Source organism: Pituophis catenifer, unplaced genomic scaffold (genome assembly GCF_029215685.1).
Source record: "Pituophis catenifer annectens isolate HBS135680 unplaced genomic scaffold, rPitCat1.0.hap2 SCAF_3, whole genome shotgun sequence".
Taxonomy (NCBI): domain Eukaryota; kingdom Metazoa; phylum Chordata; class Lepidosauria; order Squamata; family Colubridae; genus Pituophis; species Pituophis catenifer.
Window position 1 is genome coordinate 16,568,285 of NW_027256883.1, and position 72,089 is coordinate 16,640,373.

The 72,089-nt window shown below is 42.1% G+C and overlaps 1 protein-coding gene and 1 non-coding gene across 2 annotated transcripts; both read left to right on the forward strand.

Annotated features, from left to right (window-relative positions):
* Window positions 1–23,437: 23,437 nt before the first annotated feature.
* Window positions 23,438–36,703, forward strand: HAS2 (hyaluronan synthase 2). The gene is made up of 3 exons (XM_070942036.1): window positions 23,438–24,064; window positions 34,979–35,080; window positions 35,762–36,703. The coding sequence occupies exons 1-3, from the start codon at window positions 23,438–23,440 to the stop codon at window positions 36,689–36,691; spliced, it is 1,659 nt and encodes a 552-aa protein (XP_070798137.1). The 3' UTR covers window positions 36,692–36,703.
* A 24,071-nt stretch (window positions 36,704–60,774) lies between these two features.
* Window positions 60,775–60,847, forward strand: TRNAR-ACG (transfer RNA arginine (anticodon ACG)). Its single transcript has one exon. It is a non-coding gene; the product is annotated as a tRNA-Arg (tRNA).
* The last annotated feature ends 11,242 nt before the right edge of the window (window positions 60,848–72,089 follow it).

Genomic DNA, 72,089 nt, shown 5'->3' on the forward strand with positions numbered 1-72,089 from the left:
ACTGATTGTTCAGAATCTCAATAGAAAGAATGGATTTTCTAGTTGTTTATGATTCACCCAAGTATGTCGATTGATGTACTTGAACTGAGAATATTTTAGTGGGGGAAAGCAGAATTGTGGGTTCCCTTTAGTTGTGTTTTGGTGATACTGTTAAGGGAAAATAGTAACCTTTTTTTTCCAGTGAAGAAAGTGAAACAAGCAAAAGTCAATTGGGGAAGCCGGATTCACTGAACGAGCTTGATACAAAATCTGCAGTGATTCGCTAAATAACTTTGGCAAGAAAGGTTGTAAAATGGGGCAAAACTCACTTAACAAATGTCTCGCGTAGCAACAGAAATTTTGGGTTCAGTTGTAGCCGTAAGTCAAGGACCACCTGTAGTCCATATTCTCTAACCATTTAATGAAATGGTTATAGGACAGTGATGGCTAACCTTTTCTGGACCAAGTGCCCAAACTGCGTGCGTGCGTGCGTGAATGCATGCGTGCACCTGAACCCCCAAAATCTAACAGGCTGCAGCTGTTCTTCTGCCCCACTGATATCTGACTCTGAAGGCAGCTGACAACTGTCAGATGGCCCTGGCCCCACCTCTGCCTCTGACGCAGAGCCCTCATCAGAGCCTTCCCCAGACTCCAGGAGTGGCCCATGTTCCTCCCCCACCAACTCCACCATCTCTACTGGCCGCTGGTGGGCCACAACAGGTTGTTTGCCTTCCTTTAAACTTTCCCATGCTGGCTGGGGAATTCTGGAGAGTTGAAGTCCACACATCGAAAAAGTTGCCAACACTGCTCTAAACATGTATTTTCTTGAGAGAGAGGAGAACAACCGCCCGAAATAAACACAAATACTTCATTCTCTCTGGTTTGGCATAAATATCAATGGCTTTCTCCTCTCAATTGATACCATTCATATTTGGCTTTCCAAGCTCCTTTGGATAAATGGTCTACGAGGAAGATAAATAGGGAGCGAGGTGGTTCAGAGAGCAGGTCCTCTGATCCAGTTTTTCTCAAGCAAGAATCCTCAAGAGGTGTTGGGGCTTCCAGAATTGTGCAATCATGGCATAGGACCCGGGTACCTTCGAGACCGACTTCTGCCACCAACAGCCTCCCACCGGCCAGTCCGCTCCCACAGAGAGGGTCTCCTCAGGGTGCCATCAGCCAAGTTATGTCGGCTGGCGACACCCAGGGGGAGGGCCTTCTCTGTAGGAGCCCCTGCCCTGTGGAATGAACTGCCCCCGGAAATGCGTAAGATCTCCGACCTCCGTGTATTTCACTGTGCCCTCAAGACCCTGCTGTTCCGCCAAGCTGGGCTATCAGTGTAATGATTTTTAAATTGGGTGTTTTAAATTTTTGGGGTTTTAAATCTGAGCCGAAATTATGTAATAATTTTAATTAATTTAACGGATGTTTGTCTTTGTGTTTTTAATAGGCTGTACACTGCCCTGAATCGTTCGGGAGAAGGGCGGTATAGAAATAAAATTATTTATTTATTTATTTATTTATTTATTTATTTATTTATTTATTTATTTATCACTTTTGGCTAGAAATTCTGGGTACAAAAGTCCCAGTATATTTGGGAGATGCCAAGTTGGCAAGGAATGTTTAATTGATTCAGAGCTATTTAAGAGAACTCATATTGGGTGCATCCTATAATAAGAGAATGTGTTGCATCCATCAGTGAGGTCATCTAAGTTAGGCAACAACTGGTTTCACACAGTTCCACCTCCCACAGCTTAAATGGCCTGTTAGACTACCATGTTGTAAGAAAACAAGAAAAGGGGTAAGGTTTTTTTTTTTTTTTCTCATCCCATGGAGCCTGTCCATCAGTTGGGACAATAGCTGTAGAAGTGGAGATACAGGCAGATGGAACCTGTTACCGGAGACCAGTGGTGGGTTTCAAAATTTTTTACTACCAGTTCTGTGGGTGTGGCTTGGTGGGCGTGGCATGGCTTGGTGGGCATGGCAGAGGAAAGATACTGTAAAATCTCCATTCCTACCCCACTCCAAGGGAAGATTACTGCAAAATCCCCATTTCCTCCCGATCAGCTGGGACTCGGGAGGCAGAGAATAGATGGGGGTGGGGCCAGTCAGAATTTTTACTACTCAAAATTTCCGCTCTCGGTTCTCCAGAACTGGTGAGAACCTGCTGAAACCCACCTCTGCTGGAGACCATTGAACTTCCTTCTCATCAGCCTGGGCGTACTCTGTCCCTTCCTTGGAAATTAGCAATATTCCAACATATGAGGGGCTGCCACAAAGAAGAGAACTTATTTTCCAAAGCACCAGAACCCAAGACCAGAAATAGAGTAGACTAGATATAGTAACAGAGTTGGAAGGGACCTTGGAGGTCTTCTAGTCCAACCCCCTGCTTAGGCAGGAAACCTTACACCACTTCAGGCAAATGGTTATCCAACATCATCTTAAAAACTTCCAGTGTTGGAGCATTCACAACTTCTGGAGGCAAGTTGTTCCACTGATTAATTGTTCTAACTGTCAGGAAATTTCTCCTTAGTTCTAGGTTGCTTCTCTCCTTGATTAGTTTCCACCCATTGCTTCTTGTCCTGCCCTCAGATGCTTTGGAGAATAGCTTGACTCCCTCTTCTTTGTGGCAACCCCTGAGATATTGGAACACTGCTATCATGTCACCCCTGGTCCTTCTTTTCATAAGGCTAGACTAGAAACAATGGATGGAAACTAATCCAGCAGGGAAGCAACCTGGAATTAAGGCGAAACTTCCTAACAGTGAAAAGAATTGTGGGTGCTTATCATTGGAGGTTTTTTTAAAAAGAGACTGGACATCCACTTGTCTCAAATAGTATAGGGTCGTGATGGCGAACCTATGGCACGCGTGCCAGAGGTGACACGCAGCGTCTTCTCTGATGGCACATGAGCTGTCACCTCCATTCAGCTGCGTATGTACATGCGTCTCCTGCCAGCCAGCTGGTCTTTGGGTCTCTGCTGCCCATGTGTGGGGGGCAGTGTGTGTGCCAGGGGGTGGGGCATGCATGTATGCGTGGGGGGGAGGGGGGATGCATGCATGGGGCCCACATACGCTTTGCATTTTGGGGGCGCTTTGAGCACTCAGTCCGGAAAAGTTTATCCATCACTGGTATTGAGTCTCCTGCTTAAGCAGGGGGTTGGATCTGAAGACCTCCAAGGTCCCTCCCAGCTCTATTTTGATTGTGATTAACCCTTTGTTTGCTTGATATTAGTGCAAGGATGAGGATGGTTCCTAATGACCCACAATCTATCAAATGGTTGTCATAGGATTAGCACTTCTGAATAGGTCATTCTTCCCCAGGATCTAGGATAGCTGAACGATACTCTAATACACACTCTGTTCCAAGTAACACAATTTGTGTGTGTGTTACCGATGAGTTGAGATTCTGTTCATTCCTGTCCTTATTATTGTTACTGATAGTTTGCCATTCCTGAAAGCTGAGCTTAACTCTTCTTTAATTTGCACTTCAAACAGAGAACTGATGCTTTTCCTGACTGAGCCCTGCAGTGAAGATCATAGCATGTAAAATCTGGAAGTGATAAATGAGTCGGAGATGAAGTAGCAGGAAAGCCCTACAGATGTAACATAGCATTTCAGAGTCTTCTCCATTGGCTGTTAAACTGAAAGGCGAGGAATGCTGACAGCTATTTTATGTTCAGAGTGAATGAATGCTGCAAATCGCTTGTGCTTCAGAATTAGATTTACTTCTGCTATTGCCAAAAATAAAAAATAAAAAAAAAGTTTATAGCAATCATAACCTTAGCCTGCTTCCCAGAAATCCAGCTTCCACTTAATAGCAGTCATCTAATATTTGTAATGGGGAAAAGGGGGATCGTGTGGCTATGTGCATAGATGCACATATCTGGAATTCATTACAACCTTCAGAGTAGGTTAATGCAGGAGTGAAATCCAACAGGTTCGGACAGGTTCTGGAGAACTGGTAGTAGAAATTTTGAGTAGTTCGGAGAACTGGTAGCAGAAATTTTGAGTAGTTCAGAGAACCAGCAAATACCACCTCTGGCTGGTCCCAGAGTGGGATGGGAATGGGGATTTTGCAATATCCTTCTCCTAGGAATGGGGTAGAAATGGAGATTTTGCAGTATCCTTCCCCTGCCACGCCCACCAAGCCACACCATGCCCACCAAGCCATACTCACAGAACCGGTAGTAAAAAAAAAAATTGATTTTTTTTTTTTTAATTTGATTTATATGCCGCCCTTCTCCGAAGACTCAGGGCGGCTTACAATGTGCTCAGCAATAGCCTTCATCCTTTTGTATATTTTATACAAAGTCAGCTTATTGCCCCCACAAACTGGGTCCTCATTTCACCTACCTTAGAAAGGATGGAAGGCTGAGTCAACCTTGAGCCTTGGCGAGATTCGAACCCTGCAGTAATTGCAGGCAGCTGGTCTTAAGCAGCTTAATAACAGGGTGCCTTAAACCCTTGTACTACCAAGGCTCTTCACCACTGAGCTGATGGTTCCTATGAGCAAGACCTGCAAATTCAGGGATCACACAACCCACTTGCACAGCATTAACCTAGCCACAGATTAATCACATGTTCTGGTTGCGGATGACACAACATGCCATAATCTATAAAACACAAGTCATTAACTTAAAATATGATTACCTTACTTGTCATTTAGTATATCGTGCAAAATGCTGACATGACATTGGTAGCCTCACACTGCAATGAACAAGTGCATCCATTCAATTTTGCAGCTACTAAGATTGTTGGCTGAGCAGGTACAAAGACAGCCAGGGAAGCCTGGGAAATAGAGCCCTTGTCAGTCAACAGGAGTGCTGATTTACAACCAGCTTATCAGGTATTTAGGCGCTGAGGATTTGGTAGCACAAGGAAAAAGCAGACAATCCTAGGCCATCAATATACTAATCAACCAATAGGAAGGCACCACATAAATACAACACATAGCATAACCCAAAGCACACATTCAGGTAGAGAGAAGCTCCCTGAGGATGGGCTCCAGCACGAGTCCAAAAGTTTGGAAGATGAAACCTCTGGTCCCGGTGATCGACTCAGATTGGATCTTGCAATGCTGACACGATCCTTATATGGAAGAGGGAGGTCCAGGCGGTTGGGCAGAATTGTGAAATATCATTAAGGGTGGACTCTTTTCTCCGTCTAGTAATTTTATTAAAAGTTATATTGAAAAAGATACCAATAAATACAAACTAAATAAAAATAGAAAGTGCAGTAAATAAAAAGCAGAAAACAGAAACGTAACGCCCTATTTGTCTGATAAAACTTGTTCCTCTTTCATAACATCTGTGAAACGCAAACACAGATACTCTTCAGCTTCACTTCTTAGGTCCATTATTCAAAACTATCCTTCAGTAACTTCAGTGTTAAAATACTTTGTTTTATTCTTTATTAATCAATAAATATGGAATGCAGAATTAATAAATATGGATGGAAACTTACCAGGAGTGGACTTCAAAAATTTTAGCAAGGGGTTCTCTGCCCAGTTGCTGAGTGGGCGTGGCCATGGTGGGTGTGGCCTACTTGGCCTCCTGCACCACGACGGGGGGCATTTTTGCCCTCCCCGGGCTCCGGAGGCTTTCCTTGAGCCTCCGGGAGGGTGAAAATAGCCTCCCCAGGCTCCGGAGGCCCTTCTTCCCGAACTTTCGGTAGGCCCTTTTTTCGCCCTCCTCAAGCCTCCACATGGGCCCTGCACTTACCTGCATCCAAAACGGGCCATGTGGGGACTGATGGGAGGGGTGGGGCAGGGTGGGCGGGATGGGGCCAGCCAGGAGTAGGATTTGGGGGTTCTCCGAACTGCACAGAATCTTAGCTAGAGGTTCTCCCAAACCCCTGCGAACCCCCAGCAGCCCACCCCTGAAACTTATCAAGGAGAGATCTAGTGTGCAGTGTGCGTTTGGACATAGAGGAGCTGCAATCCAGCACATCTGAAAGACCCTTAAAATAGTCATTAGACTATTTTTCAATCAGATTCATGAATAAGAAATCGGATGATTTTCGCTGCTTTTGTCCTGAGGTGGGAACTGCTCCAGCCATACCCATTTCCCTTTTGAAGGCATATTCAGTTTGGGGCTGGAACAGTGCCAGGCAGGAGCCGTGGCAGTGGCAAATGCTATGTTCTCAGGGCTGGCAGATCCTATCACCTTCTGGGTGTCCGTTTGCAATCGCTAAAGGTCCCATTACGACCTGAGGGATGAAAAGTCAGCTTTGCCCCCCCCCCCCAGGGCTGCAATCTTGAATGGCATTTGGCCATTCATCCATCTGCTTGCCTTCCGTTGCAATTTAGCTGCCTTCCAGATTGTATCTTGAACAGCTTGACACGTTAATCTTAAGAGCAGAAGTGATTTGGAAATTGCTTAGTGAATATTGTTTAGTTGGGGAACTAAATTTGGTTTCATTCCTGCTCCTTTCCTCAAACCTGGTGCCTTCCCTATATTTCGGCACTCGGGGATAATCCTTGACTTCAAATAGTTCATTAGTAACCATCAAAAGTCACTGATGGCTTTTTCAGCGTCATGAAAATTAGTGACTTTGACACAATGACACTGAAAAAAGTGACTTACACCATTGTTCATATGCGCATTGTAGCATTCTCCACAGTCGTGCGATCAAGATTCAGACGTTTGGCAACTGACTTATATTTATGACTGTTGCAGTATCCCAGGGTCATATGACTCTCTTTTGCAAAGTCAATGGGGGGGAGCCAGATTCAGTTAACAACCGGGTTACTAACTTAACAACTGCAGTGATTCACTTAATAATGGTGGCAAGAAAAGTCGTAAAATGGGGCAAAGCGCACTTAACTGTCTCACTTAGCAACCAAAATTTTGGGCTCAGTTGTGGTTGTGAATCAAGGACTACCTGTACAATATTAAAGCCCATGACGGTTGGGTCACCTGGGGACTGTTGTTCAGTGAATCTGGAGGTCACCTTGTCTGTAGCAACCATGCAATTTTCTTAGCAATGGCTTGGAAGAGATTTGTGACTGTTTTCTTCTAATATATTTTTCAACTTTCTCGTCTAACCTGATCCTACTTTCTCCTCCAAATGTAGCCAGAAGTAGCCACCAACTGAGCCTATAAAACAATACCCTGATATGAAAAAAAATGGCTGAGAATTGAAATTGCTTTATAATGTCCTGAAATAGCCAAGCCAATATTTTATTTTTATTTTATTTTATTTTATTTTTCAGATTTCTATACCGCCCTTCTCCTTCCGGACTCAGGGCAGTGAACAGCCAAATATAAAACATTCATACACAAAAGTTAAAATAGATTTAAAATTTGGCCCATAATTTAAAACATTTCAATTAAAATCAATATCAAATTTTAAAACCAACCATAAAATATGATGGATATGTCAGGGTTGTTAAACCCCCATCTCTGGAAGTCACCAGGTTGCTACGTGATGTGTAAGAGCTGGCCACTGCAAGTTGAATTTTCACATAATTAGATTGAAAGGTTGGCAGTTCAGCGGTTTGAATCCCTAGTGCTGCATAACGGGGTGAGCTCCCGTTACTTGTCCCAGTTTCTGCCAACCTAGCAGTTCGAAAACATGTAAAAATGCAAATAGAAAAATAGGGACCACCTTTGGTGGGAAGGTAACAGCGTTCCGTGCGCCTTTGGCGTTTAGTCATGCCGGCCACATGACCACGGAGACTTTTTCAGACAGTGCTGGCTCTTTGGCTTTGAAACGGAGATGAGCACCGCCCCCTAGAGTCGGGAACGACTAGTACATATGTGCGAGGGGAACTTTTACCTTTACATTTAACCTTTGGTATTCTTCATGAAAAAAACCCTGGGCTATCACGTCCCAGCAGTTCCATAGCTTTATTTAAAAGCACTGAAGTAAAAAAAGAAGAAGAAGATTGTGCTTTGTTTTAAGTCAGTGACAAAGTTTTCCCCTGAGTTCAAGGCAGCCAGAATTACATCTGTCAGGTTGATTGGAGTCATTTGAAATGGTGGACTTAATCAGGGATGCCCTGAGCCTTTTTTTTCACATGACCATTTGACTCAAAACAAATAACCTTTCCATTCACCTTCAACCTTTCTTTGTTATCGTTGCTGTTTTACTTCGCACCATCAGTGTGTCGTGAGCTTTGCAAGGCTAACTAAACTAACATCTTTGCATCTAAGGGGGAAGGAAGGCTCAGCGAGGAACTGTGGGAAAATGGGTGTTATTGTTATTTAAAATGTCAGTTTATTTATTTTCACTCAGGGGAGGGTGGAATGTTTCTCATCTAGCATTGGTCCATGGCACTCTCTCCCCACTGGGAGATGGATCAGATTTCAATCTACCTACTGGTATGAAGAAGAGCTCCACCTTTAGGTAAATAAAACAAGACAAGAGGTAGAAATACTGTCTTAGTTCACAAGTAGCAATAGCACTTAGCACTTCACAGTGCATTACAGCCCTCTCTATGCGGTTTACAGAATCAGCCTATTGCCCCCAACAATCTGGGTCCTCATTTTACCGGCCTCAGAAGGATGGAAGGCAGAGTCAACCTTGAGCCTCATGAGATTCGAACTGCCAAATTGCAGGCAGCTAGGAGTCAGCAGAAATCACCTGCAATACTGCGTTCTAACCACTGGGCCACCACAGCTCTTGGCACAGTAAGGATAGCATGCATTTAGTGTGAGTCATACTGGATGGATTGATTTTACAAATTCATTATTTAGAAACAGATTTATATTACAAGGTTCAATCCATCAGAACAGAGCTGGAAGGGATCTTGGAGGTCTTCTAGTCTAACCTCTTGCTCAAGCAGGGGACCCTATACAATTTTTTTTTTAAATTTGATTTATATGCCGCCCTTCTCCGAAGACTCAGGGCAGCTTACAATGTGCTCAGCAATAGCCTTCATCCTTTTGTATATTTATACAAAGTCAGTTTATTGCCCCCACAACTGGGTCCTCAATTTACCTACCTTAGAAAGGATGGAAGGCTGAGTCAACCTTGAGCCTGGTGAGATTCGAACCCTGCAGTAATTGCAGGCAGCTGGTCTTAATAACCAGCTTAATAACAGGGTGCCTTAGACCCCTGTACTACCAAGGCTCTTTTGAGACAGGTGGCTGTCCAGTCTCTTCTTAAAAACCTCCAGTTATGAAGCACCCACAACTTCTGAAGGCAAGCCATTCCATTGATTAATTGTTCTCACTGTTAGGAAGTTTCTCCTTAATTACATGTTGCTTTTCTCCTTGATTAGTTCCCATCCATTGTTTCTTGCCTTGCCTTCTGGTGCTTTGGAAAATAAGTTGACTCCCTCTTCTTTGTGGCAGCCCCTCTAATATTATCACACTGCTATCATGTCACTCCTAGTCCTTCTTTTCTCTAGACTAGCCGTACCCAGTTCCTGCAACCGTTTTTCATATGTTTAGTCTCCAGGCCTTTAATCATCCTAGCTGCTCTTCTTTGCACTGTTTCCAAAGTCTCAACACCTTTTTTGTAATGTTGTGACCAAAACTGGATGCAGTATTCTAGCTGTGGCCTTACTAAGGCTTTATAAAGTGGTACTAATACTTCACATGTTTTTGATTCTATGCCTTGGTTTATACAACCAAGGATTGCATTAGCTGGTTTGGTCGCTGCCACACACTGCTCAAGAAGACCCACTCACAACTCCCTGCTACAATTTGTTGGTGAAACAGGCCAAGGGTGTCTGGCCTAAAGTCACCCAGTGGGTTTCAACACCTGAGTGATGACTTAAATTTGGGTCTCTCCCATCATAGCACAGGAAAATGCAACAGGGCAAATTCTCGGCTTCCTTTAAATTGCTGCCAGCCTTCTTAATGAAGTCCATCCAAGTTTTCCTGCCCATGGACTACATGGGGGATGTGCCATCTGTCAGTTCCAAATTTATCCTAATCAGTCCCATTGTGGGCACAGGCGGCCAGGGCTTGATTTAGTGGGTCCCAAATGGATTTTCATTGTCCAAGGAAACCCTATTCCTAGGTCCTGATTCCCCTTTATCAGTACCTAAAGGTAGAGAAATGAGCTAAATGTACCCATAAACAGGGATAAACAGGGAGCAAAGCAACGGTGAAATCTGAACCAGTTTACTATCGGTTTGTTGATTCCTCAGGACTTGATGAAGCATTCGGAATGTGCAAATATACTCCACTGACCAAGTATTGTATCATCATGGGTCACATTCAAATTAAATATATGGCATTGTGTCTTAGATGTCATATTCATACATGCAAATTGGATTCAGATTACTACATATGATTTGATTGACTGATTAGATGTCGTCAAGCCAGTGTTGACTCTTAGCAACCATATAGACAGATTCCTCTTCATGAAGATGTCCCTAACCTGCTCCAATGTAACTTAAGCGCGTCCAACTTTCTTCTTCTTCTTCTTCTTCTTCTTCTTCTTCTTCTTCTTCTTCTTCTTCTTCTTCTTCTTCTTCTTCTTCTTCTTCTTCTTCTTCTTCTTCTTCTTCTTCTTCTTCCTCTTCTTCTTCCTCTTCTTCCTCTTCTTCTTCTTCTTCTTCTTCTCCTTCTCCTTCTCCTTCTCCTTCTCCTTCCTCTTCCTCTTCCTCTTCCTCTTTCTTCTCCTCTTCCCTTCCACCTTTCCCAGCCTTAGAATCTTTTTCAGAGATCTCCAGACTATACTGCTTCTGTTTTTGTTTTATAGACTGTAAAGTGGATAAGGCTAATTTATATTAAATTGAGGGGAACTAGATTTGAACCTGCTACTTTTTTTTGTCACATGTCATTTCACTGGACTTACTGTTTGGACTGGTTTCAAAATGCAGTCATTATCAATTTTTTCAAGTCAAGCAAGTGGTGTTTTGAAACTGTCTAGCTTCCAGATATGAAAACAAAACGTTATTAGTATATGCAGCTCGGGGTTGAACTGTTGGGTCCCTGGTGTTCTCTGAGTGTGGCTATTTTCCTACAGATATTTCATTACCAGGTGATGTTACATCATCTGAATGGGGAAGTTTGTTAGGTAAGCAAAAGACTTTCTCATTTTTAGCCCTTTACTTCAAGCCTGAGAACAGCAAAGTCAATTGACATCTTATTATCTGGCATCTAAAGATGAGGGGTCTTTGGTGCTCTCTGAGCTTGGTTGTTTTCTTGCAGGCATTTCATTACCAAAATCGGTAACATCATCAGTGCTAGCAGGGAGTGTTGTTTCCTCTCAGTTTATATTTTGTCAATACTGCCCTGTCAGTGTTGGTGGGAATGGTCTTGGAGACTCTTTGGTTGGGCTATTTATTATTGCCTTGTTTGACAGTTCCTTGATTGGGGTATTGTTAAGTTCTTGATTATTGGTCTGATGTTAATCTTGTTGTCAATCTATGTTCATCTGGATGTTGGTTGCTGGTGGGGAGGTGTTTTGGTCTTTTTTATTCCCTTTTTTGCTTGTTGGTTGCCTCTTTTTGGACAGTATGTAGATATTGTTTATATCTATGTGTCTGTTGATGGCCAATTTGTCAGAGCGCCATGCTTCTAGGAATTCCCTAGCGTTTTTTGGATTGGATTGGACTAGGATGGTTAAAGCTTTCTCCTTACAAGAAAACAACCAAACTCATCAAGGAGCTCTCATTTTATCCCTGAACTGAGAATATTCCCCTTTATATGTACCTAAAGGTGGAGAAACAAGCTAAATGTACCCATAAACAGGGATAAACAGGGAGCCAGCGGTGAAATCTGAACCGGTTTACTACCGGTTTGCTGGCCGCACATGCGCGCCATGCGCCAAATGTGTGCTGCATGCATGCATGCACAGTGTGCACCAAACGTGAGCTGCGCACACACACGTGCAGTGCGTATGAAAAGGAGGCTTGGGAAGGTAAGTAGAACAGCGTGGCGGGGGTGTGTGATTAGCTGTGGCACGCATGGGAACCTTTTAAAAAACTTTTTAAAAGCATTTTTTGCTACCGGGTCCGGCAAATAGGTAGTAAAAAATCATTTTAAAAAATTTAAAAAGGGCTTTGGCGATTGCGCAGCACAGCTGTGATCATCGGAGCCTTTTTTTACTTTTTAAAAACATTTTTTACTACCTATTCATCTGAACCGGTAGTAAAAAAAAAATGTGTAAATGTAAAAAAAAAGTCATCCGAGCGACGCGCGATCGCCAGAACTTTTAAAAAAAAACTTTTTAAAGCATTTTTAACTACCGGTTCTGGAGAACCGGTAGTAAAAAAATGCTAAAAAAGTAAAAAAAAAAAAAAAGTTCCAACGATCGTACATCATTCAGCTGATCGTCGGAACTTTTTTTTTACATTTTTTACTACCGGTTCAGCGAACCAGTAGCATTTTTTACTACCAGTTCGAACGAACCGGTAGTACCCTCCCGAGCTCTGTTTTTGCTGGCAGAGGGTTGCAGGAGGCCATTGCAGCTGAAAACAGAGCTCAGGAGCCCGTTTTTGCTGCCAGAGTGCTCGGGCCACACACCCTGACATGAGTGATGTCGAGCTGGCCACGCCCACCTTGACCATGTCCCCTCCCCCCGAGATCAGACACAACCCTGATATGGCCTTCAATGAATCGAGTTTGACACCCCTGTTCTAAACTCTACTCTTAAGCTCTTCTTCCTTCCCTTTATAATTCCTGAGTCTGCAATCCGTAAGGAGATCCTTCCTTTTCCTTTGCAAACCGGTCTTTGAATTAAAAAGAGAGAGAGAGAGAGAGAGAGAGAGAGGGAGGGAGGGAGGGAATTTTCTCCCTTCTGGCTGCCAGTTTCACATGGATTGTGAACAGCTGATGTTGAACATTGTATGGCTGTAATTAAGTAGCAGCTTTTTTTCCCAAGCTTTTCAAAGAGATGATCCTTTGGTGTATATGAAGTCAGAGGGCGTAACTCTGAAATCAGATGTGGCCAGCAGATGGTGCGGTGAATATTATCAGCATATATATAGACACTGATAAATGCAAGGAAAATATGAATAATGTAACAGGGGAGAAAATAAAAAGAAGACCATGATCAGTATATCTACAGTTTTTTAAGGCAATATTCCGGGTTGTTTCTCGTGTGAAAAAGTTCCATCAAGGTGCATGAAATATATTACTTTTATTAAGGTCCCGATTCCCCACCGTGAGATTAAGTTTCATTGTGTTGAAGGAGTTTTGTTTTTCAGGACATCTGCACCAATTGGATTGGAGTTGCAGGTAGTCCTTGATCACCAGCAGCGATTCACTTAACAACGGTGGCAAGAACGGTCATAAAATGGGACAAAATTCATTTAACAACTGTCATGCTTAGTGACAGAAATTTTGGGCTCGATTGTAGTTGTAAGTTGAGGACTACCTGTACTAATGAACCTGTACATTTCATTTAGTAACTGTTCAAAGTAGCAACTGCACTGGAAAAAACAGTGACTTATACTGTTTTTCATATTTCGGACAGTTGGAACATCTTCACGGTCACGTGATCAAAATTTGGATGCTTGGCAACTGGCTCATATTTATGACGATCGCAGTGTCCTAGGCAGTGGTGAAATCCAAATTTTTTTACTACCGGTTCTGTAGGCGTGGCTTGGTGGGCGTGGCTTGGTTGGTGTGGCAGGGGAAGGATACTGCAAAATCTCCATTCCCACCCCACTCCAGGGGAAGGATACTGCAAAATCCCTATTCCCACTCCGCTCTGGGGCCAGCCAGAGGTGGTATTTGCCGGTTCTCCGAACTGCTCAAAATTTCCGCTACCGGTTTTCCGAACTGCTCAAAATTTCCGCTACCGGTTCTCCAGAACCTGTCAGAATCTGCTGGATTTCACCCCTGGTCCTGGGATCATGCGATCCCCTTTTGTGATCTTTTGACAAGCAAAGTCAATGGGAAGCCAGAATCACTTAACAATTGTGTGACTAACTTAACCACAGCAGGGATTCACTTAACAATTGTGGCAAGAACGGTCGTAAAATGGGACAAAATTCATTTAACAACTGTCTTGCTTAGTGACAGAAATTTTGGGGTCAATTGTGGTCATAAATTGAGGACTACCTGTACTAATCTAATATCTAGATCAGATACTAGAATATCACAAGTATTGCATAGCGTTAAAGAGGTCATGGATCTCACCATAAGCGGACAAAAGATGAAGCAGACTTGGTTTGACCTGATTAATAGAGGTGGAGCTCTTGCCTCACAATCAGGAGGTTGTGAGTTCGATCCCAGGTAGAGGCAGAGGTAGGGTCTCCTGCTTGGGCAAGGGGTTGGACTAGATCAGTGGTCCCCAACCCCCGGTCCGCGGACCGGTGCCGGGCCGTGAAGTACCTGGCACCGGGCCGCGCAGCGGCCGGGGGACAGGAACGCTTCAGCACAAAGGCTCCTGGGCCGTGCGCAATGGGCCTGCGCAAAGGCTCAGGCTCCTGGGCCGTGCGCAATGGGCCTGCGCAAAGGCTCCTGGGCCGTGGCCCCACCCCTGCGCGCGCTCAGCGGGCCGCGGCCCCACCCCTGCGCGCGCTCAGCGGGCCGCGGCCCCACCCCTGCGCGCGCTCAGCGGGCCGCGGCGATAAAAAGGTTGGGGACCACTGGACTAGATGACCTGCAAGGTCCCTTCCAGCTCTGTTAAATAGCTAAAAAGAATTACAACAATCCAAATTCAATGAATTGCAACAATTCAGTATATTTATTTATTCATTATTAAATTGATTTGCCGTCCATCTCGTTTCGAAGCAACTCGGGGCGGCTTGTAGCACAAAAATATTAAAATAATTAGAAATAAGTATTCCTAACACAATAAAATGAAAGTACCATCAACGTATATATTAACAGACTGGGGAAAAACTGACCTACTTAGTATGCTTAAAACAATCCATTAGCTTAAGTTTCTTTATCTTTAAACTGGACTTGGATCAAATAGCCTTTCGAAGCGGGGAAAACTTCAAAAGAATGTCCCTCAGGATGGCAGGACGTATCATCCAAACTCAAGTGTCTCTGGCATGCCGTGCAACAGATGCATTTTAGAACTATTTGTGATGTTGCAAAGATTATATATGATCACATACAAGCAAAGACAGCTGGGCTCCAGTATCCTACTTTTAAGTTTGACAACACTTGTTCTTCTATTTACTTGGAACACCCATCCATCTTGCAGCTCCAAGCTATTGCAACGGAACACTTCCATCTTGTTACTTCAAGAGCATCAGTTCAAATTTAAACTTTAGGTCAATTGGAGAAAAAAAAAGATTTGAGTGTAATCTGGGTGAAACAATAATTATTTTGATATTTAGAATAGAATAGAATAACAGAGTTGGAAGGGACCTTGGAGGTCTTCTAGTCCAACCCCCTGCCCAGGCAGGAAATCCTACACCACTTCAGACAAATGGTTATCCAACATCTTCTTAAAAACTTCCAGTGTTGGAGCATTTGCAACTTCTGCAGGCAAGTTGTTCCACTTATTAATTGTTCTCACTGTCAGGAAATTTCTCCTTAGTTCTAAATTGCTTCTCTCCTTGATTAGTTTCCACCCATTGCTTCTTGTTCTACCCTCAGGTGCTTTGAAGAATAGTTTGACTTCTTCTTCTTTGTGGCAGCCCCTGAGATATTGGAACACTGCTGTCATGTCTCCCCTAGTCCTTCTCTTCATTAAATTAGATCTACCCAGTTTCTGCAACCGTTCTTCATATGTTTTAACCTCCAGTCCCCTAATCATCTTTGTTGCTCTTCTCTGCACTCTTTCTAGAGTCTCAACATCTTTTTTACAACGTGGCGACCAAAACTGAATGCAATATTCCAAGTGTGGCCTTACCAAAGCAATATAAAGTGGTATTAACACTTCACGTGATCTTGATTCTATCCCTCTGTTTAAGCAGCCCAGAACTGTGTTGGCTTTTTTGGCAGCTGCTGCACACTGCTGACTCATATCTAAATGGTTGTCCACTAGGACTCCAAGATCCCTCTCACAGTTACTACTATTTAAAGCTGAGAATGCCAGGGAATTTTTCAACACGGTCCCCTTGGATAATGAATGAAGCCTGGTTCATATAAAATATTAATTGGTTGGTTTTCTTGGCTGATATGTGTAAGAACTAAAGAAAGATGTGTTGCAATCTCCCTTAATGTTTGAAATTCGAATAGCAGAGTGGGATATCCCTCTCGATTTTCACTTTCTCCTGTTGATTCATCCAGAGCAATTGAGATGAACTGCTTGACCCAAAGTCAATGGGGAAGCCAGGTTCACTTAACAACCACGATACTAAACTGACAACTGCAGTTATTCACTTAACAACTGTGGCAAGAAAGATTGAAAAAATGGGGCAAAACTCACTTAACAACTGTCTCACTTTGCAACAGAAGTGGGCTCAGTTGTGGTCCTAAATCAAGGAATAACTGTAAGGAGTTTTATTTTAGAAAGGTACTCTGGTAAACAAAGCAAAAATAATGAACAACCTTTCTTAATAACCTAAAGGCAATTTAAATTACCAATAGAAGAGAATACTTGTAGCTCAGGGTTAAACTGTGGGGTCCTTGGTGCTCTGTGAGCTGGGTGGTATTCCTGCTAACACTGATGATGTTACCTAGTTTGGTAATGAAATGTCTGGAAGGAAAACCACCCAGCTCACAGAGCACCAAGGATCCCACAACTGAAGTTCTCTTTAGACCAGTCTAGGCAATATTGCTCAACAGATTCTGAATGAAAAATATCCAAGCCAAATAATGGGTGTGATGGGGAATGAAGCAATAGTGTTTGCCTCCTGGATCAAGAAATATTATTAGTAAACTTATAGTAAAGAGAAGGTATATTTGATTATTCATGTAATAACTGCAGCTAGGATCGTATTTGCACAAAACTGAAAAAGTGAAGAGATTCCTACAGATGAGAATGTGATTAGGAAAATATTAGAATGTGCAGAAATTTAACACTTGCAATTAAAGAGAAGGAACAAACTGGATATTATAATGTATGGGAACTATTTTACCGATGGCTAGAGAATAAATATGAAAGTCAGAAATAAAAGTAGATTAATGAAATATAGAAATAAGAAGATAATTGTTACAGTATTAAATATGCAATGTATATCAATATTAAGTTAAGAATAGATAAATAATGAATATGGCTGCAAATTTTAATTGTTACTGCACAAGACATTTGTACCCAGACGAAACACTGTTTAATGGAAGATGGATTGTTTGTATTAAAATAAAATAAAAAACTTTTAAAAAAAAAAAAAGAAGAAAGAAATATTATTAGTGAGTGATCAAACATTTTGAATGCACATATCCATATGGTTTTCTCATCTTGTGGGAAATAGTTTTTGGATCAAAGACCCCATGAAGAAATATACTTTTAGCTTCCTCTTAAGCCATTCCCATCATACAATTTCCTTTGGCCAGGAAAAACGTTGGCAGAAAACCCAATAGCAATGTAACGCAGCTCTAATCTGAATCAAATCCTAATGCTTACATAAGAACCCATATTGAAATGCTTCTTAAATAATTGCTAGCAGAGATGCATGTTTCCTAACATAAAGTAAACATTATAAATAAAAGAGGCTTTCGTTCTGAAACCATATAATGCATTTTGACTTTCATCCTGATTTGTCAAACCAGGGACTCCAGCCGGTTGATGGAACTTCATCAACAGATTTCATTGGGATTTCTTAATGTTCAAGATGACTTGATTCTTGGTGGTTTCCTACATGTTGTCCTTCCTCTTCTTGGGGAAAAAACACAGCAGGAATGAAGTACTTTAAAATTACTATGTTTTGTTGCCGATAACTTTCATTGTGATGCACACAGCAATAGATTTGCAAGAGTTTTTTTTATAGCTCCATGAAAACAAGACTGGGACTTTAAAACCGATGTTTAAACATAGGATGAATCTTATATGTAAACATAGAAGGTGTTGGAAAAATATCATGGCTTAGGGCCGGGGTATCTACGAGGCCGCCTTCTGCCGCAAATAGCCTCCCACCGGCCAGTACGCTTGCACAGAGAAGGCCTCCTCAGGGTGCCGTCCGCCAGACAATGTCGGCTGGCGACCCCCAGGGGGAGAGCCTTCTCTGTGGCGGCACCCACCCTCTGGAACGACCTCCTCCTAGAGATACGCATGATACCAGACCTCCGGACTTTTCGTCGGGCCCTGAAAACTCATTTATTTCACCTAGCCGGGCTGGCTTGATCCCATCCGTTTTGGTTTTAATTTGAAATTGGTTTTAATTGGGTTGTTTTAAATTGTGGGCCGAAATTATTTAATTACCTTTTAAACTGTTTTTTAAATTTTGTATGCTCTGTTTTATCTTGGCTGTTCACCGCCCTGAGTCCTGCTGGAGAAGGGTGGTATACAAATCAAATCAAATAAATAAATAAATAAATCTACTGGAAGTTTTAAGTTATCTTTAACCCAATCTAGGCAACATTTCTAAGGGCTTTTCCTCAATAGAGTCTGGATGAATTTAGGGATAAATCATCTTAAATTCTATGGATAAATCATTTCAGAGTCCATCTTTACATTTTAGTTTTCAGAGAAGATAAGAGTAGTATTAAAACAAAAAAAAAAAAGAATGGTGATAAAAAATATCTAGCAATTAATCCAACAGGGATTGTTAATCCCGATTTATTAAAGAAGTTAAACTATGTCCCAACTAGAGTCCCTTGGGAGTTGGGCGGCATAGAAATGCGATAAATTAGATTAAATTAAATGTCTAAGACATGAAGGATATTTCTGATTCTTGCTGTTCTTCACTGAAGCAGCAGTGTGATTTCAAATAGAAATTTTGAAATATTTGTTCAAGGTGTCATGCAAACTTCTGCATATTAACTCAAAAGTGAGGATCGCTGAATTTATGTTCAGATTTATGCAATCTTTCTCCTTCTGTCCTGGCCACTTTTTACAGAGACACAATTGAGAATGTTTTAACAAACTGCATCACTGTCTGGTTTGGTGGCAGCAGTGCCTCAGATAGAAAGTCCATACAGAGAGTGGTAAGAACAGCCGAGAAGATCATAGGAAGCTCGCTTCTGGTTATTCAGGATACTGCTTATAAGTGTTATGTCCTTAGAGCTCAAAGCATTGTTAGAGACCCCACACACTCACTTTACGGCCTGTTTCTGTTGCTCTCCTCTGGGAGGAGGTTTCAAAATATTTCTAGCAGGACTACCAGTTTCTGTAACAGCTTTGTTCCCTATGCCATCCATCTGGTAAATTCACAAGATTTGTTTTTCTCGCCATGTACAGGTATACATCTGGACTAGACTCTTATTTATCTGTCTTTATTTATTTATTATTGGGATGCGGTGGCTCAGTGGCTAAGATGCTGAGCTTGTCAATCAGAAGGTCGGCAGTTCAGCGATTTGAATCACTAACACCGCGTAATGGGGTGAGCTGCTGTTACTTGTCCCAGCTTCTGCCAACCTAGCAGTTCGAAAGCACGTAAAAAATGCATGTAGAAAAATAGGGACCACTTTGGTGGGAAGGTAACAGCGTTCCATGCGCCTTCGGCGTTGAGTCATGCCAGCCACATGACCATGGAGACGTCTTCAGACAACACTGGCTCTTTGGCTTAGAAACGGAGATGGGCACCGCCCCCTAGAGTCGGGAATGACTAGCATGCATGTGCAGGGGAACCTTTACCTTTATTTATTTATTCTGTTATATTATGTAATGTATATTGGAAGTGTTGATCCTTTGAGAGCTGTATGCAAAGAAATTTCACTTTAATGTATGCCGATTAGTCTACATTCAAAGTGACAATAAAGTTATATTGTTAATGTTAAAGTTAAGTTAATCTTACTTATTAGTAAGTACACTGCCATCTGAATAATGTGGCTTATTTTGGAGTAACTGTGCATCAGATTCAGCTACCAGGTCTTGTTTCATTCATTATATTACTTATTGCAAGGATCTCTTAGCATCTCACTGCTTGTTAGGTCTTTGCATTTGGATTAGGTCATGTGTCACGTAGAGTTTACCATTACAGATTTTGGAGCCTGCCGGATTCTGTTTCAAGTGTTGTAAGGGTTCGCGCTATATATAGACAATCCTATCTTGTTTCTTTTTTGTTGGTGCTGTTTTAAGACCATTCTAATAATAGTACAAGCAGCATGGAGTAACATAACCAAGAAAGTTGCTTTGTATACCAAGTTTTATATAGCCAAGGAATGAGTGCAAAGTTTTGGATTTTATTCCATAAAATATTTTGGATCAAATCCAAAGTTCTCACTCAGGGCACAAAGGACCATGCTCAAATTATGATATTCTGGACACATTATACAAAAAAAGTAGCTCTCTGGAGAAGTCTATAATCTTGGGAACGGAAAGAGAAAAAGAGATGATCAGCTGCCAGTGGATGGAGATAGTAATAGCAGTAATGGGTTCACTGGTGCAAGACCAGTTTGGGAACCGAATTCCTAGAGAAAATCTATCTATATGTGTATTGTTAGAAGCTAACACCAACCTGATGGCATGTAATCAACCTGTTTGCAATTCTTTAAAATAAGTGTTTTCCCAGGACCCATGTGGCAGCTCCAGAGGGCCATTATAAGATTCCTAAAGAAGATATAGGTGCTTTAAAGAGTTGCAGACTGGTGCTAAGCTTGCTTTTCCACATGCTCTGAAGTACCTAGATGTTTAGAAATACCTTCCCATCCCCCCTTCAGGATTTCTGTATTTGAGAAATATTGAATTATCTGGAGCATTTCTTTTTGAAATCCTATTGGATCTAAATTCCCATGTTTCCTCATGCATGTTTGGGCCACTGGTATATTTAAAGGAAGATACTCTATTCTATGTACTTTAAGCCTGAGTTGTCATATTCAGAAATATTGTCAACTGTCGAGCAATGGAAAGGGAAGGAAAAGAGATGCCATCAAGCGAAAGTAGGCACCATAGATAGTCCTTGACTTATCGTTAAGCAGTTTGGTCATCAAGTGAAACATCACATGACAACAATCGCATGACCAGAAGACATTGCAATTGTCAGTCAATGTGTGATGATTGCCAACTGTACAAACAATTGACTGAGGGGAGGATCATGTGATTATATAGTAAGTCCCTTGTTTCAACATTGTAATTTTGAATGGTCAGTAAACGAATGGTTGTAAGTTAAGGACTTCTGATATAGTACTGTGTAATAACTAACTTTGTATTTTTAAGTAGGATAGATTCCTCATCAAAATGGTTGCATTTACAATGATCAGTTTACTCAGACAAATCGATTAACGTTGTGGTCAGTTTCTGAAATGACCTTTCCTTGCAAAGAGTTCTCTTTTATTACTGTATTTTCATGATTCTTTGAGATTTTTTCCCCTTTTCAACTTCCCAGTAGTGTTTTTGAACATACTTTATTATGGAATATGGCAGAAGAGGATACTGCTGGTCTTAGTTTTCTGTTTTAAGATGTTCCAATGCTTTGAAATTTCCCTCCTTGTCCTCATTTTCTGATGTGAAAAAGCTGAATCGAAGAATTTCCCGTATGTTGCCTTCCCTTAAGATTTAACTGAAGCATCGAAAGCCAAGGAGCCTTCATACCACTAGAAGGATGACTGAACAAAATGTCAGGCCACCCCACTGTTGAATAAGTTCACGAATGCCAAATTGTGCCCATGAGGATTTATTTTGAAATTCTCCATCTTTGAAAGCAACTTCAAAACAAGCTTTCTTTCCCTGAATTGAAACTCAGTTGGTAGAAAATGTTATGGAGATATTTTCCCTTTTGGCACCCAAAAGAATTCTATGAACTCCTGGATCAATGAAAGACCCCCCTCCTAGTCCTTCCAGATATTTCAGTCAAAATTCCCACCATCCTTGATTATTGGCTAATGAGAGGCTAAGAATGATGGTCCGAAACCATCTGGAAGGCATCAGATTGTCCTAACTTAGAGGTCGCCACTGTGGGGAAATAACCAAGGAGCGGAATAGGCCATAATACAGTTTATAGAAGCAGGAATTCATATAAATCAATTAAAGTAATCCTTGATGAAATGAGATTTTTAAAAGTCTTTTATTACTGTTACTTTGGATTTCCCATTTTGCAATGTTAATTACTTTCCCACAAGAAAATAAGGAGAATAGAAGCCAGTGTTTTGGTTTTATTGAGCATGGCCAATGGTTTCAATTGTCCAACAAACTGCACCTCACATGACCCGGGATTCATCTTCATGTCCTGCCTATCCTAGCACAAAGTAAGCTCACTAAGGACTCATAAAGAATCATAACAGCTCTCTTCTTGTTCCATGGCAAAATTATATTTTCTACTTACCGTATTTTTTGGAGTATAAGACACTCCAGACTATAAGACACACCTATCTTTTTTGGGGAGGAAAACAAGGGAAAAAAATCTGCCTTTGTCCCCCAGCAATTTGCCTCCTTGCAGCAAACAGCCCGTTTCAGCTTCAGCACAGTCTGATTAGCACAAGCAGCTGATTGTTGGTTGGATCAGCCTCCCCTGTTTCAGGCTGCAGGGATTGCCATAGCCTATTGTCGCCTCCGCTCGCCCCATTTTCTGCCTGTTACGCACAGAGGTTGTAAGGTTGTAAGCACAGAGGCCGAAAATGGGATGTAGAGGTGGCAATAGGCAATGGCAATCCCTGCAGCCTGAAACAGCTGATGGTCGGGAGGCCAATCCAACCAACAATCAGCTGCTTATGTTAATCAGGCTGTGCTGAAGCTGAAGCTGAAACAGGCTGTTTGCTGCAAGGAGGCAAATTGCTGGGAGGCAGAGGCCAAAGGGTGGGGGCCAGCAGGTGGGTGGGGCTACATTTGGTGTATAAGACGCACCCAAATTTTCACCCTCTTTTGGGGGGGGGGAAGTGCATTTCATACTCCGAAAAATACGGTACCTTGAACTTCTGGTCATCGGTCTCTCCATCCATTTTATCCCAGGCTCTATGCAGACTACTTCCCACCACCTTCTAAAGGGTCTTTCTCATAATGGAGTGGTCAGATGCTTTATGATACATGCCCAATGCCTTTGGCAACCCAAAACAAATGTGCTCCAGAATTGGTTACTTTTCTATTTCTTCTGAGAGAAACTTCTCACAATGATAAGGGTGATGGTGATGGTTATCATCCAAGAAACTTCTTCAATTCTGAAGAAGAATTGAAGAAGCTTCTTGGATGAGAAGTGAAACATCTTCAAGGTAAAACAAAGAAAGTCCAGTTATCTCTTGAGAAAGCATCTTTGGGACAAAATGAGGGATATCTCATAAAAGAGGCAAATTTCCAATTATTTGTAACTAAAAAGTGGGAGGAAGTGTGAAATAGTTTTAACACTCTAAATTGCGTGTGTGTGTGTGTGTGTGTGTGTGTGTGTGTGTTTGTGTGTTATTTGCAAGTAAAATCCTATTTGGAATACTTGTTTTGTAACATCAAGCCTCCTTTTAATAAATACTTCAATGAGTATCTCAGATTCTTGGTCTTTGGGTCAATTATTTCCATCCTAGACTGCAAAGCTGGAAGCCGATCCCTCAGTTGTTTTACTAAGTAACCCACTTTGTGCCATATTAAGCCATAGAGCAGAATTTACAATCCTCTTTTTGGTTTTTACAGATGCATTGTGAGAGGTTTATATGCATCCTGAGAATTCTTGGAACGACCCTATTTGGAGTATCTCTTCTGCTTGGAATTTCAGCTGCTTATATTGTGGGCTACCAGTTTATCCAAACAGACAACTATTATTTCTCCTTTGGGCTCTATGGTGCTATTCTGGCATCCCACCTTATCATCCAAAGCTTATTTGCCTTTCTTGAGCACCGTAAAATGCGCCGATCTCTCGAGACGCCAATCAAGCTGAACAAAACTGTTGCCCTTTGCATTGCTGCCTATCAGGAAGACCCGGACTACTTAAAGAAATGTTTACTTTCCGTCAAGAGGCTTACCTACCCTGGAATTAAGTTGATTATGGTAATCGATGGGAATTCTGAAGATGATGTTTACATGATGGACATTTTTAGTGAAATCATGGGCAGGGATAAATCTGCAACTTACATCTGGAGGAATAACTTTCATCAGAGAGGCCCCAACGAGACTGAAGAGTCCCATAGAGAAAGCATGCAACACGTCACTCAGCTGGTCCTGTCCAACAAGAGTGTCTGCATCATGCAAAAATGGGGTGGAAAAAGGGAAGTCATGTACACAGCCTTCAAAGCACTGGGGAGAAGCGTGGATTATGTGCAGGTAGGTCTAAAACATTCTCCTTCGTTGCCAAATAAAACAGGCATCCCAAGAAAGCCGGTCTTGTATATTTTGAGCTGCTTGCAGCCCAACCCATCCTGTCCCTTATGCAAACAGTGTGCCTCTTTCTCTCTCCATTGGAAAAACAGCAGAGCCGTTGAAAAAGCTGGGCTTCTTGAAATAGTTAAGATGATCAGATGGTACATAAGGACAGTGATGAGGGCTCAGACAGGGAGGGTGAAAGCTTGCCATCAGGTTTTGTGATGATAAATACTTCATAAATTAATCTAGAGAGAGACTCTGGGGCATCTGATTCCACATTACCCCAGTAGCTTCCCCCGAAGGGCTTTTTCAGGGTAGCAGAAGGTGACACAACTCTGCCAGGTGTCTCACAAGCTGTGTTATTCCCTGTTCCAGACAGCATGCCATGAACTGTGGTCAGGGAAGCATTTCCGCCTGCAGTTGCCTGGATTTGATTGCCTTCCCTTGCTAAGTTGGCATAGATCTCAACAGAGTCTGTGGCACTGTGAACCAACGAACTCTGGTTTGTTCCAGTGGGTTTTTCATCTAAAGAACTTCTACCCCAATCATCAGTTTGCACTGATACCCATATTGCGAAGATGATTCTTTGGTTACTCTTAAAGCTTAAATATTATCAAACATGGCTGCATATCGCAAACTTCTACTTCAGCCAGTAGCTAAGTATTCTGTCAGCATAAAAAGCAAGGAGTACTCTCCTCTTTTCCATGGGCTTTTCCATGGCTTTTTCCATCGGTTGAGTTCACACAACTCAGCTAAGCTATAATATCGGTTGTTACATTATGGGTATTAACATGCTGTGCAAAGTCAGTCAGAGCGGTTTATAAATGATGCTTTATTGTTTAGTGGCTCCATGGTTAAGATGCTGTGGCTTGTTGTATGGAAAGCCGGCAACCCAGGTTCGAGACCCAAGTGCCACGTGACGGGGGGTGAGCTCCCGTCCTCTCCCAGCTCCTGCCAAACTAGCAGTGTGAAAGCATGCAAATGAAAATAGATAAATAGGTACCACTTTGCTCATGCTGGCCTCATGACTGCAGAAATTAATGACCTTGAAACGGAGATGAGCACCACCTCCTACAGTCAGCAATGATTAGGGGAGTAAAATCTGTAAGGACTCCTATGGCATAATATTATGGGAACTCAACCCAATATAGTTTACTTACTAAACCAGGTGTGCAGATATTTTTCTGCATTAAACATTGCATTTAGTACATACAATAAGTATCATTTGGTATAGCAGGGGCATGCAATGAAGGTAGCCAGAGCAAAACTAAATTTGATTTCATTTCAGTTGCAATGCACTGGATTACAACTCATCAGAGACAATATGATTATTTTCTAGCTGTGGGCTTCCTCTTCACACTAAATATGGCAATTTGTTGTTTGCGATTTCTTGAGCACTGCACCAACATTTATGGGGGCCCTAATGTGGCCCTGAGGTCTCCAATTAAATACTTCACAATAACTGTGGTCTTTGAGCTACAGTACAGACCCAGTATTTGGTTTGAGGCTGCCTTCTACTGGCTAGTCAGTTTAAAAATGAAAAACTGTAAGAAGAAAGAACAGGATTTTACTATAGGTAGTATCCAGTAAAAATAGTGAAACTATGCCCAACTATTGGTAGTATGTAGTCATACATACATAGTGAGAAATATCCTTATCAAACAACCTTTGGTAATCTTTGACTTACAATAGACCTATCTTAGGGCTAATTATGATCTGGATTTAAAGTTCCAACTGTCCTTCCCAGAGTCATATGACCAAACTTCGGTCACTTAGTAACATGGCTACATTTATGGTTGTTTGGTGTTTCCCATGGAAATGTGACTGAATTTTATGACAGTTTTGCCAAAATCCAGCACTTATTTCCACTTTTTGGCAAAACCGCGCCCATAGCAAACCATCAGTTCTCTTCGTGAACATGCTGATCCAATTAACAACTGCTGCAAAAAAAAAGTTGGTCACATGACTGAGCCATTTTACGACCATGATGGCCAGATTCCATTACGGTTGTAAGTTGAGGACTACTTGTATAACACCCCTAACCACATTTATAAGACATTACCATATGTAATACTAGGAATCGCTTTTTAAGAAAAATACCCCCAATATGGGAAATAAGAACCTACTCCAAGAATCTTAATATATCAAGATTCCAGTTTGCTTTTGTAATTACCGGTACCTACTACTTTTCCTAGAATTACCATTTTTTCTGTTTGCATAAAATTTTACTTCTCAATATTTACTGCTGAGAACACAAGAAGGAGGAAGACAATATGCTCATTTCTCACTTTTTGGCTTCACAGAAAACACCTGACTGGCCACTGTGGAAACAGAAGTGTGAATGGGTAGGAGTTTAGACTGAGTTAGCAAAGGGTGTTTTTTTCTTTTTTTCTGATATTTGATTTCCCTCATACTTTCGGCCTGCTATCACGAGTGGAATTTCAGATGCTCCAGAGAGCAACGGGTGATATTTTATATATTTTATTTGTTTGTTTGTATTTATTTATACTCCACCTTTATTATTTTGATAAGTAACTGAAGGTGGCAAACCTATCTAATACTACTTCCCCTTATTTTCCCCACAACAATAACCCTGTCAGATTTTTTGGGCTGAAAGAGTAACCAGTCCAAAATCATCCAGTTGGCTTTCGTGACTAAGGCCGGATTAGAACTCACAGTCTTCTGGTGATTGCTCGAAAGTCACCTAGACACTTTCAGGCCTAAGGTGGGACTAGAACTCACCCTCTCCTGGTGCCTTAACCACTAGACCAAACAGGCAGATGAACTAAAAGTGTGATCCAAGATAGGCTACCAAATCTGTCTGATAATCAACACCCACGATTCCAGGCCATTGTCCCAATGGTGCTTTTTCAGGAGTCAACTGGACTTCCTTGTTTTTTCTTTGAAGACATTTTGCTTCTCATCCCAGAAGCTTCTTCAGCTCTGACAGGATAGTGGGGGAATGGAAGGATTTATATTCCTTGCAGGCAGCTGGTCATCTGCATCCTTTTAGAGGGCTGTTGAAGCACTTGGAGGTTTATCTGTGTCCTCAGGGTCACCTGAGTAGTGCTCCTGGTTCCTGTAATCTGCATTTTTTTCCTCTGGAAATCCATTCCTACCAGTGGTGAGATTCAGACAGCTCACGTGATCTGGTAGGGCTGGCAGCAGGAGGCTCTGCCCACCCATCCGGTCATCATCATGTCCCATTTTTGACCCTCTGCGCATACGTGGAGGAGGCACGCGTGCGCTCACATTTGTAATCCGGTAGCGAAGGTAAGTGCATTTTACCCTGATTCCTACTCCCGCACCATTCAAAGGGTGTTCAATATAAATATATTGAAATATAAAGAATATAAATCCTTCCATTCTCCAATATCCTGCCAGAGCTGAAGAAGCTTCTTGGATGAGAAGCAAAACGTCTTCAGGGAAAAAGCAAGACGGTCCAGTTGCTTCCTGAAAAAGCACCTTTAGGACAACCATAACCTGGATGACTGAGAATCTCTAGAGACTTTTAACTATAGTACAATTTGGGATGAATTCCAGGCCATTGTTATTTAATATTAAGAATGAATTTCTCTCTCCGTCTATCCTTAAAAGTTTTTTTTCTATTGTCTTTTTTTTCCCCAAGAAAAAAAAAATCATCAAGCACATTTCTTTTTTTAAAAAAAAGATAATAATCCCAGCTAGAAGCTGAAGGCTTAGTTCATTCTGAGAGCATCTCAGAGGCCCTCTTATGTGAACATATGGTCTAACGTCTCAAAGAAACTCAAAGGTTTGGCAGCGTCCCATGAAAATGGAAAGTTTGTAGTCCTATAAAAACTTGTTAAGAAGCAGGGAGGGAAAGTGGGTTGGGTCAGGAAGATTGGGGGGTAGGGTGGAAAGCCTAGAAATACAAACAAGACGAGTCCTTCAGCCAAGTTCTTTGGCTTCAGCCTCCACAGCTGCATTACCTCACTCAAGGCAAAAGCTTTGTATTTAAAGCCTTGGTGATACTGTTCCGCTTAAAAATGAATTAGGCCAGGCCAACTCCCCAATTCTAAAGTGCAAGCTTCAGGCGGGGATTATCCGTCAGCTGGGCTGTATCTAGTAGACAGCTCCACCCATGCAGTACCTCCTAAAAATGAAGTGGGTGGTGATGGGGAGGGGAAACTTATCCCCCAAACTATATTTCATTCATGCAAGCTACTTGTATTAATCATCAGTGTATTTGATGATTATATTGATATTCTTGATATTCATCTATCTATCTATCTATCTATCTATCTATCTATCTATCTATCTATCTTGATACTAGCTATCTTTCTTTCTTTTGATAGTCTATCTATCTATCTATCTATCTATCTATCTACCTACCTACCTACCTACCTAATCTACCTATCTTTTTGATACCCTCATCTCTCTCTCTCTCATATCTATCCATCCATCTATCTATCTTTCTTTTTTCTTTCTTGATACTATCTTTCTTTCTTTCTTTCTTTCTTTCTTTCTTTCTTTCTTTCTTTCTTTCTTTCTTTCTTTCTCTTTCTTTCTTTCTTTCTTTCTTGATACGTCTATCTACCTACCTACCTACCAACTACCTACCTACCTACCTAATCTATCTATCTATCTTCTTGATACCGTCATATCTCTCTTTCTCATTTCTATCTATCTATCTATCTATCTATCTATCTATCTATCTATCTATCTATCATCTTCCTACCTACCTATCTACCTACCTATCTAATCTATCTATCTTCTTGATACCCTCATATCTCTCTCTCTCTCTCTCTCTCTCTCTCTCTCTCTCTCTCTTTCTTTCTTTCTTGATACATCTATCTATCTATCTATTTATCTACCTACCTACCTACCTACCTACCTATCTTCTTGATACATATATCTATCTATTTATCTATCTATCTATCTATCTATCTATCTATCTATCTATCTATCATCTATCTATCTATCTATCTATCTATCTATCTATCTATCTATCTATCTATCTATCTATCTACCTACCTACCTACCTACCTACCTACCTACCTACCTACCTACCTACCTATCTTCTTGATACCCTCATCTCTCTCTCTCTCTGTCTCTCTCATATCTATCTATCTATCTATCTATCTATCTATCTATCTATCTATCTATCTATCTATCTTCTCTATGCCTTATCTTTTGTGAGGGGGGGTGACCCACAAGAGCCATGTTAAGATATTTAATTTAATATCTGAAGCAGTGAAGGGTTGGACAATGAGTAAGAACACACAGTTACAACTAATTGTTTGAAAAGAGCTGGTCATTGCATGAGGCAATCTAAGCTGTGATTGGTTACTGGGAGTGTAGAGGGGGAGTTTTCTTGTTTCCCGCCTTTTTCCTCTATGTGTTGTGTGTGTTCTCTGTGATTTACCTCATGATGTTCCTGCTGTGTTGATTTACCTGATGATGTTCTTATTTGCCTCACTTTCTAGTTTGCTGTGTATATAGTTATAAAATATATTTATTTATATAAAACTACAAGTCCGTGTCAGCAGACTCCATTTGGACACCAGTTGCACAATTCCCTGACAAGCCAGTCCTATTGTTGGGCAAAATGAAATGGTCACTGCCAGAAGCATGTGCTATGGAGCAGCAAAAGAGAGAGAAGAGGGTAGTCATCATCTGTACTTCCCAAAGTGAAGGTCATGGAGCCATTGTTAATGTCCAAGAAAAACACAGTTGCTCATCTAGATGACTCTTCTACAAGGGATGGGGAGGAGAGCAGCAAAATGAGTAGGGGTTTTCAGCTGGTCACACCCAACACCCTGACCATGGGAAGCAAGATTATTGGGTTAGCCATGGAGGACAGATACTAGAAACCAGTGGTGAAATCCAATTTTTTTTACTACCGGTTCTGTGGGTGTGGCTTGGTGGGCATGGTGTGGCTTGGTGGGCATGTCAGGGGAAGGATACTGCAAAATTTCATTCCCACCCCACTACAGGGGAAGGATACTGCAAAATCCCCATTCCCTGCCCACTCCTGGAGGAAGGATATTGTAAAATCTCCATTCCCATCCCACTCCAGGGGAAGGATACTGCAAAATCCCCATTTCCTCCCCACTCCTAGGGGAAGGATATTGCAAAATCTCCATTCCCACCCCACTCTGGGGCCAGCCAATAGTGGTATTTGCCAGTTCTCTGAACTACTCAAAATTTCCGCTACTGGTTCTCCAGAAGTTGTCAGAACCTGCTGGATTTCACCCCTGCTAGAAACCCAGAAGAAGGTGGATTGAAGCAAAATATCACATAAAGTTATGGCCACATCAGGCCGTTAATAGATACAGAAATGAAGCGGCATAATTCAAGCCCCTTCATAATGCAGAAATGCAAATTAAAGCATCCCAAAGAGATGGCAGCTGAACATCCAGGAGAAGGATGGACCTCCACCTTTCTTAGCCAGAATCTCCAATTTTAAACTGCTCTTACTAATAGGCCACACAAACTTGAAATTTGGCAGTAGCTCCATAATTCAGAATTCAGATATAATTTCAATTTTATTTTATTTTTTACACATGTTGATGTTTTCTCCCCATGAGTCATCAGTTTTCATCTAACTTTAATGATTTGATCATGATGAATCACAGCCATTGAGGCCTTGTTGGGAAAAGAGATGCAGTGTGAATGGCTAGAGTATTATGTTTGCTTGGCTTGAAAACATTATATTCTCTCTCTCTTTTTTTAAAAAAAAAAAAAAAACAACTGAAACTTTTGAGCATCTTCATTTGTGTATTGAAAGTTTATCCAATGTTCTTCTGAAGGAAGAAGGCTGGTTGTAACAACACTGATTTTAATTTTAAGTTTAATCATGCTGATTTGATTTGCATGTCCAATATTGTGCATATTTTTAAAATTATCTTAAGTTGCCTTTAAGTTGCCATTCAATGCCTGAATGGATTCTCTCAAAATATTGAAAGTCCGGCTTGCTATGAAAATAAGAACCATTTTCTCCCTTTTCTTTATTCTGCCTTGATTTTTGAAATGTCCCTTTTGGTATGAAATTCTTCCTTTATGATTTTGACCACCAGTGGAGTCTGTTGAGTGTGCTAGAAGCAGTACATGACTAGATCAGGGGTCTCCAACCTTGGCAACTTTAAGACCTGTGGACTTCAACTTCAAAAATTAAAAGTCCACAAATCTTAAAGTTGCCAAGGTTGGAGACCCCTGAACTAGATGATTGTCAGGGATGCTTCAACTCTATAGAAGAGATGAGGTATTGTTAAGGTATGCAAAAAAATTCTTGAGCTTGAAACAGGCCCTTTGAAATTCAACCAAAATGCTCAAGATAACCCTTCTTGAATCTGAATCAACTGTTTTGGTGTTAAGCTCAGAATTTAAACTCCAAACTTTAAATTCAGAAGTATTTTTGTGCATAGGGCTGGACATAGAGGAGATGAGAGCAATCCCATTTACACTATACTGACATGAGGATAGATCCTCCAGAAAACTATGGATTAAAGTCAAAGTTGCAACAGTTCAAAGAATGTGTTCTCAAGTCTGCTTGCTTACTGAATTAACCCATTCTCTCAGTTTACACAGTACTGTAAACCATAAACCAGCCAGAGAGGTTGGGTTTACATAGTACTTTAACACACACATACCTCCAGCAAGATTAAAAATAAACCAAATTTCACATAGCCACTAAATCTTTTTTTAAACCAAGCTATGCAAAGTGTGCTGTATATACAACAAGAATACTAGTTGTATTCACAACAACCTTGCTCAAAAGAGCTATCTATTTCACATTTTAAGGAGGATAAAAATATAAACCCTTCCCAGTCCATTGGAAACGTGAGCATATAATCAGGAAATAAAATAACATGCACTCTAAACATAAGAGTGAAACAGACTTTTATTAATGTTTAGAAGTGTGGAGCCCCATGAATTGAGAGTTCAAAGAGAGCTGGATGGTGGAATCCAAGGTATATATTTCACATGAATAGCTAAACCTTCTGTGAGCGAACGGGGATATCATGTTTCTTCCCAGATCCTCTGCCAATATTTTTTTTTTTTTGGAAGCATCTGTAAGTTCACTCATTATTCATTCCCCCTTAAGACAGTGGGAAACATTTGAACTAGGGCACCAAATGCAATCCTTTTTTTTCCTCTCATGCAAGATCAGGAAAAGTGCAAAGCACCCACCAAGTAGTGTTTCTTTACTCCTGTTCTATATAAGATATAAGACAAGATATAAGATGGTGAGATAAGATGATAAGACAAGATAAGATAACCTTTATTGTCACCTTTTTTTCTGTGAACACCGGCACACATTAAAAAAATGAAATTCTGATGCACGCTCTCAAAAGAATATACAGGTAGTCCTCAACTTACAACATTTCACTTAGTGACTGTTCGAAGTTACAACAACACTGACATGACCATTTTTCACAGTTACAATCATTACAGCATCCCCATGGTCATGTGATCAAAATCCAGATGCTTGGCAAGTGACTCATATTTATGACAATTGCAGTGTCCAGGGATCATGTGTACACCTTTTGCGAACTTCCAACTTAACAACCGTGTTACTAATTTAACAACGGCAGGGATTCACTTAACAATTGTGACAAGAAAGGTGGGGCAAAACTCACTTAACAAATATCTCACTTAGCAGAAATTTTGGGCTCAGTTGGACAGGACTACCTGTGTATGTGTAGAGAGAGAGGGATGGGGAAGGAGGAAGGGAGGGAGGGAGAGAGAGAGAGAGAGAGAGAGAGAGAGAGAGCTCAGGACCATGTTAGTTGGAAACATACAGAAGAGCCCATAGACAATGGCTAAAATGATGATGACAGATATATGCATATGTGATATCTATCTATCTATCTATCTATCTATCTATCTATCTATCTATCTATCTATCTATCTATCTATCTATCTATCATAAAAGAAAAACCACTCATGCATTAATCACAAAATCTCCAGAACTGTAAAGCCTACAAACTTGAAATTTGCCACGTATGTTCCCCTTGGCTTCTAGGTGCTCACTAAGAAAGGATTTTTCAAAATGACCATCAGAGCATAGGTATTTCCTATATTATTATAACACACTCTGATGCTAATTAGTTAGAGGTTCTACTCCCCCTCCCAACTTGAAAATAACTCTGGAGAGAATGGGATAGCATAGGACAGGTTTCTGTGGAGCAAGCCTCATGGAGAGAAGGGGAGAGGATAGGGGAGAATTCAAGCTGTAAGTGTCGATTTATCAAGCCTGATCACATAGTTTCGTAGCGAAGCATGGGGATCCAGCTAGTATATATCTACGCACACACCAGGGGTGGATTCTACTAACCTTTACTACCGGTTCGCAAAGGAACCGTGCACATGCGCTTCTGCACAGAAGCTTCCTGATGACGTCCAGGTCGGTGGGCGAACCGGTCCAAACCGGAGACAACCCACCACTGGCACACACACACACACAAACACACACACACATCTCAAGAACTTTCCTTGTTCCAGCAGCCCCATGGTTGCGTGATCAAAATTCAGATGCTTGCCAACTGATTCATATTTATGACTGTTGCAATATCATATGAACACCTTTTGTGTCCTTCCAACAAGCAAAGTCAATGGGAAAGCCAGATTCACTTAAGTAACAAGTTACTAACAAAATAATCAGAGTAACAGAGTTGGACGGGATCTTAGAGATCTTCTAGTCCAACCCCCTGCTTAAGCAGGAAACCCTATATCATTTCAGACGAATGGTTGTCCAATCTCCTTTTAATAACCTCCAGTGATGGAGCATTCACAGGAGGCAAATCGTTCCACTGGTGGATGTTCTCACCCTTAGGAAATTCCTCCTTAGTTCTATGTTGCTTCTCTCCTTGATTAGTTTCCATCCATTCCTTCTTGTCCTGCCTTCTATCTTCACAACTGCAGTGATTCACTTAATAACGGTGGCAAAATGGGTTGTAAAATGAGGCAAGACTCACTTAAAGGGGCGAGACTCACTGTCTCGCCTAGCAACAGAAATTTTGGGCTCAATTGTGGCCATAAGTCGAGGGTCACCTGTAACGAATTGTGTGGCTCATTAAAGTGATACATCTACTCATTTGTGTTTAACACTGCTTGCAAAGAACAAACGATATAAATTCCATTGGTTGGGTTTTTAGAGATCCAAATTAGGTGCAGAAAAACCAACTGAACTCTCCGGGGGATAGGATAGGAGCATTGGTGGGATTCAGCCAGTTTGCACCTATTTGGGAGAACCGGTTGTTAACTTTCTAAGCAGTTCGGAGAACCAGTTGTCAAAAGAAATCTTATTTTGTTTTTTTCCACTTTACAGGGCTAATCCTGTAAGGAAGACAGGAAGGAAACATTCTGGTGTTGTTTCTAACTTAATCTTTATTGCCCTGCTGACAGAAACTGCCTCTCTGGTTAACCCTTATTACATTGTAACAGCTAAGGCGAAGTACCCATCAACGTGAGTGACATTGAGTTGGCCATGCCCACATGGTCACATGACCACCGAGCCATGCCTACCCAGCTGGTCATTATGGCAGAGAACCGGTTGTTAAATTATTTGAATCCCACCACTGGATAGGAGGCTATATTCAAGCACCCTGCAGAATTTTGTTTTTCCAAATTTACAATCAATTTCACAAGTCTCTCTTTGTCTAATATTCTAAAGGCACAGTGATAACATTTTGCATTGTGGTACACTTGTTCTGCATTTCCAATTCATCGCTAAAGAATTCCAAGTGTTGGATGTAATCATTATGGGATTTCTCAGGAAATCCAGTGAGAAAATATCACCAGGCAAGCATTATTATTTAACTACAGTATGTAATTGCTTGTAGCTCTCCTTTTCAACAATCTTGCCCCAATCTGTTAATTTTTTATGTGTGTTTTTTTTTTCATGGACAGGTATGTGATTCAGACACGATGCTTGATCCAGCTTCTTCGGTGGAAATGGTGAAAGTTTTAGAAGAAGATCCGATGGTTGGTGGTGTTGGGGGAGATGTTCAGGTGAATATAGTAATCTTTAGTATGGCATTTTTTATTTTTTATTTTTTTTTAGTACTTTCACATCCATTCTGACTCTTCACAACTGCTTGGACAAGTCTCTACAGTTTACCTGGCAAGATTTCAGAACTGGTTTGCCCTGATCTCCTTCCTGTGTCAGAGTGACTGGCCCAATGTCCCAGCTGGTTTTGTGTCTAAAGTGGGATTAGAACTAGTAGGCAGGCTCCATTATGACCATAAATCAAGGACTACCTGTCCATCAGAATAAGGTGACATATAGATCTGTTGAATACATATTAAATATTAACAAAGGGATTATTGGTCAGATGAGTTATAGAAGATTGGGTATGAAACTTCCTTAATCAGAATGACAAAAAGCAAAGCAAAGCAAAGCAAAGAAATCTATCCAAATTAAAATATTGGATCTTTGGACCTCTTGGCTTAATTTTCTACTAGGGCTGCCTAGTATGGCAGCAAAAAGCAATAACAATTGTTGGGACATCCTAAGATCATGAGAAATGTTATGATACAGTTGTTATTCTTATGCATATAAGAGCTAGTGAATGAAAACAATAAACGGGGAACTTTCCATATTACAATATTAAAAATAACATTGACAGCTTTGTGTTAAGGATAACTTTGTTGTCTTTGTGTCAGGAACTAATTTTCAACCTTCTCTTGCAGATTTTGAACAAGTACGATTCATGGATCTCCTTTCTCAGCAGTGTCAGGTACTGGATGGCATTTAATATTGAACGAGCGTGCCAGTCCTACTTTGGCTGTGTACAGTGTATAAGTGGACCCTTAGGGATGTACAGGAACTCCTTACTCCATGAATTTGTGGAGGATTGGTATAATCAAGAATTCATGGGCTCTCAGTGTAGCTTTGGAGATGATCGACATCTCACCAACAGAGTCCTAAGCCTGGGCTATGCGACAAAGTACACCGCTCGATCAAAGTGCCTTACGGAAACGCCCATCGAATATCTCAGATGGTTGAACCAGCAGACCCGTTGGAGTAAGTCCTATTTCCGCGAGTGGCTGTACAACGCCATGTGGTTCCACAAGCATCACTTGTGGATGACCTACGAGGCAGTCATCACAGGGTTCTTTCCATTTTTTCTCATTGCCACTGTCATACAACTTTTTTACCGGGGAAAACTGTGGAACATCCTACTCTTCTTGTTGACTGTTCAACTTGTTGGCTTAATCAAGTCTTCCTTTGCGAGCTGCCTTAGAGGGAACATTGTCATGGTGTTTATGTCCCTTTACTCAGTGTTGTACATGTCAAGTTTACTTCCCGCCAAGATGTTTGCAATCGCCACCATAAACAAGGCAGGATGGGGCACATCTGGCCGAAAAACTATCGTGGTCAATTTCATAGGACTTATCCCCGTGTCTGTTTGGTTTACAATCCTTCTAGGCGGGGTTATTTTCACCATATACAAGGAATCTAGAAAGCCATTTTCCGAATCAAAACAGACAGTGCTGATCATTGGCACAATACTTTATGCCTGCTACTGGGTGATGCTATTGACTTTATATTTAGCTCTTATCACTAAATGTGGCCGGCGGAAGAAGGAACAACAATACGACATGGTGCTTGATGTGTGATTTCACCAGCATTTGGACATTTTCTTCTTGTTGTTGTTTCATCTTTTCTGCCCTTAGCAAAGGTTTTCTTTTCTTTTTTCCTGAGGGACATGAAAATAAACCTTTTCAGAGTTGGTGGCACTGAATTTGACATCGCTAAGGGAAAAGGATTACTGCTGCTTGGATTTGAACATTAACGAAGCATGCCAAAGCAAAAGAGAAAAAACAAAACAAAAAAAAATAAAAATAAAAATGTGATTGTGCCTTTTTTGGTAGGGGGAGGAGGATAAAAATCATGGATTCGACCCATTCCTGTGGGTGGTCTCTGAAAATGCACTTTCTTCTATGACACGTATGTCCGAAAGTGTTAATGTCCTATATACCTCATTACTCACTCTGATATGGACAGACACAGAAGAAAGGGAGTTTTGGAGACACAGGCAAAGGATTTGATAACCCCTTGCGACCATAATTTATAAACTTCTTTGCATTGTTCTGTGATTTTTTTTTTGAATGATGTGGCATGTGTGTGCATTTTTGTGTGTGTGTGTGTGTCTGTGTGTGAAACTGCCAAATGCAATTCCAAAGTCAATTTTTATAAGAGTGGAAGACCCAGTTGTATTTTTATATCATTGTAATAATTTGTCTTTGTTTACCTTTTACACCATTTTTTTTAAAAAAAGCTCGTATTTTATATTACTGCCAAAAATCTTTTCTTCCCATCCTACTTAACAGCCTACTTTTCTAAATAGGTGTTGAAGAATTGTGACTTTAAAATAAAAGGTTTAAAAATGAGAACACCCTTGCCCACAATGTGAAAATGTATGATGCTCTGTGTGTTGTTTTTTTAAGAATTAAAACTTAATTTCTGTATTTTTCAATGGACGAATGGCTATTTCTATTACAGTATATATAAACATGTGTGACTTGCTTTAATTTTATTTGGAAAAAGCAACCTGACTGTCAGTTTATGGGGACAGAAAAACAGTGAGGGGAAACTTCTAAAAAGGTTGTCTGCATCAGTCCACCAAGTGGTGTTTTTCATATGAATCTCTATGAGCATTGGTCAAAACAATTCATCTGATGATAGCGCATCACACTTCTGCAAACCCCGCCCCTTCTGTAGAGGCATCATGACATCACCTGCCTGTACAAAAGGGGAGGGGCTTCTATTGCAACAGTTCTTTCATCGTTTTGGTAAAAACAGCCAGAACTGTAGCTCTCCACATCTATTGTCACCAGTTTCCTTCCAATAATTCCATTATTTGTTACACCTGCAGAGTGCTCGCCCTACATTCCCCTGGGAATTCTGAGTGATTATGCACAACTCTTGGTGTTCAGTGTGGGTTGTACTGAAGGACATTCTGCCCCATTAAGGCCAAAGGGATAGATATGTGCAATTGTTTTCCCTCTCCCAGAAATAACAGAATAACAGAGTTGGAAGGGAGATCTTCTACTTCAACCCCCTGTTCAAGCAGGAAGCTCTATACCATTTGTACAAATCACTTCTTAAAAACTTCAAGTGTTGGAGCACTCACAACTTCTGGAGGCAAGTCATTCCACTGATTAATTGTTCTCACTGTCAGGAAATTTCTCCTTAGTTCCAGATTGGTTCTCTCCTTTATTATTTTCTATCCATTGCTGCTTGTCCTGCCTTCATGTGCTTTGGATATTACAAAACAGAATATATTTCTTGACAGATGAATATATCCCATAATCTCTGTATCAGCCAAAGAACGGAGAGGATCTTTGGGAGCTGCAGTGATGCAGTGGTTAGAGTGCAGTATTGCAGGTTAACTCTGCCCACAGCCTGGAGTTCGATCTAGATTGGCTCAAGGTTGACTCAGCCTTCTATCCTTTCGAGGTCGGTAAAATGAGGACCCAGATTGTTGAGGGCAAGATGCTGACTTTGTAAACTGCTTAGCAAGTGTTGTAAAGCACTATGAAGCGGTATATAAAGGCTATTGCTTTTGCTATCTTGGAGCAAGGTAATTTACAAATCTAGCTGTGAACACATCACATAATCAAAAATATTACTTAAGGTACTCAGTCATGTAGCAGTTTGGTAGCCATGGTCCACTATTCCTGCTTTTGTGTTACCCAGCAATGTTTAAAAGGTACAGAAATGCCATTAAAATAAAATCAAAAGATTCACAAACCACAGCCACTTTAAATCAATGTTAGTGAAAGTGATTTTTTTAAAAAAATTCACACACAGGAATTGCAACTAAAAGGAATTTAAAGGTCATTTTTCAATCTGAATGACCCCAGTTTGGAAACTGAAAAGGGGGTCTTAACGTAATTCCTTAGTTCCCAAGTTTTTAATCACATTAGCTGGGTCTAAAGTTAGGTTAATCACATATTAACCCAATATCTCATCTCAAAAATTTCCATCCAGGATTCTTAGAGGCAATTGGTTGTAAGGGAAACTGCAATTTTGCCAATCAGAAGCATGCCAGTCTATGGAAGATGACTTAAATAAGTCTAATGTCCCATTGATTTCAATAGACAGAGCTGTGATTAATAATATAATCTCATAAGTGTTTACTATAAAACCCATAGGACTGAATGTGATTTACTCCAAGGTAACATGAGCACGCTAGATGCAACTCTGTGAAATGAATAAACATGGACACGAGCTGTAGTAATGCCATCTATTCCAAGTTCATCTACACCAGCGTTTTCTCAACGTTGAGCATTTTAAGATGTGTGGACTTCAACTTCCAGAATTCCCCAGCCAGCATGACTTCTGCAAGTTGAAGTCTTAAAATGGTCAACTTTGAGAAATGCTGATATTCACATTTGTAAACAAAATTTGTTTTAGTATGGTTCTAGTTTAGAAAAATAAAAATCTGGGGCCTAATACCTATGGGTTGGGCAAAATCTTATAATACTGATTCTCAAAGGATATTTACTGAAGTATTATCAGCACCACACTGGTTTGCAAATCTAGTTTCTTAACTGGATTGTGGAAAATACATTCACCTGATTTCAGACATCTCTAACCATCTTTTATTTAGATGCTTCTTTCTCTGTCATAAAATGATGTGCAACACACTTCCCTTTTATTTGTCTGTGATATGGAGTCAAGCATGCTTGCTTGCAAATTTGTTTTTGATATACGCTTCAGCTGGGCATGGGGAATACCCTTCTTAGCAACCGAATGGATCAGTATTAATTTTTTTTTTAAAAAAAAATGAAACAAAACGAATAAACAACACAAGTGGGGAAAAAAAAGAAACTTGACTTTGCCTTTTAACTATTTATATTGTATAAGTTAAAGCTTTGGGGTAATAACGTTTGAGTGTCAAATAATTCATTTTCTTTTATTAAAAAATATTGAATTTATTGCCTGTATTTATTCTAGCAATAATTCAATGCATTTCAAATATAGGTTGTTTAGTACAATTGTTACTTTAATAAATAAAATATTTTTGTACAACTGTGAGTGTATTACATTTTTTTTCCTACAATAGTGTCTTCTGCATAGACTCTTGGTTTAATCATGGAAGTCAGCACCAAAAGGCAATCTCTGTTTGGGTGATCAATAGTATAAATGTTTATGTGGATCCATATTTCCATCTAGCTGTGTGCATACCTAGTTCCTTTTCTAACTATAATACAGAGTATTTTTTAACTGCACCAATTTTATATGTATATATGTGTTTGTGTGTGTGTGTGTGTGTGTGAGAGAGAGAGAGAGAGAGAGAGAGAGACGGAGGGAGAGAGAGAGGGAGGGAGGGAGAGAGAGAGAGAGAGAGAGAGAGAGAGAGAGAGAGAGAGAGATGCTTTGGCTATATTCTCATCATACCTCAAACAAGCATCTGAAGGTAAAAAATGGGAGGTTCCTCAAAGCAGGGGTGAAATCCAGCAGGTTCTGACAGGTTCTGGAGAACTGGTAGCGGAAATTTTGAGCAGTTCGGAGAGCTGGTAGCAGAAATTTTGAGTAGTTCAGAGAACTGGCGGATACCACCTCTGGCTAGCCCCAGAGTGGGGTGGGGATGGATATTTTGCAATATCCTTCCCCCAGGAGTAGGAGGGAATGGGGATTTTGCAGTATCCTTCCCCTGCCATGCCCACCAAGCCACGCCCACAGAACTGGTAATTTTAAAAAAAAATCACCACTGGCTCCAACGTTCATTGAAACACATAATGTTTGTGACTGTCATTTTTTTATCGTTTTCTCAATTTTTCTACCAGTGCAGTAGGACTCAGGAAAATTCTATGACTAGTTATTATTTTTTTTTTAATTTATTGAATTTATATACCGCCCTACTCCTGAAGGACTCAGGGCGGTGAACAACCAAAAGATAAAATACATATAATACAAATGTTAAAAAAATCATTAAAATACAATTAAATAATTTGGCCCAGAAAACAAAATTTAAAAACCCCAATTATAAGACAAATTTAAAATTTAAAAAATTTAAAAACAATTTAAAAAAGAGGTTAGGCCAGGCCGGCCTGCTGGAATAGGAATGTTTTAAGGGCACAGCGGAAAGCGCGCAGATCAGTGATCCTCCGTATCTCTGGGGGGAGCTCGTTCCAGATGGCAGGTTCTCACACAGAGAAGGCTCTCTCCCTGGGGGCTGCCAGTCGACACTGTTTGACCGACGGCACCCTAAGAAGCCCCTCTGTATGGGAGCGTACTGGTCAGTGAGAGGCTACTGGTGGCAGAAGGCGGTCTCATAGATACCCCGGTCCTAGGCCATGGAGCGCTCTAAAGGTGGTAACCAAAACCTTGAAGCGCACCCGGAAGACCACCGGGAGCCAGTGCAGCTCGCGCAGAAGGGGGGTCACATGGGAGCACCACGTCACTCCCATAACCACCTGCGCGGCCGCATTCTGGACCAGCTGGAGCCTCTGGGTACTCCTCAAGGGGAGTCCCATGTAGAGAGCATTACAGTAGTCCAGGCGGGAAGTGACAAGGGCATGAGTGACCGTATTTAACGAGTCCCAATCCAGAAAGGGACGCAACTGGCGAATCAGGTGAACCTGATAAAATGCCCTCCCGGCCACAGCCGTCAGATGCCCTTCTAAAGACAGCTGTGAGTCCAGGAGGACACCCAAGTTGCGGACCCTCTCCGTGGGGGCCAACGACTCGCCCCCAATAGTCAGTGATGGCACCAACTGATTATATCGGGATGTCGGAAACCACAGCCACTCGGTCTTGGATGGGTTGAGCCTGAGTCTGTTTCTCCCCATCCAGATCTGTACAGCCTCCAGGCACTGGGACATCACTTCAAGGGCATTTCTGACAAAATAAACAAATTTGGCCCCATTCTGATATGACCTTGCTGTGGAATAAATTACCAAGGAATCTCTGGATTTCCTAAACTGTCCTAGCCTTATGGTGAATAGCCAGCGGTGAATTCCTTGGGAAACAAGCTACCCAATCTTTATCACCCAACCCTTCCATCTGTTTTCGGGGAACCGAGATATGGTCAAAAAAATTCAAGATGGTGGATGCAATGGTGAAATCAAAGCTCTGCCTGATTTTTTATATAGGTTACAATGCACATAAAAACAGGCTGAGGTTCAATCATACTGTTGTGGCTACAATCTTGGCTTTTTTTTTTTTTTTAGCTTACCATTCAGGCACCTTTATGGGGAAGCAAAATTTGTTTAAATTCTGAGTAAGTTAAACTTGCTACAGATAGTATCAACTAAAATTGAGCCCAAAATATCTGTTGTTAATCGAGAGAGTGGTTAAGTGAATTTTATCCCATTTAACAATTTTTCCTGCCACATTTGTTAAGTAAGTTCTTGCAGTTGATAAGTTCAGTAACCTGGTTGTTAAGTGAATCTGGCTTCCCCATTGACTTTGCTTGCCGGAAGGTCACAAAAGATCATCACATGACCCTGGGACACTGCAACCATCATAAATACAGTCCGGTTGCCAAGTGTCCAAATTTTGATCAGGTGACCATGGGGATGCTGCAATGGTTGTAACGGAAAAACCGTCACTTTTTCTGCTCCTATTGTAACTTTCAATGGTCACTAAATAGAATAGAATAGAATAGAATAGAATAGAATAGAATAGAATAGAATAGAATAGAATAGAATAGAATAGAATAGAATAGAATAGAATTCTTTATTGGCCAAGTATGATTGGACACACAAGAAATTTGTCTTGGTGCATACGCTCTCAGTGTACATAAAAGAAAAGATACATTAATCAAGAATCATAAGGTACAACACTTAATGATAAATGAACAGTAATAAGTCAAGAACTACCTATATATGTGATCAAGGTTCTCCATCTTTCACACCTGTTTAACAGTGAAGATTTCTAAATCACATTGGGGTTTATGCTTGCCCCGCACTGCTCACCTTTTCAAATATTTTCCAAACATGGGAACAGCTAGAAAGTAGCAAGGAATGGATTCAGAATAATTCCCAGACTGTCTTTAATATTTATAATTCAGACTTGAGTTCTTGGCTTCTACGATATAATTCCTCCACATATTGTACATGTGAGGCTTTTTTGGGGGGGATATTCTTTCAAAAGTATAATATTAGTTAACTAACCTGATATATAGACACCCATTGTTTAACATCAATTTTGCTTTAGGGAAGGCTCTAACTCAGAAAATATATCTCTGATGACAGCCCTTCGGCTCATCTCAAAATGCTAAGCAGGGTTTGACATGGTTAGTATTTGGAGGGGCACCACCAGGAAACTCCAGGGCAGTAGACCAAACTGGGAAGTCCACCCTTCCCCCGAATTTAAAGGAAGTCAGTGGCAAACTGCTTCTGCATTGTTGTTAAATAACCCAGGAGTCATCCAAACCTGAATTAAACTTGGGAGATTTTAGGTTTTTATAATTCAGAAATGGACAAGAAATAACCAGCCTAAATGATTGGTCTTGTAAGCCAAGCTGACATATCGGAAACAACCATTGTGGAATGCAGCCCCAATTTTGTAGTTGAGAAGTTAAAATATGTAATTGATGGTAGGAAAAGTTTTTCAGATTCAGTTTGCATTCTTTAATGCAAAAGGGATCTGGAGAAACAGAATATAGGATAGGGGGGAAAAAAATATCCCACGCTAGCAATTATTAATTGCCCAAACTCATCCAGGACACAATGACTTGTAAGCCTCTGCATATGGATGTTTGTAATTTTTGTGTCATTTACCAGGAAACTTAGGTAAAACAAACAAATAAATTTCCTATGTTATTAGACAAAGATTTTGAAACATGGGGAGAGGAGCATACTTAGCCAACATTCTTCTACAGTGCAACTAATTTCCAAAATTCTTCTTGAAAACTAGTCTTTATAGCAAATTTACATGTAGTTACTAATTCAATTGCCTGCATTTCAAATTCTGGACTGGAAGCTCTTCTAAGCAAAATTGTATTAATAAAATCTTTTCCATCTGTTGCTTTTGTTACTTTTAACGGAGATTTTTCTTTTGTTTTACTTACAATAAAATTATCTTTGATGAGTATTTGCAGAGCAAATATTTATTTCATGTACAGTAGCCGATGTATTTTGTAAAGGGGTAAAGATATCTCTCTTTCTCTCTCCCTCTCCCTCTCTCTCTCTCTCCCTCTCCCCCTACTGTACTGAAATAAATACCAGTATGTGCTCTGCAAACACTCATTAAATATAGTTTTGTTGTAAGTAAAAAAAAAATCTCCTTTAAAAACAAGCAAGAAACCATGCATAGCTAAAACATTTGTTTATTTACAAGTTTTCCCATTCCAGTTCTAGTGATGAGATGAATTATAATAATTATTATAATAAGAAAGAAATCAATGGTTTACAAAAATCTAAGATACATCTCTCTTCTTTAAGGACTGTTTAAAATATTTCATGCTATCTTGATAGGAGTTTGCTTCTGCAAAATAAGGAGAAGTCCAATCCAGCTTTTTCTGGATGCCTCAGAAACGTCTAGAATAAAATATGTCAATGCATGTATTTCAAAAGGAGGTGTTTATTTTGAACCTAACCTTTATTTACCAAGCATGGCATATATGTATATATCTGTTTGTTCAAACTGGGGGCGTCTCTTGAGCTCTGACCTCCGGACTTTTCGTCGGGCCCTAAAAACCAATTTTTTTCAGTTAGCCGGGCTGTCCTGATTTTATGGTTGGTTTTATAATTTGATATGGATTTTAATTGAAATGTTTTAAATTATGGGCCAAATTTATTTAATTATTTTAAATCTATTTTTAACGTTTGTGTATAAATGTTTTTTATCTTGGCTGTTCACCGCCCTGAGTCCGAAAGGAGAAGGGCGGTATAGAAATCTGAAAAATAATAAATAAATAAATAAATAAATAAATAAATAAATAAATAAATAAATAAATAAATAAATCATAAAGAGCCGGGGGTGGGGATGGGGTGGGGAGGTATTTTAGCGCATGAGGCAGAGCACCAAATGGTGCTTCCCTCCCTAATTCACAGGATACAGTGAATCCATCAAGGCAGTTTAGCAAGAAAATCTTACAACCTCTAACAATAAAAGGGGAGGAGGAGGAGGAGGAGGAGGAGGAAGAGGAGGAAGAGGAGGAGGAGAAGATAGAAGAGGAAGAAATGGTGGGGATGGTAGTGAACAAAGAAGTTAAAATCCATGTGTATACTGTATATCTTTATCTCTTGCCAAGCTTTTCTTTTAGCAGATTCTTGTCTTGCTTCCTGTCCCACAATGGAAGACAGCCCTGGCAACTTCAAGTGTCAATGACTTCTATCATTCCTACCCCTGATGGAACACATCTATTTCCTCTTTGATGTGCCTGACCTTTGTTGACCTAGCAGGGGCCTCTGCTTCTGAACTCAAGTTTCCCCAAGGGGCAATCAATTAGTTTGACAATAGACTCCTTACAAACTCCCTGACCTATCCTCCAGCAGGAAGAAGAGCAGAAGATAAGGACTTCAAGGGAGAGAGAGAGCCAGAAGGACATCCTTGTAATTAATGGGATGGTCATTTCATATTTCAGAAGCTGCCTTTGTTATGTTCTACCAAACGGCTTGGTGAGATTCTTTCAACCAGCGTCATGGGCATCACCATCTATAGATAGACAATGTGTCTATGTAGATTCTCAGTCATCCAGGTCATGGTTGTCCCAAAGGTGCTTTTTCAAGAGGCACCTGGACTTTCTGGTTTTTCTTTGAAGGCGTTTCACTTCTCATCCAAGAAGCTTCTCCAGCTCTGACCACTATCCTGTCAGAGCTGAAGAAGCTTCTTAGGTTCTGAAGGAACTGGCAGATGAGCTATATAATGGTGAAAAAAGTTCTACATTTAGGCAAGAAAAACAAAATGAACCACTGCAGTTGTTCGGTTGTTGTTAACACTGCAGTTGTTCAGTTGACAACACGGTTGTTAAGTGAATCTGGCTTCCCCATTGGCTTTGCTGGCCAGAGACTCTGCAACCGTCATACATAGGAGTCAGTTGCCAATCTTCTGAATTTTGATCACATGACCCTGGGAATGCTATAAAGGTCGTAAACGTGAAAAATAGTCATAAGTCACTTTTTTCAGTGCCGTTGTAACTTTTAATGGTCTGTTGTAACTTTTATAAGCTCAGGACTACCCATATTCTTCTGATTTTAGCTGGACAGCTATAGAACACATCATTTTGTAGCATAATTGCAAATGTAAGATTTGTGTGTAGGTGTGTGTATGTATGTATTAGTGGTGAAATTCAGCAGGTTCTGACAAGTTCTGGAGAACCGGTAGCAGCAATTTTGAGCAGTTTGGAGAACCGGCAAATGCTGCCTCCGGCTGGCCCCAGAATGGGGTGGGAATGGAGATTTTGCAATAACCTTTCCCCAGGAGTGGGGAGAAAATGGGGATTTTGCAATATCCTTCACCCAGGAGTGGGGAGGGAATGGGGATTTTGCAGTCTCCTTCCCCTGAAGTGGGGTAGGAATGGAGATTTTGCAGTATCCTTCCACTGCTGTGCCTGCCAAGCCATGCCCACCAAGCCACACCACGCCCACCAAGCCACACCCACAGAATGGTAGTAAAAAAAATTTGAATTTCACCACTGGTGTGCGTATGCGTGTGTGTATGTGTATCCCTCTCCTCTCCCTGTGAATTTCAAAACTCTTTTACTTTTAAAGCAGTCTTAAACTGAGCCCAAAGCCACAAAATTAGTTTTCTTAAAACATACCTGTGGGAGACCAATGGGAAAACTCAGGCAACATTACAGACCGAACCATCCAAACAATTAAGTCCTTGTATACCCTAGCATTTTCTTTCCCCGACTTGTGGGGAAAAAAGATGGCTCTTTTTTCCAACAACAGTCTTGTTTAGTACTTTAGAAACAGCTATTTGAAAATAACAAGTCAGTGTTTGCCAGCTTGAGGTGTAGGAAGACAGGAGGAAATCTAACTAGAAAGGCAAATAAATGCAGGATCAATTCTATGACATCATAAACAGGAGTTTTATACATGCGAATGTGTGGTATGGAGAGATTTGTGCCACCAATCGTGAAAAAGGCACAGCTTTTAAATTCTTTTGAACAGCTTATAAACTTAGTTCATTTTAGACTCAACCGAGTGGGAGTTGACGGGAGTAAGGCACTGTAGCCTGTATTGAACATTGTACTATTTATAGCCTTGTTCCTACCAAGATGTCCCTAAATGAACCAGAACTTCAAACATCACACAACATCACAATCCAGTATCAGTGTTTTCCTCAATGATGTTCAAACACCACCACTTCTTCAAACAACTTTGTGTTGTTTGGTGTCTTTATAATCCAATTTAGGTTCTGGAGTGGGGTTTTAAGAGACAAACGAGTGACATGAAGACAGTAATTCAAACATTTCAGTGTTTATTATATTGATGCAAATATCACCATGGTATAATGGGAGTGTCAATCATCCCAATATTATTACAGTAGTGGTCAAAATTGTGGAAACCTTTTGGGAAAAGTGTATTTTCTAAAACTAGCTAATAACACCACTTTTTTTTTGAGTAGTATCATGCAATTAAATATCAATGGAAAGATCATTAAATCAAGAATGTAATGCAATAACTTTTATGAAGGATTTGCTATTAGAATAGCAGTTACAGTTTAAAGAAGAAAAGTACAACATGTAAAAAAAACGAGATATACAAAAATTAACATCATGTCAGTTAATACTTAGTTGGGTAACCTTTAGCATGAATTACAGCCTTACAACGTCTTCCCGTGGAGTGAACCAAGTCTTTTAGTTCTGCAGCTGTTATAATGTGAAACCAAGATTGAATGATTGTTTCTATAAACTGGGTTTTATTGCTGGGTCGCTTCTGACTAACAAGTTTCTTTAGTCAGCTCCATAGATTTTCAATTGGGTTAAGGTCTGGGCTATTCCCAAGCCATTCCAGCAGTGTAATATGATTATCTTGAAACTCTTAAAAAAAAAAAAAAAGTGGTGTTATTAGCCATCAAACCTCAAAAATACACTTTTCCCAAAAGGTTTCCACAATTTTGGCCACTACTGTATATTGATGCAAATATCACCAAGGTATAATGAGAGTGTCAACTGTCCCAATATGCTAACCAGCAAAAGAAACTCCTGATACATTTTTTCCTTCAAGAGTATACTTTACTGAAAAGTCATGTAGGTACAGAAGTGGAAAAGCCAGTTCTAACATTTTGCGTGAAAAGCATAACATAAAGTCCTCCTTTCCCCCTCTGCCCCTCCCATTGTCCTTTGTCTACCAATCGGTTGCACCTCTCCGGAAGTGGACCTTGAAGAAGCAAGATAGGAAGAGCATTGATGCTTTTGAAGTTTGATGTTGGAGAAAACTCCTGAAAAATTGGGAAAGGTGAAAATGTTGTGAAAGGTCAAGAGAAGAAGCAAATGGATCATCAAACATATCGACCACGAGTTTTCATTTAAAACACAAATGATCAAGCTCAAATTATTCTATTTCAGACATATTATTTGAAGACTTACCTCTCTGGAAAAGCTCTAATGTGGGGACAGATGGGAGGAAAACGAAGAAGAGGATGACCAATGACAAGATGGATGGACTCAGTTACATTGGGAGTGCGATTGGAAGAGCTGAAGGACCAAGTTTGGGACAGATCATCATGGAGAAAATCTATCTCTATGCTTGCTATTAGTCAACAACTTGATGGCAGATCAATCAGTCAATCAAACTCTGGAACAATGACAAATAGTAGTGATTATGGACATTAATATCATGTTTAGAATTTTGTATAGATTTCTACCTGTTTCTCAATGAACTTAGTTATATGTTGTTGTACAGCAACTAAGATATGTCGGATTCTTCATGACCCTGTAGACCAGGAGTTTCCAACCTTGGCAACTTTATGACTTGTGGATTTCAACTCCCAGAATTCCTCAGCCAGCATGCACTGGCTGAGGAATTCTGGGAGTTGAAGTCCACAAGACATAAAGTTGCCAAGGTTGGAGACCCCTGCTGTAGACCATAGTATACCAGGCCTCCCTGTCCTCCACTGTCTCCTGCAGTTTTCCCAAATTCATGTTCATTGCATCCATGACACTATCTAACCATCTCATCCATTGCTGTCCCCTTCTCCTTTTGCCTTCAATCTTTCACAACAATCAGGGTCTTTTCCAAGGAGTCCTCTCTTCTCATGTGATGGCCAAAGTATTTGAGCTTCAGCTTCAGGATCTGTCCTTCCAAAGGACAGTGAGAGTTGATTTCCTTTAGGATAGATTGACTGATTTGATCTTGCAGTCTCAGATCCTCAAGAGTCTTCGCCAACATCACAATTCGAAAGCGGTCCAAAGATTTAATTAAGCATTGCAATAATGTATTCTAAATGTTATGATAATTGTAAACTGGAATCTTATCTTCTTATGACTATAACTTTGCTGCTTGCACCTTACGATATATATTGTTTTATTTAGTATCCTAGTATTGTAGGAAGTTAGCATCCACCCCTTTCCTGGAAAAGTGAAATATTTTAGGAAATATAAAAAAGGCAGAATATTATATTTCCCTGGATGAGAAATGGAGAAGCATATTTTACAGACAAAGCAGCTCCCACCTTCCTGCCCCCCACCCTTTGTCAATGGGCCATTAAGGCCTGGGCCAGTCTATTCTACATAACAAAGATCTACCTCCTTCAGGCAGAGCCATAGTAGGAATTGCCAAAGATCCAACAAAGATAGGATTAGCCCTCTACACAATAGTAGCAGAAACTCACAGCATGTGACCTGGGAAGCACATGTGACCATCAGCCACAAGGCTAGCTAAGACCTCCATCCCCTGGGAGTCTGACAACCAATCAGGAATCTCTTTCTGGGCCCCAGGAAATTCAGAGCCAGGGAGAGCATAAAAACCCAGGGACTCACTGTATCTGCCCCTTTTTCTGTTCAGGAACTCAAGCCATGTGATCCTGTCCACCATTAAACCATCTTTCCAAGCAGTCTCCATGTTTCCAGTGTCTGTTTCCCCACTTGGAGCAGAACCTGGAAGGATGTTTCTTCCAACAGTATGATTTCTGTTCATTGCTATGGCTATCACTAAGTGTTGTAACTAATGATTCATGATGAATGTATTTTTATGATGACTAGGATCATGATTTATCATTTGTTGCTTGTATGTACATTGAGAGTTTACGCATCACACTTGGCCAGTAAAGAATTCTATTCTATTCTGTTCTGTTCTGTTCTGTTCTGTTCTGTTCTCTTCTCTTCTCTTCTCTTCTCTTCTGTTCTCTTCTCTTCTCTTCTCTTCTCTTCTCTTCTCTTCTCTTCTCTTCTCTTCTCTTCTCTTCTACTCTACTCTACTCTACTCTACTCTATTCTATTCTTCTGTTGTGTTCTGTTGTGTTCTGTTGTGTTCTGTTGTGTTCTGTTCTTCTTACCCATTGTACCTGTTTCTATCTTCTTTTTTTTAATGTAGCTATTTATTCCGTTTCTTTAAATGTTTTAATAAATAAAGTACAACAGCAACATAAAACCATCATTAGTTACCTTTCTAATTGTTAGACCAGGCGCAGGAACAGAAGACGTGACCAGCTCGATACATGTAACAAACTTTATTTACAAGTAACAAGTAAAGAAGACTGCTGGCACGCTGCCGGAGCTCTCCTTATATTCGCTCCCGGCAGCCGCACCGCCCCTAGACAGGGATTCAAATCTCCCGCCCGATGGCTGGCAGCCAATCAGGGCGGATGTCCTTATAAGGACATAACACTCCTCCCCCCTTAGTCTGGACTGTCAAATCTCGTCCACAAAAGTCACGTAATCCCGCAGGTACGTAGGACGCCTCAGCACCCTAGCTGACCTGCGCAGTCTCACTTGTTCTCCGTCTCCGACCTGGGTGGACGGGGCTCTGTCGTCTCCCGGCTCCCTCTCCGGAACCGGGCTTGGTTCGGCTGTCGAGTGAGCGGGGTCACCCCCAGCGCCTCCGGCCGGACCGCAGACCTTGGATGGCTGGTTCTGGTGGTCTTCTTCCTGGCCTGTGGATCTGTCGCCTCATCTCGGTGGCTCGGTTCCGACCCGGGAAGAGCGTCTGAATCTTGGTAAGTCCATTGTTTGCTCCTCCCCGGTCTCCCGGGCGCTGCGGTTCGGCTGTGGTTCGGCCTGGTGCCAGGTGGGTGGTGGTTCTGTCTGGTGCCCTCTGGACCGGCCCGCCGGCTGCGGGTGGTGCTGGCTTGTGTTGCGTTGTCCGACCTCGCAGGGGTGGTGTTGGTCTGCTAGGTCGGGCTGGCGTTGGTCTACCCTGTCTGGTCGGTGGTTGTCGACCTGGTCGGGCTGTTGTTGCGGCACTACCTCTGCGGGGCAGCGGAGGTCTCCCTTGCCGGGGTGGTGCAGGCCTACCTGGCCGGGTTGTTGTCGGCTTTCCCTTCCCCCTAGTCCCTGGTCTACCGTTGGGTGGTGCCTGGGGTCATCCGGGTCGGGGTGTTGTTTCCTGGCTGCCTCTTGTGATGGGCGGGGGTCCCTCTCGCCGGGGAGTCGAGTGCCACCCTTGCCCATAGGTTTGGGGGTGCCCGTCTTGGATGGGTCCCGGTCTACTCGCCTGGAACTGCAGTCTCCCTTGCTGGGCTGGCATGGGCTGCTGTAACTGGTGGGGTGCGCTGCTCCTCCTCTGGGCAGGTCCCGGTCTACCTGCGGGCTGGGTTGGTGGTCCCTGGCCTTGCCGTGCCCGGTGCCCACCTGGCTGGGTTGGTGTTGCCATCCCCCGTGCGGTTGGCCCCGGTCTACCTCGCTGGGCTGCCGATGTGACAGCATTTGGTAGTGGGCTGGGCCAACCTTGTCGGGGTGGTGCTGCTCTGCCTCGCAGGGGTGTGGTAGGCCTACCTCGTCAGGGTGTTGTAGGCCTACCTCGTCGGGGTGTTGTAGGCCTACCTGGTCTGGGTGTGGTAGGCCTACCTCGCCGGGGTGTTGGAGGCCTACCTCATCGGGGTGTTGTAGGCCTCCCTCGTCAGGCTGGTTTTCATGTGCCCCCCCCACCTTTTTCGGAGTTGGTCGATGTGGCGTCTCGTGAACTGTCCATCTTCCAACTCAACGATGTAGGATTTGGGCCCGGTTGTGCTGGCAATTTTCCCCTTCAGCCACTTAGGAGAGCCGCTGAAATTCAGCGCGAAGATTGAATCTCCTTTGCTGAAGGCGCGAAGCGGGCGGCTGGCGGTTGCGGTCACTTCCGGGCTGTATTGGGGGTGCAGCCGGTCCAAGGGTGACCTCAACCTTCTGCCCATCAACAGTTCGGCCGGGCTCTTGTGGGTGGTGGCGTGTGGCGTGATGTGCTGGGTGAGGAGGAAGTTGTCTATGCGCTCTTGCCAGTCCCCCGGGCCCATCTTGGTGAGGGCCTCTTTGGTCAGTCGGACCATGCGTTCGGCTTGTCCGTTTCCGGCCGGCCTGTAGGGGGCGGACAGGGCGTGGCGGATGCCCAGTCCTGCCAGGAAGGACTCCATGGCCAGGGATGTGAGCTGGGGGCCGTTGTCCGAAACTAGCACGTCCGGAAGTCCATGTGTGGCAAACAGACGGCGCAGGGCTCGGATCGTCGCTTCTGTTGTGGTAGATGCCATGGATATCACCTCGAGCCACTTGGAGAAGGCATCTACCACGATGAGGAGGTGTCGCCCCTGCATCGGACCCGCGAAGTCGATATGGATCCTCGACCAGGGGTTGCTGGGGGTCTCCCACTTCGCGACTTCGGATTGCGGCGGCGCTGGGCGAACTTCTTGGCACGGGTCACATCTGGAGACCCATTGTTCAATGTCTCTGTCCATGGAGGGCCACCAGACGTAACTCCGTGCCAGGGCCTTCATGCGGACGATGCCCGGATGCCCTTTATGCAGAGTCTCTAGCGTCCGCCGTTGCAGAGCGCTTGGGATCAGCACTCTGTCTCCCCATAGTAGACAGCCCTTTATGGTGGACAGCTCCTTCTGTTTCCTGGCGAAGGGGCTGAACTTCTCCTCTGGCTTTTCCGATGGCCACCCTCTGAGGATCCAGGACTTCACTTGGCGGAGTGTGGGGTCCTTCTGTGTGTGAACGGCCACATCTGCGGATGACACCGGACAGCTGGCGTCGTCATCAATATGGAATAGGTGGAGCGTGGGGGCTGGGTCTTCTACTGGATTTCTCGACGGGCATCTGCTGAGTGCGTCGGCGTTTCCTATGGCTGTGCCTGGCTGGTGCACGAGCCGGTAGGAGTAGCCGGCTAGGAAGATGGCCCATCTCGTCATCCGTGGCGACATGAAGGTCGGAGTGGGTTGGTCGCCTGCGAGGAGTCCCAGGAGCGGCTTGTGGTCGGTGACTATGGTGAAGCGTCTTCCGTAGAGGTATTCGTGGAAGCGCTTCACTCCAGCCACGATGGCCAGGGCCTCTTTGTCCAGCTGACTGTAGTTCCGTTCTGCGCCGGACATGGTCTTTGAGAAGTAGGCGATGGGGGCTTCCGTGCCGTTGGGCAGTTCGTGGCTGAGGACTGCCCCCACCCCATATGGCGACGCATCACAGGTCAGCTTGATGGGCAGCGTCTCACTGTATTGAATGAGGACGCTTTTGGACGTCAATAGTCCCTTGATGGCCCGGAACGCTGCTTCCTCTTCCTGGCCCCACTTCCAGGACGCCGATTTCCCCAGCAGGCGGTGGAGTGGCTCAGCAACTGTGGCTTTCTGCTTTAAGAAAATGGCGTAAAAGTTGAGCAACCCAAGGAAAGCCTGAAGCTCCGTTTTGTTTTTTGGGCTTGGAGCTTCATGGATTGCTTCCACTTTTGATTTGGTGGGGTGGATGCCTGTGCTATCAATGAGGTAGCCCAGGAACTCGACTTCCTGTACTCCTATGATGCACTTATCACGCCTGACCCTCAAGCCCTTGGCCTTGAACCGCTGCAGGACAAGCCTGAGCCTTTCAAGGAGTTGAGCTCTTGAGTCACCGGAGATGAGCACATCGTCGAAGTAAGGCACCACCCCTGGAACGCCTTGGAGAAGGCGTTCCATCATAGATTGGAAGATGCCGGGGGCAGCGCTGACTCCAAATTGGAGGCGGTTACATTTGAATGCCCCCCTGTGCGTGACAATTGTTTGTGCCTCCGCCGTTTTTTCATCCACTGGCAGTTGCTGGTAAGCCTGGGCCAGGTCCAGTTTCGCGAAAATTGATCCAGATCCCAGGGAATGCAGCAGGTGTTGCACCACTGGGACTGGGTATGCGCTCTGTGCCAACGCCTTGTTGATGGTACAATGGTAGTCGGCGCAGATGCGCACAGACCCATCATGCTTCAGTGGGGTCACAATGGGAGTTTCCCATGAAGCATGATCGATCGGTTCCAAGACGCCCTGGGCGATCAGCTTATCCAGCTGTTCATCTACTTTAGGCCGCAGGGCAAACGGAACTCGGCGGGGCTTAAGCCTAATTGGGGTGATTCCCTTGTCCAGATTAAAAGAGATTGGCCTCCCCACAAATTTCCCCAGCTTACCATCGAAGACTTCCTTGAACTCTTCGATGATGGTGTCGAGTTCGTCCCTGTGGATCTCGTGGATACCCTGAATTGAAAGTCCTAGTGGCTTAAACCACTCCACGCCTAACAGGTTCGGTCGGCTGTGCTCCACGATGGTGATGGGCAGCTTTCCGTTGAAGTCGTTGTACTTCACGTGGATGGTGGCTCTGCCCAGGATTTCGACGGGGTTTCCATTGAAGTCCACAAGCCTCGCCTTCGGGGTTTTCAGCTGGGTCTTTTTGTATGAGGGCTTCAGCTGCTGTAGGTGCTGCCAGTCCATGATGGAGTAGGCGGATCTGGAGTCTACCTCCATCTTGCACGGTGACCCCTCTGCCAGCAGCGTCACGTGGAACTTGGTGGTTCCCTCGTCGCTTGTGTGAGCGATGGTGGTCTGGTGCACCGTTCTGTTGCGGGAATATTCCTCCTCCCCGCGCCGGGACTGGTTCGAGGACCGTTTGGATGTCCTCTGGTTGTCCTTGCGATTTTCGCGGAAACGAGGTCTGGGCGGTTCCGGGGCTGGATCTGTTGCTCTGCAGGCCTCGGCGATGTGCCCCCTCTTCAGGCATCGACGGCAGGTCGCGTCCCTCCATTTGCAGGTTGCCCTGGGGTGGTCGCCTCTGCAGCTGCCGCATCGTTCTCCACGGTCGCCATGCTGTGGTGTTTCCCGCCTGGGAGGGCGGGACACCTTGTGGACGGCCATTTCCTCATCAGACTCGGATTGAGTGGTTGCCTCGTCTGATGAGGTTGGGCCCGACTTGTGGATCTTATGGATCCCTCTTGCTTTTACCATTGCGGCGGCTGCTTGTTCGGACGTCTCCGCCGCCGTTGCCTCGTCGAGGACGTCTTTAAGCGGAATCCTCTTCCTGCTGAGGAATTTCTTTTGCAGCCCCACATCTCGCATTCCAAAAACAATGCGGTCCCGGATGGCGTTGTCCACATTATCGAACTCACAGTTGGCAGCGAGTTGGCGGAGCGCTGCCACGAATTCTTTGATGGATTCACCTTCCCGCTGGTTTCTTTGCTGGAAGGTGAACCTGTTTGCGATGGGGGTGCCTGTAGGTGCATAGTGCTCCTGTAAGACGTCCTGCAGGTCGTTCCAGGACATCTCCTCGATGTCCCTGGGTGCCACGAGGTCCATCGCCATCTCTAGGACGTCCGATCCGCAGTGAGCCAGGAAGAGGGCTCTTTTCCTCTCATCATCGAGGTTCTGGTATCCATTTCCTCGCAGGAACTGCCGGAATCGGACCATGTATGACCTCCACTTCTCCCGGGATGGGTCGAACGGGTTCAGCGCGGTCATCGGGGCTTGCGGGGTAGCCATTCTGGAAGTCGCTGTGGTGGAGTGACTTCAGCTCTTGGGCGATCGTGCCGTGAGTCTTTCTCAGGTTCTCTTCTCTAGTCCTTCGTCGCCAGTGTTAGACCAGGCGCAGGAACAGAAGACGTGACCAGCTCGATACATGTAACAAACTTTATTTACAAGTAACAAGTAAAGAAGACTGCTGGCACGCTGCCGGAGCTCTCCTTATATTCGCTCCCGGCAGCCGCACCGCCCCTAGACAGGGATTCAAATCTCCCGCCCGATGGCTGGCAGCCAATCAGGGCGGATGTCCTTATAAGGACATAACACTAATCCCACTGAGTTCTAGAGTTATTCTGGAATTAGCAATCTGTGCAGGTTAAAGCATTTGAGAGGAAGACAACCCCATAAGAAGTCATCAGAAAGCAGAGGGTGGTTAAGCATCAGTTAAGAATGGCAATTCAGAAGCAAGCCTCTAATTAAGCAAGATTTAGCCTGAACCATGTTTTGGAGAACTTGCAGGTTTTATGCCGACACGTGCATTTTTGGCTGATGCGTGAAATTAAGTCAGAGGGTCAATTGCAGAGCAGGGAAAAACTGGCCAGGGAATCAAAAAGTCTTGGGCTGTCAGGGTGTGCTTGACAGAGAACAGTCTGTACGCTTTCAGAATAAAGAACCATCAGATGCAAGGGGAGTAGCAACATAAACCATTCAGAATGAGCAGATGTAGAGCAGAATAACAGATAACAGAGTTGGAAGGGACCTTGGAGGTCTTCTAGTCCAACCCCCTCCTCAGGCAGGAAACCCTATACCAGTGATGGCTAACCTTTTTGCCATCGCGTGCCAGGAGAGGGGGGCGGGTGAGGGTCGCGCGAGCACGTGCCCACGCGCATGTGTGTGCAACCCCCTCCCCTCTCCCCTCCCCCCCGCTCCTGGCACATGATGGCCTGGTAGGCCCGTTTTTCTTTCTTACCTGGTTCCAAATCCTCTCTGTGTATCTGGGAATGGCGAAAACAGCCTTTCCCACTCCCTTGGAGGCCCTACGGAGGCTGAAAGGGCCCATTTCCCAACTCCCGGTGGGACATGAAGTGACATTTTTTTGCTGTCCCCAGCCTCCAGAACCTCTCTAGGAGTCTCTAGGAGCCTCTCTAGGAGTCTCTGAAGGCTGGGGACAGGAAAAAATGTCACTTCCTGTCCCACCGGGAGTGGGGAAATGGGCCCTTTCAGCCTCCGTAGAGCCTCCAAGGGAGTGGGAAAGGCTGTTTTCACCGTTCCCAGATACACAGAGAGGATCTGGAGCCAGGTAAGAAAGAAAAACGGGCCTTCCCCACCCCCCAGGCCCTCCAGAGGCAGGAAACAGCCTGTTTCCCTACTTCTGGTGGGCCCAGAAGGCCCGAAAATCAGCTGGCCGGTGCGCGCATGCACCCCAGAGCTGAGCTGGCGTGCCCACTAATATGGCTCTGCGTGCCACCTGTGGCACGCGTGCCATAGGTTTGCCATCAGGGCCCTATACCATTTCAGACAAATGGTTATCAAACATCTTCTTAAAAACTTCCAGTCTTGGAACATTCACAACTGGATTAATCTGGATTACTGGATTCACATACTGGATTACTCGCAGCCAGAGGCTGCTGAAGGGACGTTTTGCGTGTTTTGGGGATGTTTGCGGGCAAAGTTGGATCAATAAAGGAGAGTTAGACCTGTTCTCTGGCTGTGTTGCTTTTGTGCCACACCCCTGGTCATCACATCTGTCTTTAGCATGGCCTATTTTCCCATTTTCCTGCCTTTTCCCACTTTTCATCTTCATTCTTTGTAAGAAGATTTGAAGTCCAAGGGAGAAGGTGGAGAATTGTCCAAAACACATATTCATCTAAATCTGGGGTGGAAAGTCTCAGAAGATTTAGACCTGCATGGCTCCTTCACTAAAGCCTTGGGAGTGTTACAGAGGTGGGTTTCAGCAGGTTCTGACCAGTTCTGGAGAACTGGTAGCGGAAATTTTGAGTAGTTCGGAGAACTGGTAGTAAAAATTCTGACTGGCCCCGCCCCCATCTATTCTCTGCCTCCCTAATCCCAATTGATCAGGAGGAAATGGGGATTTTGTTGTAACCTGGAGTGGAGAGGGAATGGAGATTTTACAGATTTGTTTGTTTGTTTGTTTGTTTGTTTGTTTGTTTGTTTGTTTGATTTATATGCCACCCTTCTCCAGAGACTCAGGGCGGTTTACAATGCGTTAAGCAATTAAGTATCTTTCCCCTGCCATGCCCAGCAAGCCACATCCACAGAACCAGTTGTAAAAAAATTTGAAACCCATCACTAGAGTGGAACCCCATCCCCACCCCACCCCCCAAACTCTTCCTATAGGAGCTGCTGAATCGCAATTTTTAACATGCGAGAAGGCAAAGGCATTGGGAGAAACCATGTTGAGCCATATGGTTTGTAAAAACAGGGAGATGCATGGAGGTTAACAGAATGTTTAGTTTTGCCCACTGATTATATTATGACCTACAAACAAAAAGGGATGCCTGGACAAAATTCTCTTTTGAAACTCCTACTGTTAGTGGTTTTGTATTTTGAAAGTTCTCTGACTGTGGTCTCTTGCAGCTGCTCTATACTTTAACTTTGGGATAATCCAGAAACCTTTTTTTTCCCCCTTTTAAAGTAGGATCTGTTCTATTGTCCATTCATAATGGATTCTCCTTTTTCTCAATGGCTGAGTTTTATTCCAGATTTTTATTCATGGACTAGCTGATAACCCGGTATTTATTTATCCCAGTCCTGTGTTAGACAGGAAGAGCAACTTCGCCCTGAGCCCTGATTTCGGCGAGAATTAAATTAGTTAAAAATGTTTTCCCTGTGCCTCCAGAAGCGTCAAGTAAAATTATACCAAGTGGTTATGTTGCTAGCTGATCCATGTGGGCGGCATAGAAATATGATTAATAAAATAAAATAAATAAAATGAAATAAATGTTTATTTGGGATGCTTTTTTCTGATCTTGATTTAGAAGTGGCTTCTTGTCTGCAATATATGCACTAAGATTTTCGAAGTTGTAGTTCTTTTCTCGTATGTAATCTGCGTGAAGTATGTCATGTCGGTCTCATAGAGGTGCAGGCAGGCTGAGTGGCAGTATGTTTTATTGATCATGGCCATACATTTGTCCTCAAGAATAATCAAAGCCTTGTTGAAAATGTCCAGACCAAACGTAATTTCTAATGTTGGATTTTCCCCCTTACCAGAAGGAGCTCCCTTGTGGAGTATTGTGAAGCCGTTACCATGGCAACTCCAGTGTGCTGTACAGTAGAAATCATTTTAAGGCAGTCCAGTAGAAGCCATTTTAAGGCAGAACATGCTGTATCTTAACAGAACACACACACCCCGAGGGGTGTTAGGGGTGTCTTACCCCCAAACAAATACCCCCAGTATTTGTTTCCACAGAATAAGTCATCTGTGTACCAAGTTTGGTTGAAATTGCTCAAGGCATTCCAGAGTGTTGCCTTCAATTTTGTTTCTCTAATAGTCTTTAATATCCTTAATATTCCATCTGAATCTCACCCAATCACCGCAATTCGGCCTCATTTATCTAATATGCTTCTTTATGATTGCAAGTGTTGATCAGGTTTCCCAATGGGAAGTTCCTGTGGGTCCATGGGTCATGTTACTTATATGAAGAAGAGAGGCTGAAATTGCTCTTCAGATAATTTCAGTAATTAATCAAGCATCCAGGAGAAATGAACACCATAATTTGTCTCAGGGAGCAGCTGGGGTATAGTGAATATGCTGGAACTGGCTTGCTTTGTTCCATCAGTGTTTAGAGAAACAGCAAAATAAACAAAATATAGTGACAACGTTATTCAAGAAAGTCCGTCTGCTTTGTGAAGGGGAAGTAACATTTTAGCAGGATTCTTGCCACACCTGAAGGAAATAGGAATTCCAGGAGCAATCAGAGCTAAAGGCAGGGGTGAAATGCTACTGGTTCAGGCCGGATCGGCCGAACCGGTAGTAAAAAATGTAAAAAAAAAAAAAAAGTTCCGACAATCAGCTCAGCAACGCGTGATTGTTGGAACTTGTTTTTTTATTTTTTTAAGCATTTTTTTACTACCGGTTCTCCAGAACTTGTAGTTAAAAATGCTTTAAAAAGTTTTTTAAAAGGTTCCAACAATGGCGCGTCGTTCAGCTGATCGTCATAACTTTTTTTTTTTAACTTTTTAGGCATTTTTTTACTACCGGTTCGGGTGAATAGGTAGTAAAAAATGCTTTTAAAAAGTAAAAAAAAAAAAAGGTTCCGATGATCGCGAGACACAGCTGTTGGAGCCTTTTAAAAAAAAAATTTGAGCATTTTTTTACTACCTATTCACCCGAGCCAGTAGTAAAAATATGCTTTAAAAAAGTAAAAAAAAAAAAAAAGGTTCTGACGATCGCACAGCATAGCTTTATGTATCTGTCATAAAATACATGCTTGACACAATAAATGAGTAAATGAATGAATGAATGAATGAATGACTAACTAAATAAATAAATAAAAAACAAAAAACAGCAAGTTAAATTCTAGAATGCCACTGAGTGCATTTGGTAGCATACAAGTCGCTCATCCCTTGACCATCTAAAAATGTTCAAGGGCTTTGGGTCTACCCTCACAGTCCTCTTTATCCCACAGAAGTGGGGTGTTCCCATTGCAACAGAGAAACTTTAGAGATGCTTAGCAGCCTCGAGGCAAACGGATATGCTCAGCAAAGCTAAATTTCCCATAGGATTCACACACACCACACACACACACACAAATTGCAATGGCCTTCTCAAATGGCAGGCATCCAAAAGCATTGTGCCTTGAGCAGTATAGTTGTCTCTTGTCTCCTCTATCACTTAGATGCTTTGGCAACATCCCTCTTTGTCAAAGGCAAATGATGCATCAATGGATAGATTATCACGGGGCCAGTGGCGCAATGGATAACGCATCTGACTACGGATCAGAAGATTGCAGGTTCGATTCCTGCCTGGCTCGACTTTTCTTTCCTGAATAGCAATGTTTGCTTCTAGCAATGGAGATCTGAATAGCAATACTTCTTCCTCCAAGCTCCTTTAAAGTGTGTCCATTCCAGCCAGATATCTTTTCTTTCATGGCCCTTCTGCTTCTCTTCTTTGGAAAGGAGATAGATGTAATTGCCTCAGCCAGAGCAAAAGCATCATTCAACTGTTGTAAAGCTGTAGTTTAATCAACAACTAGATAATTTATTTCAGTAATGGAATTTTTTTTTTTACTACTTTACCACTAAGGGGTGGCTTGATGGACATGGTGTGGCTTGGTGGGCGTGGCAGGGGAAGGATACTGCAAAATCCCCATTCCCTCCCCACTCCTGGGGGAAGGATATTGCAAAATCTCCATTCCCTCCCCACTCCTGGGGGAAGGATATTGCAAAATCTCCATTCCCTCCCCACTCCTGGGGGAAGGATATTGCAAAATCCCCATTCCCTCCCCACTCCTGGGGGAAGGATATTGCAAAATCTCCATTCCCTCCCCACTCCTGGAGGAAGGATATTGCAAAATCTCCATTCCCTCCCCACTCCTGGGGGAAGGATATTGCAAAATCTCCATTCCCACCCCACTCCTGGGGGAAGGATATTGCAAAATCCCCATTCCCTCCCCACTCCTGGGGGAAGGATATTGCAAAATCCCCATCCCCTCCCCACTCCTGGGGGAAGGATATTGCAAAATCTCCATTCCCACCCCACTCCTGGGGGAAGGATATTGCAAAATTTCCATTCCCTCCCCACACCTGGGGGAAGGATATTGCAAAATCCCCATTCCCTCCCCACTCCTGGGGGAAGGATATTGCAAAATCTCCATTCCCACCCCACTCCTGGGGGAAGGATATTGCAAAATCCCCATTCCCTCCCCACACCTGGGGGAAGGATATTGCAAAATCCACATTCCCATCCCACTCTGGGGCCAGCCAGAGATGGTATTTGCTAGTTCTCCAAACTACTCAAAATTTCCGCTACCAGTTCTCCAGAACCTGTCAGAACCTGCTGAATTTCACCCCTGGTTTATTTACGTACTTATTTGATTTTTATTTCGCCTTTATTACTTTCTAAATAACTCAAGGCAACTCTCATGAGATCGTTTATGTAGTATATCCAGGTTGATGGGCTCCAAAACCCCAGAGAGCCTCATAGTCCTATAGCTAGGCTGGCTAGGCAGAGGTATTAAAGGGACAGGGCACAGTAGCCCAGGTGCTGGCTATTATGCAGGCAGCCTTTCTTATCACAGTGGCAAATATTCCTAATATTCCTTCCTTCTCCTATTTTCCCAACAAAAAACAACCTTGTGAGGTGAGTTGGGATGGAAGAGAGTTACTGGCTTAAAATCATCAACCAGCTTTCATGCCTAAATTGGAACTAAATTGGAGAGCCTTCTCTGTGGGGGCACCTACGATTTGGAACGAGCTCCCCCCGGAGATACGTAGGATCCCGGATCTGTGCACCTTCCGCCGCACGCTTAAGACTTTTCTATTTTATCAAGCTGGCCTGGCCTAAATCTTCCCCCTTTTTAAATGTGGAAATTTTAAATTTTTAAATTTTAAATTCGTCTTTTTATAGGGGTATGGGTAAGGCATTTTAAATTGGGGAGCCATTTTAGATTTAATTCTGTTTTAAACGTATTTTAATTGTTTATATTGTATGTTTTTAACTTTGGCTGTTCACCGCCCCGAGTCCTTCGGGAGAGGGGGCGGTATAAAAATCTAATAAATAAATAAATAAAATAAATAAACTAGACCTTACAGTTTCCGGGTATCGTATTTTTCGGACTATAAAATGAACCGGAGTATAAGACACACCAAGATTTCAAAGTGGAAAACAAGGAAAAAAAATAGCTTTTGCCCTCCCCAGCCCAGTGGTAGGTTTCAAAATTTTTTACTACTAGTTCTGTGGGTGTGGCTTGGTGGGCGTGGCATGGCTTGGTGGGTGTGGCTTGGTGGGCGTGGCAGGGGAAGGATACTGCAAAATCCCCATTCCCTCCCTATCAGCTGGGACTTGGGAGGCAGAGAATAGATGGGGGCGGGGCCAGTCAGAGGTGGTATTTACCAGTTCTCCAAACTACTCAAAATTTCCGCTACCGGTTCTCCAGAACTGGTCAGAACCTGCTGAAACCCACCTCTGATGCTATGGCTGAGAAGGTATATCTTGTGGGACCCACGAAGTGTAGACTCCAGTGGTGGGTTTCAAAATTTTTTACTACCGGTTCTGTGGGTGTGGCTTGGTGGGAGTGGCATGGCTTGGTGGGCGTGGCAGGGGAAGGATACTGTAAAATCTCCATTCCTACCCCACTCCAGGGGATGGTTACTGCAAAATCCCCATTTCCTCCCAATCAGCTGGGACTTGGGAGGCAGAGAATAGATGGGGGCATGGCCAGTCAGAATTTTTACTACCAGTTCTCCGAACTACTCAAAATTTCCACTACCGGTTCTCCAGAACTGGTCAGAACCAGCTGAAACCCACCTCTGGTAGACTCCTAGCTGATGGCACCCACACCTGCCTTCTCTGCCAGATCTTAAAGATACAGATGAACAGCTGTGTCTAAAGTAATTTTCTAAAGGAAATACTGACAGTGCCTGAAACTCATCCAAATGCACCATTACCGTATTAATGTAAACACGTTGTTCCTCTCTTTGATTCATGCATGAAAATGTCTGGAATAGATAGTTCTTCAGACCACCATTCACACTGTCTCTAACTACATCTCCTAATTTAATTGCACAAGCATAGCCTTTTTATTTTAGAGAAAGATCTGGAACTACAATTTGTTCTTTAAAAAACACTTCTGAACGATTACAGCAAATCATGAGAAGTTCGTATTAGATACATGGACATAGGATGTAAATTTCCCTCCCCCCCAAAAACTCCTCAAGAGTTTAGGCCCTAATTTAGCCTAATTTAGCCCTAGGCCCTAATTTAGCCTAGTAGATTTTTTTTTTTTTTTTGTTCACATTCATGAGATACCAGGCAGGATCAGGGACCTATAACATTTAATCCTCAACTTAATATATCCTTGAATTTTATCAAGAATTTTAACAGTAACAGAGTTGGAAGGGACCTTGGAGGTCATCTACTCCAACCCCCTGCTCACGCAGGAGACTTGTACTAGGGATTCGAACCGCCGAACTTTCTGATCGACAAGTTCAGTGTCTTGGCCACTGAGCCACCTAGTCAGGCTAATTTCAGCCATCTGTTTTGCAGACTTCTGCATAGCACTAAAATGCACTAATTCTGAAAACATTCTAACTCAAAGATATGTTCCAACTAGGAAATAGGATGAAGAACAGATATAAGGGGGGGGAGGAATCAGCAATAGATACAAAACTAAATTTTTCATTATAAAAAATGGATGCAATTAAAAACTTAAATTGTATTTTCTGCAAGGATTCTGTATTGACTGAATTTATTGGAACATGATTTACTTGTGGGCATATTGTTTGTTTCTTTTCTTTTCTTTTCTTTTCTTTTCTTTCTTCTTTCTTTCTTTCTTTCTTTCTTTCTTTCTTTCTTTCTTTCTTTCTTTCTTTCTTCCTTTTTTTTTTTTTGCTTTCCAGACAATTTTTAATTGTTTGGGGAGCAAATTTCTTTGGCGGCATTAGATTGACGGATCACTTCCACTTCTTCTATGGGAGTATCAACTCAACTCCCATTGACAAGAGTCAGACAGACAATGGGTTCCCTTGAACTGCAAAAACATCTGGTCCCATTAATTAGCCAACAAGATGTTTACACTTATTGAGTCAAATGTTGCTCAAGAATAAAATCAAAGCCTCTAATCCAGCCCTTAAATGCTCTTTCAGGAACGACAGCCAATTTCATTTTATCGTTATAAGCTTTCACATTTAACAGGGTGGGGACTCAGCGGATTATACTGACTGCACCTCTGGAGAGATGATTTTATTTCATTTGCTGAGGAAACCACCCATTTTGGAAAGTTTGGAAGAGTGAAAGTTGGCACAGTGGACATCCACATCCAAGAGGCAGGCCAAGCGGTGGGGTCAGCTAAGGAGTTAGGTCAATGGAGCCTTAAATTACCTGTCATTCATGAGGGAGGACATCTTCTTGGCTTCCATGTAGAATTCACAGTACTGGGCTTGAGGTCTAGTTTGGATCAGATCAGGGGTGAAATCCAGCAGGTTCTGACAGGTTCTGGAGAACCGGTAGCGGAAATTTTGAGTAGTTTGGAGAACCGGCAAATACTACCTCTGGCTGGCCCCAGGGTGGAGTGGGAATGGAGATTTTGCAATATCCTCCCCCCCCCAGGAGTGGGAAGGGAATGGGGATTTTGCAGTATCCTTCCCCTGCCATGCCCACTAAGCCACGCCCACCAAGTCACACCACGGCCACCAAGCCACACCGTGGCCACCAAGCCACACCCACAGAACCGGTAATAAAAAAATTTGGATTTCACCACTGGATCAGATGGTGGATCTGATAGCAGGCCGATGGACCTATGGAACTGCTAACTCCCTGAATGTCCCAAAGGTGTTTTTACAATTTACTATTGTATGCAACATGTGTTGTAATTCCTGAGAATTATACACAATTAAGGAAAAAATGTGTATTAAAATATAGCATCTCCTATTTGTTTGTTTCAGCTGATCTTTGGCTCCATAGCACCCTATTTAGGTCATGGCCTTAGGCATGTCTGATCCATTCAATTACTGGATATGAATTTTATAGACCAGACATTGTTTTTGTGGTTCAGTTGCTAAATTGTGTCCAATGCTTCACAGTATTGACTGATTTGATCTCCTTGCAGTCCAAGAGACGCTCGAGTGTCTTCTCCCACATCACCATTTGATTACTTGATCTGAATTTTATAGACTAGACTTTACAATTACCAATTTGAATTTTAAAGTTGTTGAAAGAAATGTCCATCTGGGTTCAGTTCCTGTTACTAGTTTGGTTATCCTGGTTAGGCCCAATATAAGAGACTGTAGACTTTCTTGTAATAATAATATTTATTTTCTTCCTCAGGAACACATTTAGAGAGCTATCAATCTGAGGGGAGCGAGAGCTTATATACAGAGGAGGCGGGGCTAATGGTAAGTAGTGACCAATGATAAGTGACACAATGACATCACACAATGACATATACACAAGCAAACATATTTACATATTTACAGATATCAGGTTAGGTATTTTCAACTGTAACAAATCCCCCTCTAAAATACCTAACTAATGGTGGGTTATTAAGATTATACATGTACGTTGAGTTTGGAAGTCAAATACACATGTTGTTTGGTTAGTAATGGCTTAGTGAGGATATCAGCAATTTGTTCACTAGTATCGCAATGAACAGCTTTAATGAATCCTATACTTGACAGTTGTCTCACATGTTTATATTTGATATCGATATGTCGAGATCGTTGACCTATTGCTTCGGAAGCTGATATATCTATTGCTGCCCTGTTATCCTCATTGATAATAATTGGATAAACAGGTTCATCCCACACATTAGATAACAAATCATCGAACCAAGTTAGATTATTGACCACTTTGGATAAGCAAACGTATTCGGCTTCCGCTGTAGAAGTGGCAATTAAGTTCTGTTTGCCAGTGTACCAGTGCACCGCACAACCATTTATAAGAAAAACATATCCAGAAGTGCTTTTTCTGGTTTTTGAATCAGTAGCCCAATCAGCATCGGCGTAGCAGGTCAAAGTTGGTTTTTCAGAAATGAATGGTTCTAAGAACAGGCACACATCAGTGCTAGATTTCAGATACTTTAAAATCCTCTTAATTCCCTCCCAATGGTATAAGTTAGGATTGCTTACATGTCTTGACAACAAATTTACGGCAAGGGTGATATCAGGCCTGGTCCAATTAGATATGTATAATAAGGACCCAATAATTGAACGATATAAAGTGTTATCCTTGAATGGTTCGTACTCATTATACACATTCCTATAAAAATCAGTTGACATAGGAGTATCACAAATTTTTGAGTTAATCATGTTACATTTTTGTATGAGTTCCATAATCTTGTCTTTCTGAGATAATTTGAACCCCTTGTCTGTTTTGTCAATTTGGACTCCTAAATACTTATTTACCTTTCCTAATATTTTTAAGTTGAAATTTTTGCCTAGTTGTTCAGCGAAATTATCACATTTAATCTTGTCACATCCAAAATATAATATATCATCAACATAAATCAAAACATATTCAATAGAATCAATATTTCTTTTCGTAAAAAAGCAAAAATCAGATGAAGTAGCTACAAAGCCTATATCTTTAAGTATCTTTGATAAACACTCATACCACCGCTTACCAGACTGTTTTAGTCCATAAAGGCTCTTATTCAATAGCCAAATTTCTCCCTTTTTTGTATCTTTTCCTGGGGGTGCTTTCACATAAATTTCTTTATCTAGATCAGCGTGCAGATAGGCTGTCTGCACGTCAAATTGATATACTTCCAGATTTAAAATGGAAGCTAACACTAGTGCTGTTTTCACACTTTCTGATCTAACGGTTGGGGAGTATGTGTCTTCATAGTCATCCGGAAATCTTTGGGCAAAGCCTTGAGCCACTAATCTGGCTTTGTATAGGAATTTACCATCCTCTAGCTCTTTGATTTTATAGATCCACCTAGTGCCAATGGGGGATTTCTCAGTGGGTAGGTCTGTTGGTGTATATACATTTAGTTCTCTCAAACTGTCCATCTCTTTTTTCATTGCTTCCTCCCACTTACTTTTTTCTTCTAGGGGTAACTTAAGTATGTCATCATATGTGTTGGGAGTCAGGTGTTTGGCTTGAATAGACAGTACGTAATCATCTAATCTTTTAGGGATTACGCCTCTATTGGATCTAATGGGCCTATTCTGGGGATGTTCATCGCTATGCATATATTTAGCTTCTTTTTCGGTTAATTGATCTACCTTCAAAGTGGGGTGTCCTTTTTTCCATTCATCATTAACTATTTTTGGGCATTTGACTCTGTTTGTGGATGTGGATTTGGAGTTCGTATCTGATGTATGATGTTCTGTGTGCGTGTGCGTAATATTTTTTGATTCTGGGTAAATTTCATTGAGATGTAATTTTGACCAGTTCATGTGTTCATGAAACACGGCAGATCTGGATACAATGAATTGGTTATTTTTATCAATGAAGCGATATCCCTTGGTTCCTGATTCGTACCCCATAAATATCAGTCTCTTGGATACTTTCTCTCCTTTGCGTCTTAATTGTGAGGGGACATATACATCAGCAGATACACCAAATACGTGTAAATGCCCAATTTTTGGTTTCCTTCCATACATGAGTTCGTATGGGGTCTTGTTGATTGTACTGGACCATAAGCGATTTATAGTGTAATTGGAATAAGTGAGGGCTTCAGCCCAGAATGATTGGTTTAAGCCAGCATCATCTAACACACATTTAACCATGGTTTGTAGCAAACCATTTTTTCTTTCAGAAACTCCGTTTTGAAATGGAGAAAATGGACAAGATTTAAAGTGCAATATTCCTTGTGATCTTAGCCAATTTGAAAATTCGTTGGATAGGAATTCCGACCCCCTGTCAGTCATTATTTGTTTAATTTTAGTATTGTGTTGTGTTTCTACCATTTTAAAGAACTCCTTAAATTTTTTGAAAACCTCACTTTTGTGATTAAGGGTGTATACAAAACCGAATCTACTGTAGTCATCGACTATGGTTAGAAAGTATCTTTTTTTATATTTAATTGAAGGTTTTAATGGGCCTACTACATCCATATGAATTAGTTGAAAAATTGATTGTGTGGTGCGAGTGGCTTTTTTGGGTTTTGGTTTGTTTTTAATTTTGGATGAATTGCATACAGAGCATTCTAAGTAATTTTTACAGTTCTTTATTTTTAAATCTTCGGAACATTCTAACATTTTTCATATGACGGGAAAGCTCGCGTGTCCTAGCTTTCTGTGGAGTAAGTGACTACAATTATCGTGAATAGGTTTTCCATAGTTTAAATTTTCAGACATATTAGTATCAGTGGTCGATGCGTTATCATTATTACTTTCATCATGGCTATCTGAATTTGGCTTTTCGTTTCTTAATTGATAGTTTGCATAGACTAGTTCGTTATCTTGTGGCAGTAGGTATGTTAGTCCATCTTTTGTAAATAGTTTACCTATGTTTCTGTTGTTTTTAGTCATAAATACCTTTCCACCTCTGAAAGTGGTTTCTATTCCATTCTCTATACTTAATTTTAGGGTTGCCAATATGTTATTTGGAATTTCAGGCACAAATAGTACCCCCTCTATTTTTCCTATACCCTTTATATGCGTGTCTCCCATTCCCCTCACTAGGAATTTATTTAGGTTTGCTACTTTAATGTAATATTTCTTTTCAGTGAAGTTGCTTAATATTTCTCTATGAGTTGTATGACATGTGGCTCCAGAATCTATGAGCCAAGTGTTGAGTGAATCAGACATCAAAGTGTTATTGTTTCTTATTCCATATAGTGATCCTTTCTTATTTTCTTTAGGGTTATTTCTGTTCATTTGTCTTTCTCTAGGGTGTGGTGATTCTCTTCGCTTATACCTGTAATCTGGGGAAGTTCTGTCTAAGAAATGTATTCTCCTATCCTTGTGTTGATATGAGTCACTGTATCCTGCATTCTTGGGGCAATCTCTACTCTGATGTCTTTCAGATCCACATATGAGACATTCATGTGGGTACCTATCTCTGACCCTAAAATCAGTTCTTCTTTGATTTCTACCTTCCCTTAGTTGTGTATATCGCTCTCTTCTAAGTCTATCTTCAGTAATAAGCTTATTGGTAAGGTTTTCTAAGGTAATTTGCTCTATACTTAGGTTATCTATTAAGGTAATGTAATTATCCCAGCTGTGATCTAATGAATTAATTATAATGCTTTTCATGGTGTTGTCAGAAATGGTTTCCCCCCTTTGGATAAGGTCTGCTCTTACTGCGTTTAGATTCAAGATATGTTCACTCATGGAGGTATCATGTTTTAGTCTGGCAGAATAGAATTCCCTAGAAATTTTTGTGGTGGTGGCTACACTTTTACTATAGAACAAATTGAATAATTTTTGGTATGTTTCAAATACAGTTAAATTATGCTCTATGCTGGGAAGTATACTTGGGGAAATAGAGGCAATTAATATATAATATGCTTTGTGATGGAGGCAGTCTATTTCATAGGTCCAAGGCTTATCTGGTGGGTTATCAATAAAAAATAAAACATTCTCTTTCAAATATGTAATCTGTAAACACTGGTTCCATTCCATTAAGTTGCTTCCATCTAATCTTAACTTTATAAAGTCTGAAGGTATTGTCCCTGAGTGTTGTGAAGTGTTATTCATGTTTAGTAGCTGTCCATGATTTAAGACCTTAGCATACTCACAATAAGGCCTGGGTATGGTAGATGTATGTCTGTATTTACTTATCTCTATGTTGCTCTGACATGTATTTATGTTTCCTTCTTCTTTCTTTGCAGGCTCGTTCTGGGCATCCTCAGTCCTCATTTTTCTCCAGCAGTCGGCGAGGGAGGTTCTTGTGTCTGCAGCTCCTGGGGTGAAGTCCCAGACGGCCTTCTGTTGCTCTGCTTTGTTTCCGGAGGGCCTCTGGTGACTGAAGAATGCCTGGGGTGCTGCTCTGCTCGTTGGGGAGTCTTCTCTGAGGTCGTCAGTAAGTGGAGCTTGAGGCGGGCCGCCATTGCCAATGGAGCCGGGTTGTTCAGGGAGCTGCTCTTCGGTAGGTAAGTATGATTGCCAGCTTGTCTTTATTTGGGGGGCTAGGCCTTTCTTTAGACAGTCTATTTCTTTTTGGCCTTTGGTAGATGGTAGTTTAGAATTTTCTATTTCATTTTCTGGTTGTTTGTTTGGTATTGTTAGTTTAGTCCCGAGTGCTGCAGTTAGCACCTGTATAGCATTGTCTATTTCTACTTCAGTAGGTTGAGCTTTGTTTTGTTTAAATAATTGTTTTTTATTTGTTTTTGGACTCGGGTAGTCATCTTCTTGGTAGGTTTTGTTTTTTATTTCGTAGTTTGAGGTTTGGAATTCTTTTAGTAATTGGTCAGGCATTTTAGAGGTATTAGGTGGGTAAGATGGCTGCCATGAAAAAGGCGGGAAGCTGTCGCCATCTTTGGTGTCATTTTTGAAGTCAGGGGTTGAATTTCTTACCTTGCAGTTTTCTTGTTTGTTATTTTCGTTATCTGCTGCTGTTCCGTGGTCGTTTATCATGCTGCGGATTTTCACAAGCAGATTTGATTCAGCTGTAGTTGTTTCTATTAATTCTAGTATTTTTCTTTTTACCTCATCTTCTTTGCTTGGTGTTGAGAATGTTTGTTCTGCTCCAGCTAGTGGTTGTTCGTTTTGTGTTAGCAGTTCATTTTCTTGTAATTGCGTTTGTTTCTTAATATTTTCAAGTGGTGTATATTTGTCAGGAGTTAGTTGAGCTGCCATTCTTTTCGTTATGTATCTGGTGGCAGGTCTTCTTTTGTCATTATGTGAGTCTTGCATCTTTATGTTCGGTTGGGCCTACCAAACCATCCTCTTGCTACCAATTTGTTACTAGTTTGGTTATCCTGGTTAGGCCCAATATAAGAGACTGTAGACTTTCTTGTAATAATAATATTTATTTTCTTCCTCAGGAACACATTTAGAGAGCTATCAATCTGAGGGGAGCGAGAGCTTATATACAGAGGAGGCGGGGCTAATGGTAAGTAGTGACCAATGATAAGTGACACAATGACATCACACAATGACATATACACAAGCAAACATATTTACATATTTACAGATATCAGGTTAGGTATTTTCAACTGTAACAGTTCCAAGTGGGAAGAAAGACACTGGAAACATGGAGACTGCTTGGAAGGATGGTTTTAATGGTGGACAGGACCACATGGTTTTGAGGTCCTGGACAAAAAAGCACATGGTTGAGAGATTTATAATCTCTTTTGGGCTTTGACCTTGCTTCCTGTTCCTGTGGCAAGAAATGTATCCTGATTGGTTGTCAGACACCCATGCGACCATGCAGGGGTAACTTGTAGGTTGTCTTCTTGAGTCCCTGGCTTGGTTGAGCCTTGCTGGGTGATGTACTCTTCCCAGGTGCCATGTGGTGAGATGGGTAGAAGGCTAATTCTATCATGTACTGAGGACCATGCCTTAATCCCATCAACCTGGAGCTGAAGTGGGGTGGGGACAGGGAGCTGCAGGAAGCTGCTTTGTCTTTAAAAACATGTTTCTCCTTTTCTCATCCAGGGAAAT

Coding starts and splice junctions, on each gene's coding strand:
- HAS2 (XM_070942036.1), top strand. CDS start 23,438: ATGCATTGTGAGAGGTTTATATGCATCCTGAGAATTCTTGGAACGACC. Junction 24,065..34,978: donor GAAGCGTGGATTATGTGCAG/GTAGGTCTAAAA, acceptor TTTCATGGACAG/GTATGTGATTCAGACACGAT. Junction 35,081..35,761: donor GTGTTGGGGGAGATGTTCAG/GTGAATATAGTA, acceptor CTTCTCTTGCAG/ATTTTGAACAAGTACGATTC.